General features: G+C 33.3%; 6 protein-coding genes across 8 annotated transcripts; 3 read left to right on the forward strand and 3 right to left on the reverse strand.

Moving 5' to 3' along the window:
• Positions 1 to 9,915: 9,915 nt before the first annotated feature.
• Positions 9,916 to 13,971, forward strand: LOC132605638 (protein TRM32-like). The gene is made up of 5 exons (XM_060318814.1): positions 9,916 to 10,191; positions 10,951 to 11,150; positions 11,403 to 11,491; positions 11,589 to 12,921; positions 13,244 to 13,971. The coding sequence occupies exons 2-5, from the start codon at positions 10,982 to 10,984 to the stop codon at positions 13,822 to 13,824; spliced, it is 2,172 nt and encodes a 723-aa protein (XP_060174797.1). The 5' UTR covers positions 9,916 to 10,191; positions 10,951 to 10,981; the 3' UTR covers positions 13,825 to 13,971.
• A 5,017-nt stretch (positions 13,972 to 18,988) lies between these two features.
• Positions 18,989 to 20,562, forward strand: LOC132617712 (uncharacterized). Its single transcript, XM_060332788.1, has 2 exons — positions 18,989 to 19,546; positions 19,642 to 20,562. Exons 1-2 carry the CDS (start codon positions 18,989 to 18,991, stop codon positions 20,560 to 20,562), a joined length of 1,479 nt encoding a protein of 492 aa, XP_060188771.1.
• Positions 20,563 to 31,790: 11,228 nt separating this feature from the next.
• LOC132605647 (metallothionein-like protein type 2) lies at positions 31,791 to 33,175 on the forward strand. The gene is made up of 3 exons (XM_060318818.1): positions 31,791 to 31,950; positions 32,067 to 32,138; positions 32,830 to 33,175. Exons 1-3 carry the CDS (start codon positions 31,886 to 31,888, stop codon positions 32,918 to 32,920), a joined length of 228 nt encoding a protein of 75 aa, XP_060174801.1. The 5' UTR covers positions 31,791 to 31,885; the 3' UTR covers positions 32,921 to 33,175.
• A 1,751-nt stretch (positions 33,176 to 34,926) lies between these two features.
• Positions 34,927 to 41,308, reverse strand: LOC132605654 (eukaryotic translation initiation factor 3 subunit C-like). Of its 2 annotated transcripts, none has more exons than XM_060318820.1 (4): positions 41,190 to 41,308; positions 41,008 to 41,076; positions 38,476 to 40,281; positions 34,927 to 36,071 (listed from the first exon to the last, which is right to left on the reverse strand). In XM_060318820.1, the coding sequence occupies exons 2-4, from the start codon at positions 41,029 to 41,031 to the stop codon at positions 35,139 to 35,141; spliced, it is 2,763 nt and encodes a 920-aa protein (XP_060174803.1). In that variant the 5' UTR covers positions 41,032 to 41,076; positions 41,190 to 41,308; the 3' UTR covers positions 34,927 to 35,138. The 2 variants fall into 2 exon arrangements, with proteins under 2 accessions (XP_060174803.1, XP_060174805.1); XM_060318822.1 differs by having other exon boundaries at positions 41,196 to 41,234.
• A 2,180-nt stretch (positions 41,309 to 43,488) lies between these two features.
• Positions 43,489 to 46,678, reverse strand: LOC132605661 (cytochrome P450 71A9-like). Its single transcript, XM_060318823.1, is given in 4 exon segments — positions 43,489 to 44,189; positions 44,192 to 44,216; positions 45,093 to 45,622; positions 46,212 to 46,678. Coding segments are annotated over 4 exon segments (1,506 nt in total). The 5' UTR covers positions 46,576 to 46,678; the 3' UTR covers positions 43,489 to 43,602.
• Positions 46,679 to 55,708: 9,030 nt separating this feature from the next.
• On the reverse strand, positions 55,709 to 58,137 carry LOC132605662 (glucan endo-1,3-beta-D-glucosidase-like). Of its 2 annotated transcripts, none has more exons than XM_060318825.1 (4): positions 57,702 to 58,137; positions 57,168 to 57,427; positions 56,069 to 56,339; positions 55,709 to 55,940 (listed from the first exon to the last, which is right to left on the reverse strand). In XM_060318825.1, exons 1-4 carry the CDS (start codon positions 58,063 to 58,065, stop codon positions 55,912 to 55,914), a joined length of 924 nt encoding a protein of 307 aa, XP_060174808.1. In that variant the 5' UTR covers positions 58,066 to 58,137; the 3' UTR covers positions 55,709 to 55,911. The 2 variants fall into 2 exon arrangements, with proteins under 2 accessions (XP_060174808.1, XP_060174807.1); XM_060318824.1 differs by having other exon boundaries at positions 57,168 to 57,469.
• Between the last annotated feature and the right edge of the window lie 13,952 nt (positions 58,138 to 72,089).

The following is a 72,089-nucleotide window of genomic DNA, read 5'->3' on the forward strand; positions in this document are numbered from 1 at the left end:
TTCTCAACTTAACAATTTGTCACTTTGTTCCACCTGTATGTCATATCTCATGTTCTGGACTTAAGTTGACCATGCTCCTTCTGTATATGGTTTGTGATTGTTTCTTCAGTTCTGTGATCAACTTGCAATTAATTTGTGATCTCATGCCTAGCTTACAGCTCTTTCAAACGCATTCATATATCACATTACCTTAATTTTAACCAAGTCCTTGATCTCTCTATGCACTTCTTGTTAAATCTTTACTGTTAGCCAATAATATAATTCTATCATGTGTTTTTGTTTACTTTATTCTCATGGAAGATCCTGGTTATGATTTTTTTTATTTAAGTAATGGAATCTTTGAAATACATAGCAGTTCTAAAGAGAATATTTATACTTCAAGTGGAGAAAATATTTATGCACTCTGTTAGAGGATTTGAAAAATTGTATCATGAATGCTTACAGATTTGTTGTTATATTTTTGACATCTCGCTACTATTAAGGGGTAATAGAATATCTTCTAACTCGTTATTTTCTCCTTTTTCTATCTTGCATGAATTACCGGAGCAATGAAGAGTCTCACGAAAGACTCGACGAGGCCGCTATATCGGAACACAACCACTGCATTTCCTCTCGTGTTCAAATTCATTTCTCTAATGGATCACATCTTAGATATCCAAGGCTCTTATTTTGGCCTATACAAAGGCTTTCCTGCTATTTTGTGTCGATCTCTTTTAATTGTTTTATTTGCCCTGCCTGTTATGGGGCCTTTGAGTGTGTAGTGGGTAACTTATTCACAGTCTGTTCACCTAGAATTATTGTTACGGTTAAGATATAATTCAAGAGCTTAATCAGTTAGAGGTAATAAGGAATTAATTGGTTAGTATCACCTATTCTACATGTATTCGTTTAGCTCTTTAGACAAGTTCGGAAGATTTTCTCATAGGTGATTTGAGTCGCATTTTGCATTCATAATTTAAACTAGCATGGAATTCTTTTTGTCTCAAGTTTACAGATAATCTCAATGTCGAGAAAGTGATTTTGTTTGGCCTAACTTTCAACCAATAATTTAGTTAGTCCTTTTCACATTGTTTAAAAGATCAAAATTTCAATCTTTAAAATGACATTTTTTGCTAGCTAGAATTAATTCTCGTTTAAACGCAACTTTGATTTTCAAACTTATTCATGATTGATTACTTTGGAAAGTAGTGTTTAACTATTGTCCTAATCTAACTGAAAAGGCACTATTCATTCTATATATTATAGTTTTATATACTTTATATAACTCTCATATAATTAGCCTTAATTAATTAACATAAGTCCGGTCGGTTAACCAATATTAATGGGTCTTAAAGGATGCCTAATACCTTCCCTTTAGACTAATTGAACCCTTACCTAGAATCTTAAGTTTCGTAGACCTTAAAACGGAGTTAAACTTTAGAAAATAACTTTAATTAACTTTAGATGCCCTAATTCACCATAATAATTAGGTAGCAACTCTTAACTTTAATTAACCCCGGAATTACCGGGATGTTGTAAACTATTTCGACTCTGGTTAAAATAGGGTATAACAAGAAGAAGAGGAGGAAGAGAAAGGAGAAGAAGAGGAGGAAGCAGAAAAAGAGGAAGGAGAAGACGAGGAAGGAGAAGAAGTGGATGGAGAAGAAGAAAAAGTGTTACCCAGTTTAGCTCTAGTCTTATATTTTAACGACATTAGTTTTCTTTCTTCGTAAGTCTTCTTCTATTCTTGTGCTACAGAGAAAACAACGTATTTCTTTTTCTTCCGTTCCCCCACCCCCATTCCTATCCTCACCCCCAACAACTTCAAATACAATAACAAGAGAAAATATCTCTGGTAATGCTCTATTTTATATTCTCTCCTTTCTTATTCTATCTGTTTCTCTATGTATTCCCTTCAACATCAAATCAATTTGACTGACCCATGGCAACATTATTTTGTTCACCGCTATCGGTGATTACAATGGTAAAATTCTTTTAACTGGTAGAATCTCCTCCCTATGAGCTTCAAACATTTTGCAACGAGGAAAGCTATTTTGTTGTTCCAATGGAGGGTTTTAGTGGAGTTTTAATATATTTTTTTTCATTTATAGGTTGAAGATTTTGAGAAAATGAAGTTGATTTAGTTATAAGTCCTCTCAGGAATGTATATACATTATATAAAAATGTATCAGAGGTATATATACACCTTTATACATTGTTATACAATATATATACACATTTATACACTACTAATACATTGTACAAACATATAAGGTAGCATAAATATACTATATAACAGTGTATAAGAGGTGTATATACAAATTTATAAACTATTATACATTAAGTATACGATATTTATATCTTATTCATGGACTTAGGTTTATGAGAAATTGATATTTGGTTCCTTATCTCATTTTCTTTGGATTTGAGTTTTATTTCCCCTTCTTATCTTTTTTTCTTTAGATCTGAGTTTCACTTCTCTTTCTTTTCGGATTGTTATAGATTCCTCAATGTGATTCTTGTAAGATTAGTTGAGGTGAAAGTTTGGTATTTTTTGCTGGATTTTTGGTAGACCTTTACATTTCTTTTCATTTTTGTTGCGAATTTGTGGCTATTTTCTTGATGCAGAGAGCAAGTGTGGTGGTGGGGATGAAGTTGTGGTGTTGGTGCAGTTGTGCATAAATGGGTTCATGAAGTTATGTGGAGGTGATGGTTTTATTACGTGGTGGTGGAAATGAAGATTGCTATGACGTTATAATGGTGATGGACATCTCTACTTTTCTCCCTGTATCTTTCTTCCTTAATGAAATAAAAGGCTAGTAATATTTCGAGAAGGATACAGTTATACAATCCATGGAAAAATGCTTGGGAAATGCATTGCATTAACATTATTGTGTTTTTGTGTTTATTAACAATTTATTAAAAAAATGTTGTTCAAAATGAAAAGAAAAAGATTAGGATTTGAGATAAGGCCAGAAAGGGGTGACCTGGTGGATGGAAAGAAGAAGCAATAAAGAATTAAGAAGAGGATAGACGTTTGGACATTTATGGCTAAGTGAAGTGCAAATTAAAATAAAGCTACAGGAAGTGCAAACTGTTTAGTTGGATGGTACATATTTGAAGCGGCAATTCGCAGGAATGCCCTTATTTTAGGGCGGTCTTTAATTTTTGCCCCTCAAATTTGTGGTCTTTAATTTTTTCCATTCGTCTAATACCATGAGGTTTAAGGTTCGAACCCCAGCACAGTAAAAAAAAAAAATCGCAAGACAGAGTTTTGAATGCGAAACTATACCTGCAGGTAGAGTTTTGAACTCTGCTTGCGAAACCTTGAGGTATTGGGCGAAGAGAAAAAATTAAAGACCACCAATTTGAGGGGCAAAAATTAAAGACCAGTGCTTTTGATGGGCAATCCACACACAAAAATGTACTTGAAAGTTCCCCTTTGTTTTCAGGCTCTAGAGTCCAGACGTTACGTAAGATTGTTTCAATGAAAAATGATTTAATAATACTACTTAAAATTCCATATCACAAAACATAAGGATGCTTTTTCTTATTTACAAAACATATCAATAAAATTACAAAGTATGCTAGATTTGGGCTTAATGGGATACCCACAATTTTGGTCTTATTTTTAGGAAGAGAAATTGGTTTTCAAATGGGTATACATATTGCATACAAAAATTATACATATATGTTTTCTTGTGTATGAACTTTGTACATCCCCAACCCCCCTCCCCCTCCCGAAACTTCAAGCGATCTGACATTAGAGAGTGCATCTTCATTGAGTTTTCTTGAGGGATTTTGGGAATTCACTTCACTGGTATATTCAGGTGACCGAGAAGCACTAATGGGGAGCCACCTAAAACACAAAAAAAAAAAAAAAAAAAAAAATAGGGCTGAAACACCACAACTATAACAACATCTCTGTTCTGTCCTCTTCTCACCTTTAGAACCGTCCCTAGATCCAAAACTCCATCACCACCGATCCGAAAAATTGATTTTTCTATAAGCACAGAGGCGGAGAAGCAACATCAATAGAACATACAATAGGTTTTCATAAATTGACTATGTATGAATTTTAAATGAGAGAATTACCGATTAGGATGGACTTTTTGAGCAAAAGTTGGAGAAAATTAGGGAACAATATCTCTTAATTTTAAATTGGGAGAGAAAAGTGGATGAAATAAGGGATCAAAAGTTGGAGAAAATCATGGAATAAAATCTGTTAATTTTGAATGGGGAGAAAAAAGTGGATAAAATAAGGGAACAGTGTCTTTAAGTTATTTACTTTGTTTTATTTGCTTCTTTTTAATTTACCTAATTCGTATAGATTTTGTAAGAAATCTATTGATATATTTTGTAAACTCAAAAGTATTGTCATGCTATGTAAATATATAGTTTTACTATGTACATATATATTTTTTGCTCTTGTTTCAAACTAGTGTTTTCATAGGCATTTTTGGGGCGGGGCGTACCAAAAACACTCCAGGACGTAAACGAAAGACGTATATCCATAGGGCGTACGCCCTAGAATTTGGCGCGTAAGTTCCGGGCGCAAAAGCGTTAGCCCCGAGCGTAAAGGCAACGCCCTGGCCGTTAAATTTGATTTTTATTATTTTAAAAGTATTTTTGCTATAAATTATGATTTTTATTATTGGTATAATGATATTTATACTTTATGTTATCACGTTGTACTGATTTTTCCTAAAATACATAAATAAAAAAAAGCAACTCGCATAGCAAATAAAACTGTCATAAATAGTTTTTTTTAGATGATTATGCCTGAAATTGATATGATAGATATTTCATAGCACTATGTTCGTGAAGCAACTTTATCCATTTGTTGTCATTGCTCTTACAATTATTGCCATTCTCCATCTTTGGATATATAAATAAAAGTCAGTGCAAATATTAGTTGAGGCCGGGAAGGACTAATAGATCTGGAAATTGATGATGAAGTGAATGAAGATTTCATTTTAAAGATTATCTGGGCTATTACCATTTTTTGTGTTTTTACTTTTCTCAAATCATATGTATAATAATTATTTTTAACTTATTAGTGGTTTAATTGAATTTATTTGCAGAATTTTAATGAAAACTTTACTTTTACCTATTTTTAGTAATAAAATTATAAAGTTAAAGATACATGAGACATACGCCCCGTAAATTCATGGGACTTATGTCTCGTATCTCGAGACTTACGCCTCTATGTGTAAAGCACCTTGCCTCGCCCCCCGCCAATTAAAACATTGTTTCAAACTACTGAAGCCCAACATCGCAAGCTTCTCATTCCACCCATGTCAAAAACTTTTGTCCATTTCCGTTTTTATACCTCAAGAAAGCAAAAACAAAGAGGACAAATAAAAGGTTCTTTCTCATCACATCTTACATGTCTCACTTCTTCAACTTAGTTTCTTTATATATGTTCTATTCTATTATTTTATCTATCCATCAGTGTACTTTATAACTAGTGGTAGTTGTTAATCCCTGTTTTGGTGAAACATATTTTTTAATTCGTTTTAAATGTCAATATTTGGTAGTCTTAACATCAAGTAAAATACTAAAGTTGCATGGGAAAGGTATGAAAGCTTAATAAACACTTCGAATATTATGGGTTGGTAATTAACAATAATAACCCGACGAACATTTTAAAATTCCATGAGAAAGAAATGGAGAGAAAACAACCATATGAAATGGAAATATGATAAGGTTTTGATAGAACTGGTCAACTGGAGTACTGGACAACACGAGGACCAGCACCAGTCACTTTCTATTTCATTTTCTTCCTCACGTATATAAAAATTAGATTATATTATATATTGGATGATATAAAAGAAATTTACATTATAGGCATAGTTTATTTATGGTGACAGCCTCAGGTCGCTTACCATGGGCTGCAAGCTATTGTTTTTATGGTTGCTATAAAACAATATGTGTGCGTAATTGATTTTAAGCTGAGGCAGAACTATATAGAGTCAAGGGTGTTCAATTGAACTCCGGCCGTCGAAAATTATATGGTGTAAATAGGGGAAAACAATTTTTGTAGTTATATATAAATGTTAATTTTCTTAATACAGTATAAGAGAAGATTCTAGTGTAGAAGTGTAAAGGGTTCAAAATTCTTTAGGTCATAAATTCAAATCTCCAAGTATGACATTCTTATATTTTTGAATAAATACTAGTTAAACTCTATAAAATATGTCAACGACTATTATTTTCTTTATTTTCGTATGAAGGAAGTTTGGTGGGGGGTTGTTTATGATTTTTAGAAATACCCAAAGATGGACTTCAACACGGCATCTCATAGACTAAAAAATTGGACCAGTTTTAGGTTTCATTTAGTACAAGTCAAGTGTTCATATAGTACTATTTTCCAACTCTATAGTGAGGATTTGTACACGAAAATCCAAATCATTAATTTATTCGGCAGCTTACTTTTTCTGTTGTCACCAACTAGTGGCTATTTTCATTCCAAAGCATTCCGCAATGATTCTAGATGAAAGATTTCAAAGAATAACTACTGGTCTTTAACGAACATTATGCCCAGATATATGAAGCTTTGATTTAGTCCAATGTGTAGCCCTAAGCTATAAGCTGATAATATTAGATGTCATACTCAATAAAGACGTAAAAGCAAGGGATGTTTAGCATCATGGATTATTTTAAATGCAAATTGTGATTAAAGATAATCGCACTAGTCAAAAGTCCACACCGCCCACTTTTAGGACTCGAAAGTAGGTCTCATTAGTCTAATTTGGATGCTTTTTCAACACCTTTGAAATAAGAGATTTATAATCCCTTTGTTACTATGAAATGGCGAAGCCTTGGTTTTACCAAACTTAAGTAGAAACCTAATTAATTAGAACTATGTTTCGACGGAAAATCTTTGAGTACGATATATAATAATTATCATTATGTGATCAGAAGGTAAAGAGTTCAAAACTAGTATTTGGAGCTACATGCAAGAAAGAGAATTTATATCAATGTAAATGGGGTAAAAGCATAACATTTCATATATATATATATATATATATATATATATATATATATGAAATATTTTGAATTTCTTTAATATAAGAAAATACATGTTTTTTAATTTCAGACTTCACATTTTTTTAACCTCTTCATCAAAATTCATGGCTCCCAGGTGAAAACATTCTCTTGATAAATACAAAGTAATACTGCTTGTAAAGACTCAATATGGTCCGGCACTTTCGCAGACTCGCGAAAGTTTAATGTAATGAGTTGAGCTGTTCTTTTTTAATCACAATGATAAAATAATAGTACTAGTTTTTGTTGTAGTAGGAGTATTAATTTACGCGGTCCCGTTTGTGAAAAAAGAGGAAGCAAAAACAAACAAGAAAAGAAACTCAAGGGAAGGTACAAATAGGCGTAAGAACTATTAGAATTTATAAGGGCATGTGGTCCTTGCTATATCACTATAATAAAAGAGGCTTTTAGTGGTAATATATTTTTTTTTTAGCGATAATAGTTATTGCCACAAAAATATTTATCAGCAATTGCTTAATGTCATTAAATTCAAGGTCGCTAAAGCCTTTAGCGGTATTTATTGTTAGGACTAAAGTTTGATATTGCCGGTAATAATTGATTCTAGAATATAATTAATTGTCGCTAAAAGCATATTTTGTTGTAGTAATATATCAGTCCTCTCAGAGTCTTAAAGATTCGTCTAACTGTTGATTTTTCATATATCAGATTGACTTTTGTCTTACAAATGTACAAGTAAACGACAAGCGGCCTACATGCAAAAATAATTATCTCCATCTTTTTCTTTTACCAAGAAGGTGTGTGCTAATTGCCGCGAAAAATTGCTGTGAATATGTAATACACAATATATGGTGTGACTGATAGCCTGAGCAATACGTAAAAGGTGTGTCACCTAGTGAAATTCTGCTTCAAACCAAAGATGTAATACACAATATATGGTGTGACTGAAAGCCCGAGCAATACGTAAAAGGTGTGTCACCTAGTGAAATTCTGCCTCAAACCAAAGATTGTGTCATTTTAAATGAGATTTGGTGTAAGTTGCCAATATGCTGGCTTGTTAAGCTAGCCAAATATAAAGACCTCATATAATAAGTTGATTTTAACAACTGTACTTCTCGTGATTTTGCCTTCGAACTTCTAAAAGATTAGTTTTTTTGTTTGGAATTTTTATACAGTAAAGTAATTACCCACTAAACTTGGGGCTGAATTAATTTTGGCTGAGCGGCAAAATGCGTTAAAATATCACATGTTGATTTTGTTGATGGTCACTCTGATTCAGCTTTTATTTTATGCATCAAAGACGCTAAATTAATTTTTATAATATATTCAATCGACTTTGCTCAAGTATCACAAAAAGTCACTAGACTAGGTACTTTTTATAACAAAAAAAATCATTTAAGTTTGCTTAAGAATCATAACAAGCCACAAAATAATTTTTTTGTAACTAAAAAGTCATTCAATTTTATCTAAGTATCATACAAAATGTCTATTTTGTTTTTTTATTAACGCTTAATGTGATACTTAGGCTGATTTTATGATTACAAAAAATAATTTATTTGAATTTTCTACTTAAGTAAAGTTGAGATTCTTTTCATTATAATAGCAAGTTAGTGATTTTAGTGCTATAAAATGAAAGTTAAGTGACATCACAAAGCTAGGAGGCTAATTACGATGCGGCTCTCTTGTTTAGATATCACCTAAGCACCACAACCTTACATAAAATATGTACAAACTTTTCAAATGCACGGAATAAAATGCCTTTTTTTTTTTGTTATATAATACTCTTCGAATTGCGTCCGGAAAAAATGACACTAATTCTATTTGAAAAATCAATTTGTTATAACTTTTAACTATAAAACTTATAGTTTTTGGATAATGGAGAGAGTAGTTTTTAGACAAGGAACATCCAACAACTAACCAACTAAATAATGTCCCCTTGCAATTGAGCAGCTCAGCACTAAATCAGAGCTAAGTGCACACTTGAAAAACCAACAAAACTTCTTGTTGGCCTGACCCCCATCTTCGTGACTTCTTTTTTCTGAGTTGTTATTTTAATTACGCGGTTGGTTGTCTAATTAACGACTTTCTCTTTCACTCACCCCTTTGACCTATTCTTTGGAGTCTTGGCTTCTAATTTACTGTCGCATTGTCCACACTTTGACTATTAAATATATGCAAACAATACTTAATAAATTCCTTTGTTCTGTTTCATGTGATACATTAAGTCTGTTCTGAAAAAAACATATTTATATAATTGAAGATAATTTAACTTTAAACTTATTTTTTTTTAATGACATTATTTCATAGTTGTAGAAATCTCATGGCATTATTTTTTAATGACTTTTAACTTTAAAGTTTTTTTTTTAAAAAAAACTCCGAATTCAGTCAAATATCTTCACACAAAATGAGACTATGGAATACTTATTAGTAGTAATAATGAAGATTTAACTTGTATACACTAATGTGTACGTAATTTTTATACCCTCTTGTTATAATTTAACCTGTTATAACATGTTACATGTCTTGTTTTTCAAATTACTAATTTCATACTCTTTCTATCCCTATTTATGTGGTACTTTTTGCTTTTAGAGAGTCAATTTGACTCAATTTTGAAGCAAAATCAGGACTAAATAAAATATTTTAATATGAAAATTTAAATATTTAAAAATTATAAAAAAAAAGTATTAGTACTATAAGTTACTACAATTCTTCAATCAAAGTTTATATGGTTTCAATCTTTGATAAACGAAAAGCATCATATATAAATTAAGACATAAAAAGTAGTCCATTATTATTATACTATAGTTAGCTATAGTTAATCTTTTTAGGTGAACTGCAATATAAAAATTCATACTATACGCTAATCGCTATCAGTGTACAGAAATAAAAGTTTGACGGGTAAAAAAGGCGCCTAAATTGGAGGCTACTTTGGAGTCTGCTTTCATTTGGTCCTATGTTGAAAGTGGTTGATAAAACTTAGACCTTTCCCCCTGTTCTCCTCTTGCTTTTTCCTTTTATCTCCTTTTACGTTATAGCCTAAGGCAGTTTCATAATAGTAGTGATTTCTGTTACTTACTTTTATGCCAAACACAACAAATTTCTCTTAATTTATCTCTCCTACTTAACTTTAATCCCAAAAGCCTCCAAATATCAGCAGCTTTTGGGGACTTAGCTAGCTTTCAACCACTGCTTCTCAGCTCAAAGGTGACGAAATTTCTCGCTTTCTGGTGTTTACTTCCGTTTTATGTTTTGTTGGTGGTTGTCTTTGTTAGACTTCTTTGGTAGTTCCATCAATTAATTGTCAGTTTACTTGTCTTCTTAGTTCTTCTTTTCATTCAAGATCATGGGGTTTATTTAATTTGTCAGTATGGAAATTTGGTATTATTAGTATTTACGTATATATAGAAAAGATGAAGTTTCCCTTCTGCCCTTCTATTATTAGTGACAGATTTTCAGTTTGATCTCTGTTTTTAACATTTGAATTGGTATTGGCAAACATTTGTTTCTGTACTTAATGAATATTTTATTGCAAGAAAAAACATTTTTGATTCGATGATATTTATTTCTTGATTCCTTTTTATGTTTTCATCTATCCGAGCCTTGTTTGACATCAGCAGCGGAGACATGATTTTCACCAGATGTTGCAACATCTACTGTACATATATGATTAAAAAAAATAACCTTATATATACAATTGATTCGAATGAATCCTTCAGCCCCACTAGCTCTGCCCCTGTTTGATATTGTAAAGGAAATAAGAAACTTTTACAAGAACAGAGTAGCTCCATGAATTTTATACGCAGTTCCCAGAACTTACTGTACATAGCTGCTAAATATGTTGAAATAGTTCATTGGATTTATTGAATTTCAACCTGTTAATTTTCTGAGTCCTGAGTTCAGTTATGGTATAGTCAAGAGATTTTATATGGGGTTTTTGATTATTGGATGGTCTATTCTTATCAGGCCAGAGAACGAGATTCACAAAATTTATACTATGGGAAAGATCAAGTGGAGTAGGCACGTCAATCATGAAGATGAGGATATGAATATACATCCAGGTTGTATGTGGGGGTTAGTACATGCACTTGGCTACCATAGTTGGCACTCTCGTGTAAAGAAGAAATCTCTCTCCAGTATAAGTGATGGAAGCAGACATATCAGAAGTAAGTTACCTCCGCATTTTAGTTATATACAGCGACAATATGAAGAATTTTTACGCTATCAGTGTAATTAACTTGTTATGACAGATTACCTACTTTATTTTCCGTTATTAGATCATGTATGTTATGAAAAGCTGGTATTCATGTTATTGCTGCTAACGTGACTCGAAGGTGTAAAAACACTGAACTCACTATCTGGAATATGTGGTTTTGTTTAATTCAGTGTTAACAAATTCTTGTATTCACCTTCAATAGGCAATAATACTTTCAAAGAACATTTGGTTGGACAAGATACTAGTGAACTAGAAACGCTTCTGGATGATAACGAAAGTCATGAGTTCTTGGTAAGTATTATTGATTGCTTTATCATCAATCTTTTGTAGATTTATCAATGTCCAAATGTTTCAATTTTGATGAAGACTAATGTTATCATATCAATAGGCTGACAAGGGCACCAGAAAATCAAAAGGGTCCAACAAAAGGTCTCTAAAAGCTAAAATAAAAGCTTTAATTGCTGAGGAAGTGCATAAGGAAAAGAAGAGGCCTAAGCAGAAGAAATCAGGCTCTATTAACCAACCTACAGAACACTATCTAAATGAAAAACGCAGTAACAGAAAACATCCTATTATTTTGGTTCCCGTGAATGTGGAGAATGGAGGCACTGGATCTCCAGATAAGGAACGGATGAATGCCATCAACGCATATGATACTTCCACTGATAAGAATGCTTTAAAATCTCAACTTAAAGATCATGCAGAGTTACTACTAGAAATTTTGAGGGAATCAGAAGCAGGATATCAGAATTTTTCCCGCGGTCAGCTGGCTTCAAACAAGAAAGCAAGACTAACTAAGTCAGGATCATACCCCGTGTCTCATTTGTCTCGAAGAACAAACTTCAAACCAAGTAAGCTTGAGGACAAGAAGAATGAAGTTTGGTCTTCCGCAAAAGGAGAAAGACTGGCGGGTGTTACTCGAACGAGATCTTTGTCCAATTATGCAAAGACTATCTTCACAAGTTTAGGCTTCCTGGATGATAATAAAGGAAATAATGAAGAGCTCGTCGATGCAGAAGAAGGAATTAAGCAGGACTCTACTTGTGAATTGTTTGAAAATCTGAATGGAGAATATGAAAGTAAGTCCAATGGCAATTGTGAAATTGATGGATGTGACATTAGCAAAAATACAATGATGCATAGGAGGAGTTCCTCTCTGAATGAGTCCATGGATAGATATACTAAATTATTTGAATATAGTTTTAGAAAGGAAGTGAACTTGAATCCCTCCAAGAGTTTGAAATTGACTAGCGAATACGAGGTACCACCATCGGTGACATTCAGAAAGATCCGTTCTCTATCTTACTCCGAGGCTTGTTCATTTCTACCAAACGGGGTGGCTGGTGATGCCCATTTTTCAGAATGGCTAATTAAGACCATAGAGGAGAGAAACTCACACATGAGAGCTGAAGTTGAGAGAGAAGGGAAGTCGATATGCGCCCCTAAAGAGACCGGATGCATAAATGAAAAAGTAGACAAAAGTGAGGTTGTTAAGACAGTAGAAACTGTAACAAGCTTAATACCAAAGACAGAAAAGGAAGACAACGCAGAGGTCAAAGACCATTCAGAGACCATCGACGAGGCAATAGTGTTCAAAGGAAACTCTTATGAAGAACAAGAGATAAAATGCAATGAATCAATCCCAAGTGATGTGGTTCAAAGTTCTGAAATATGCTTTGAAGAGGACATTTCCAACTGTGCAGAGTTCCAAATTTCAAAAGGTATGTTTGTTTTTCTCACTAATCCTGGCTTTACAAAAATAGCTGGTTGGATTTACTATTTACTTTTCCTAGCCAGTATAATAAGTTATACACCGATTATACACGGTTATACATATGTTATACGTGGCTTATACATATATTATACATCTATCGGCTATATTTCGTTGAAGCGCTTAGGTGGGTGGCTATTTGGGTTAATTCTTTCAATTTTTTGAATATTTCTAGTTCTTATATATACAAAGGCATTCTCTTTAATGACATCCTTAATTCATTAGGTTATTCTAGGTAAGTTGTAGTAGTTAATTTGTTTCTTTTGGCTCAGGTTTTGCTGTTAAACAGAATGTTGATGTCGCTAATCTTGCAAAACCAGATCAACATAGCAAATCTTACAGAAAGGAAAACGCGGACTTGTTTTACGTGAGGGATATTCTTAAGCATTCCGGTTTCTCAAGCAATTACTTCAAGACATCATGGTACTCACAAGCCCAAGTGTTAAACCCTTCAGTAGTTCAAGAACTTGAGTCCTTGTGGCATCCGCATCAAGAACAAGAATGTTGTCTCGAAGGCTTCGATTTCTGCTGTCATCATCAGCTACTATTTGATTTGGTCAACGAGGTATTAGTCCAAATGTATGACAGATCATTCACATACTACCCTAAGGCGTTATCCTGTTGTTGTCGCGTTCGTTCAATGCTGGAAAATCGAATGATTGAAGAGGTATCCAACAATGTTGGTACCTTGTTGAGGTTGAAACCTGAGCAAGAATCGATCGATGCCATTGTGGATCAAGATTTGAAAAGGGATGATGGTTGGATGAATCTTCAGTTAGAAAGTGAATGGTTGGCACTTGAATTAGAGGACATGATTTTTAGTGATCTTTTGGAAGAACTAAGAGGTTTTTGACTCTGCAGAGTTGCTTGATTTTGGTTTGTTCTTTCTTTGGATTAATTTATGTACATGAGTTTTGGTTTGCTCAACGTATATATTTACACACATGTTCAGTTGAGTAGTATAAAGTGTTTCACCTAATGGGTGTTGGGTTCGAAATAACGGGGCATCATGCGCTGATAATTGTAAACTTTGATCGACAATAAATTAGATACAAAAGAGACTATACTAAAATATGCATAATAATTTTAATATGGTTAGGTCAATTTGCCTGCATATGAGAAAATTATTAAAAAATATACCCCTGTACTATTAAAAAAGGGTCAGCTATACCCCTCGTTATACTTTGGGTCTAAATATACTTTTAGCACAAATATATCCCTCCACTATTAAAGTTAATTAAGGTGGATCCCAACCCCACATGACATTAATAATTTAATGAAGTAAATAACATGTGGCATGTCATCTCACTGACCAAATCCAATTTTACCCCACCTCCTCCTTCCACATCATCTTTCACCATTAGCACCTTCCCCTCCATCACTGCCACACCATTTTCACAAACTCGAAAGGGCGAAGAAATTAAAAATTTTCAAATGATTTTTCCTCTTAATGCAAATCCTTGACAAGAGACAAAGCAGCCCTTTCATTAATTCCTTATCCACCTGTGATAAACTTGAGACTATCCTTGAATTCCTCAATCCAAACTGGGAACAACATAACAATCCACCACAATATAGGCAGCACTACTCCCCATTCAATTTATCAATATCTGCATTTTATAATTAATTAAAAACAAACAGGGAAACAAACCCAGTTTCTACCATTTCAGCCACACAAAGCTAAGGCTAAGTTTGGAAATTCCTCTTACCCGTCCTATTTGGGTGTGGCTTAAACTTTTTAGAGTAAATACAAGTCAATTGTATATATACCTTGTAGATTTGAAAACCAAATATTTACAACCCCTTGTATTATAAATTTTACAGCACAAAAAAAATAATTAGGAAAAGTAAACATTTTAATTTCTTCCACCTTTGGAGTTTGTGAAAATGGTGGAATGGTGAAAGATGATTTTGGAAAGAGGGGGGTGGGGGTAAAATTGGGTTTAGTTAGTTAGGTGGCACGGCACATGATATTTACTTCATTAAATTATTAATGTCATGTGGGATTGGAATCCACCTTAGTTAACTTTAACGGCGGAGGGGTATATTTGTGCCCAAAGTATAACTGTAGGGGTATATTTGGACCCAAAGTATAACGAGGGGTATATTTAGCACTTTTCCGATTAAAAAACATAAAAACTATTGAGAGAAAATCTCTCCTTGAACAAGACTCTTTAAATGATTATATTGTGGATGTTATTGTGTTTTGTTGTATAAGAGAGATTCTTCAATTTATAAAGGTCTAAAAACATAGAAAAAGGTTATCTAAATATGGAATATTAAAAAAAATCTTTTGGGAAAAGTAAAACCAAATATGGTAAACTTTTTGTCTTTACTTCAAGAAAAGGTAAAATTCATATATGGTAAGAAAATCAGGGCAATACCCTAACAAATCTTCCTTTTTGGCCTGAATTTTCTTGACAAAACATGATCCCTCTTCGTCACATAATCTTCATCACCGTTACTTGCCATGGTTATATAAAACTATTATGGGTTAAGAATGGTTTAAAAACTATTTTGTTTTTATTTTTAAAGATGTAACAGCAGGAATGTTGAAAATATGGTTGAAACTTCGTCTCCACGTGAAGCACTTCAATTTTTTTTTAACAAAATTCTTCATTATCGCCAAATTGGTTGCTCTCGATTTGAACCTGTCTTCAACCTCGTTAAACCATTGGCTCGGATACCACTTGATGGGATCGAAATAACAGGACATCATGCGGAAGCTAATAATTGCAAACCTTGATCGATGATAAATCAGATACAAAAAAGACTATACTAAAATATGCATAATAATTTTAATATGCTTTGGTCAATTGCCCTACATATAAGAAAACTATTAAAAAACATAAAAACTATTGAGAGAAAATCTCATCTAAACAAGACTTTTTGTTGTATGAGAGAGATTCTTCAATTTATAGAGGTCAAAAATATTTTCCTCCAAAAAAGATGTTCTCTAAATATGGAATATTAAAAAATTTCTTTTGGAAAAAATAAAACCAAATATGATAAACTCTTTATACTTACTTCAAAAAAAGGTAAAATCCAAATATAATAAAATAATCCGGGCAAAACCGTAACAATGGAGACTAGCTATATAGTCTAAGCGGTCTTGGCCAATCTGTTGTTAGATTCTTCAAGTTTCATACGAGCAAAAATGGCATATCTTGATTTTTTTTGGGTACATTGGTAAAGCAAATAAGTTACTTAAAATCTTTCATAAGCTACATGGCTTGAATCCGCCAGTAGAAAAAACTTCATAATTCCTTGAATGCAGCTTCTCAAATTATCAAATCTTTTACATGTTTGTGACTCTCATTTGCCGAACAGTCAGCACAATTGTTCGCCTCCTTCCAAATATGTACAATAATAGCTTCGTTGTTTCCGGCAAATACTTTACGGGTAATGCAGTGAGAAGGATTGTGTCAAAACTAAGGTCAGTGCTCTCTCTTGAGACAGTTCCCCTCATTCTGCAAATCCCTTTTTGGCATTCATAAAGAATCATTGGGCTTTATCAAAGGCTAAACCTGTCATAGATATTCCTTCACAGCCCTGAGGCCTAATATGGATAACTCAGTGGGCAATTTGCACGATTGCCCTTCGTTGGGTGTGGTCTTTAAATTTTGGCCCTCAAATTGCTGGTCTTTAATTTTTGTCCTTTGCTTAAAATCTTCGAGGTTCTGAGTTCGAACTCGACTTAGTCATAAAAATTATAAAAAGAATTCCAAGGCAGGGCTTTGCAAAAAGTTTGCCTTATGCGGTAGGCTTTTCCTTAAGGCAAAATTAAAAGTCTACCTAAGAAGGCAAACTTTGCTTTGTATGGCAAACTTTTAGTTATGCTTAAGGCAAAATCTGCCGGAGAAGTTATCCTTGAGGTAAAGTCTCCCGTAAGCCAGACTTTTTGCAAAATCTTGTCTTGCGATTTTTTTTTTTTTTATTGAGCTGTGGTTAGAACGTCGAACCTCTGGATATTTTTGGCCATCTTTTTAAACGAAAGACAAAAATTAAAGACCACTCCAAAAGAAGGACAATCCGCGCAAAAAAATGTAACTTAGTTATAGCAATTTTCTTGAGATAGGGCTAAAATTACAGGACCTATTAGTAGAGCCCATGAAAATTATGGGCTTAGCTTACTTTCCAGTATAGTACACACATATACGGTAGACTTGGGGCAGCATTGGGTTATCTTAAAGGAATTATGGCACCAGCTAAATAAGTTGATATTAGAACTCGAATATTGTCGCGAGAGTTTGAGTGCTGAGGGAATGGTTGTCTCTTATATAATCTGGGGCAATACTAACTCTCGGAGTTATTCTTGCCAGTTAGGCTTAAGACCAATTTCTAAACATGACATAAAGATTGTTGTTCCACGTTAATTGAAAGATTGAACTAGTTCTATAACCTGTTTGGCCAAGCTTATTTTTTCCCCAAAAGCACTTATTTTTTCAATAAGTGCTTATTTGAAAAAAAGTGAGGTGTTTGGTCAAGCTTTTGGGAGAAAATAATTATTTCTGGGAAGTAGTAGAAGCAGTTTTTCAGAAGCTAAAAAAAACAGTTTTTGCCCAAAAGCACTTTTTTGAAAAGTACTTTTGAGAAAAATACAAATAGAAACACTTTTTAAAAGTTTGGTCAAACACTAATGACTGCTCAAAAGTGTTTTTTTAATTAATTGGCCAAATGCAAACTGTTTTTTGCCAAATGTGCTTTTTTGAAAAGTACTTGTTAAAATAAGCTCATTTTAGAAGCTTGGCCAAACAAGCTACTAGTCTCTACATGTAGGTTTGGGTAATTTTCACCTCGTAAGCTAGTTTTAAAACTTAATTTAGGTCCAAGGCTTGCAGTCATACTCATTGTGTTCGGCTCATGTGTTATATGTGGACACAATATCTGTGTGTCGTTTATGTTTATGTATTCGCTAAATCTAATTAAATCACTATGTACTAGAGCTAGAAAGAAGGTCTAAAAAATGAAGTTCATCAGTGCTGAACAATCATACAGGCCAAATTAAATAGAAGGAATAGTTCTTAGCGATCATGATGGTTTTTCTGTGGCATCTAGTCCTACCACTAGATTATAGCTTTAATATATAATATGTTGTATGCACTTTCTTTTCCCCTAAAAATACGTGATACCCCTTTACCAAAACAAAGCTTTACAGAAAAGATATTATCAGTTTGTATAATTTTGACTTTGGTATAAGTTGCAAAGCTTTTTGGTTAACACGTCAAGCAATTCATGAGAAAAAAAAAATGTTTGTTTCATTTTCAGTGCTCAAAAAAGATTTAATAATACCGAAAGACAGATCGATAATACGCATGAAATAAACATATTTTATTTGCAAATTATATAGTATATGCAAATTATATTATATATGTTCTGAATTGCAAGCCATTCCTCTAACTCAAAGCTAATTTCATATTCGTGGTCAACGTGTCGATAGGCTTCATTGTTGTGATTACCTATGTCAAGGAGCAAATCAGTAGGAGCAGAGTGTTGGAGAAGTTTCCACCATTTTATCCGGTCAAGAACACAAGAGAGTTTGAAATGGAAGTGTTTGATTCAAAGTTTTGGAAGTGTTGGTATTCTAGATGCTCCTATTAGCATTGGGCTAAGATAGAAGAAATGGGTTGAAAATTACATTTGGGCTTCAGCTGATTGTGTCAAATGAAAGGCCCAGAATGATAATTGGCCCATTATGATAAGTGACAAAATCAGTTGTGTATAGGCAATAATTGTAAATAAAGATAGTGACAGTTTAGCAAATAGAAAATAGCCACATGATATAGTTTGTTACATTTGATTCCATTTTGCTTGTATATAATGAGGTAGAATGTAGAGCACTATTGATCAGTTTTTACATCAATACAACAGAAATTTCCTAATTCATTTTCTATTTTGTCATGGTATCAGAGCGCTGAGGCTCATTAAGATCCTATCTTTATTTTTATTTTTTCTGCTCTATTTTCAGTTTCAAATCATCTTATTTACAATAGTCATCTTTCTTTGTTTAATTTTTCATGTCTACTACTGCTTCACAGCTCTCTGATGGAACGGCAGAAACCACGAATGTTGGTGATGCTTCTCTATCTGCTGGTGTCACTACAAGTAATGTAGTTGATGCTAGTCATCCATTCTACCTACACCCTTATGATTATCCAGGTATGAGCCTTGTCTCTACCGTGTTTGATGGAAGAGGTTATGGTGGATGGAAGCGAGAAGTGATTATTGCACTCTCGGCTAAAAATAAACTTGGGTTTACTGATGGATCTATAGCAGTACCCACCTCAGATCCAGTGTTAATGAAGGCATGGATCCTGTGCAATGACATGGTACTTTCTTGGCTGCTCAATTCTCTTTCCAAGGAGATAGCAGAGAGTGTATTGTACTCAGTCAGTGCCAAGGATTTATGGAAAGACCTGGAAGAAAGATTTGGTCAGGCAAATGGTGAAAAACTTTTTCAATTGCAAAAAGAATTAAATGCTACAACCCAAGGAAATACAAGTGTTTCTACTTATTTCACAAAAATGAAGAGTTTATGGGACGAGTTAGATGCATTGAATACCTTCTCAGCTTGTGTTTGTGGTGCCAAAGAAAAAGGGCACAAAGCACATCAAGATGAAAGGGTTTCGCAATTCCTAATGGGTTTAAATGATGTTTTTATTGGTGTAAGAAGCAACATTCTGTTAAGCTCACCTTACCATCTATTGGACAAGCTTACTCACTAGTGGTGCAGGATGAAAAGCAAAGAGAAGTACATGTTACTCCTGTTTATCCTGGTGAATCTTCATTCACAGCTACTAATCAACATAATGGTAGGAGATTTAATGACAATAGAGGACAGAAATCCACTTTTGAATCTAAAAGAAACACTCTAATTTGTGGTTATTGCAAGAAACCTGGACATAACATTGACAAATGTTACAAATTGCATGGATTTCCCTCAGATTTTAAATTTACAAAGCCTAGGAAGTTTCAGGCATCAGCTCAACCAAACAATGCATATGGAGGGATTGAGGAAGGAGGAATGAACACAACACAGTCTCTAAGTCAGGAGAATGTAACACAACTCCTGCAATTACTTCAGCAATACAAACCAGATCAGCAGTCTGAGAATATAACTGAAGCCTTTGCCAACTTGAGTTTTGCTGGTATAAAAAAAATTCTTAACACTTATGGTTGTTTTATAAATATTGACAGTTTTTCTTGGATATTATATAGTGGAGCTACGCAACACATAACCTACAACAAATCCATTTTGTCTAATCTAAAATTGCTTCCTAAACCTGTTATGGTTAAGCTGTCTAATTCTTATAGAGTCAAAGTAACTCACTCTGTAACAATTACTATTCTGCCTAAGTTGGTTCTGGATAATGTCTTATATGTCCCTTCATTCAAATTCAATCTACTATCTGTGCAAAAGTTGTGCAAACAGCTTCAGTCTTATATTCTTTTTACACCTAACTCTTGTCTTATGTTAAACGGCCCTTCTCTGAGAAACTTTGAGGAGATTGGTAGGGTGCAAGGAGGACTTTACATACTCAATTCAAGCCAGTCAAGCCACAATTTGCTAGGATCAGTCTACCAAGTCTAACATCAGCAAAGAAAGTTTCCAATTCCAGTCCTATTTTAAATTCATGTATTTCAATTCCAGTCAAGAAATCAAAAAGTAGTGCTAGTTTCAATTCCAGTCTTAGTTGTTTTGATGAAAATCTAAAAGCCCAAATATGGCATTATAGATTGCCATATGCCTTTGAGTAATATGAAGAAAGTTTCTTTTCACTCTATATCTTCTTGTGCTGTTCCTCCTATTCCTTGTGCAATTTGTCCTATGGCAAGACAATCCAAACTCCCTTTTCCCGCGAGTGAAATAACTACTAAGAAGGCCTTTGATCTAATCCACATAGACAATTAGGGTCCATACAAAACACCTACTTATGATGGTCATAGGTATTTTTTAACTATTGTGGATGATTTCACTAGAGGAACCTGAACTTTTCTTTTAAGTTGCAAGTCTAATGCATTCTCAGTCTTAAAGTCATTCTTTTCCATGGTTGAGAGAAAATTCAAAACCAAAATTAAAGTAGTAAGGTTAGACAATGCACCAGAATTAGGAAATGGAACTAGTCATTCAGAATTCTTTTCCTCACATGGAATCCTACATGAAACATCCTGTGCATATACCCCACAACAAAATAGTGTTGTGGAGAGAAGACACAAACACCTATTAGAGACTGCCAGGGATTTGTTATTTCAATCTCACTTACCTATAAAATTTTGAGGGGATTGTATCCTGACAGCAGCTTATCTTATAAACAGATTCTCATCTAGAGTAATATAGGGCATGACTCCTTTTGAGTTACTTTTTCAGAAAAAACCATCCTATACTCATCTAAAATGTTTTGGTTGTCTCTGTTTTGTTGCTACTTTTCCTACACATAGAAGCAAGTTTGATCCCAAGGCCACAACTTGTGTATTTTTAGGATATCCAAATGGGAAGAAAGGGTACAAGGTAATGAATCTTGCAGATTCAAAGAAATTTATCACTAGGAATGTTGTGTTCTATGAAGAGTATTTTCCTTTTATCCCTTTTAATCCTAATTGTCACGACCCAACCCCGTGGGCTATGACTGGTGCCCGAGCTGGACACCCGTACACACCTATTTACCAAATCGACATAGCCATATCTTAGTCATATCCAACATATAATAATTTATACAGATATTACTCTGAAGCAGTCGCATATATCATACATATCATACCGAAGCATATACCTAAGTATATATATATATATACATACAAGTCGTTGAGGCCGTCATAGCAAATAGGATCATCCAAACGCAAACCTCAGACAAAACCAAACAATAGCGACCCACGACCCACATATATGTCTACAGGCCTCTAACAAACATAACAGAATCATATGACGGGACAGGGCCCCGCCGTACCCCTGAATATACACACATATATATAACGGTAGAGTATGTACCAAAAGATGGGCTCCAGAACAAGGGAGCACTCCAAAGCAGCAGAACAGGTGACCTAAGCTGTCGGGTCTCTCACACGAACGTATGTACCTGCGGGCATGAAACGCAGCCCCCGAAGAAGAGGGGGTCAGTACGGAATATGTACTGAGTATGTAAGGCATGAAATACAACTGAAAGGATCATAATTGAAACAGAGATTACAGAAGTGAAGTATCATAATCAAGAAACCACTATACCTGTGTAGTACGGAACAGAATCAAACATTTTCATATCGCCTACCGTACCCGGCCCATCCTGGGACTCGGTGAGTGAAATCATGCGTGTGAACATCATATATCATATACATACCATACCCGGCCCATTAAGGGACTCGGTGATAGAATCATGTCATCCTACTCTCACATCATCATGCATGCACATACACATACATATACATATACCTATACATACCGTACCCGGCCCTCTAGTGAATGAAGTCATACCGTACCCGGCCCATGAAGGGACTCGGTAAATGAAATCATATCGTACCCGGCCCATTAAGGGACTCGGTAAAGAAATCATGTGCACATACACCGTACCCGGCCCATCATGGGACTCGGTGCCATAATCATATCATCGTATACATATACCATACCCGGCCCTCTAACGAGAGACTCAGTGAACAATGCAGAGAAATAAGCACGATAACATATCCTGGCCCGGGCTCAGTGAAGGACATACTCAGGCTTGCACGAATAGAGTAGTGCGAAACCATATGCACGTAAATTGAGACTCAATAGACAAATATACTTATCGACATCTGAAGGCTCAAAAATAAGTTTCGGATCAATCCGAGTTAGTACGAGAAAGTTATGATCGTTTGATGTACAGAACGTTCTACGAACATTTCAGGAGCCCTTTTTGCAAAACCAAAGCAACAATCATATCAAATACCTTACGGATATTATATGAATCAAGTCAAATCAAATATAACTTTTAGAATCATGTGTACATATCAAAGTGTATCAAAGACTTAGCAGAATATTCAAACGTGCTATCATTTGGAAATCGAGACATAAGACATATCACTTATCTTTCGAATGCCCATTTCGGAAACATATCAAACAAACTTCGGACATTATGGATACACGTCGAATCATATGAAACAGCTTATAGAAATCAAAGACATTGGCCATCCTAGTGGCTCTAAGAATTGGAATTCATTTGTAATTGCACATATACGTCATTTATTCGTTCCATCAAGATCATGCCAAAAGAAAGAAAGGTAAGTCTTACATACCTTGCCCGCTTTCTACGCTAACCCGAACTTAAGTCTTTGGCTTCGCAAAATCTACAACAATATTCATGTATGCCAATCATTAGCCATAAACACTTAGATCCAATTCTAAATCAACACTTAATCTACCGAAATTTCGGCAGCATCTCCCCTGTAAATACGACAACCCCGAGAATTCAACTCGGCCAAAAAATACAACAACAAATCCGAGAATTTAACTCGGCCAAAATATCAACAACAATACCAACAATCATCCTCACAATATCCATAATCAATTCAAAAGGCATTCTAACATTAACAACTTCCTTCTACAAACTTTAACGACTTTCCATCTTCGTTCAATTCATAATGGCTTACATATTCAAGTTCAAATCCACAACCATTCAAACAATATTCAAAATACTTCAAACAATCCGTACAATATTCAAATAATCCAACCCATATGCTATGCCATCCAAAACCTTCCAAAGGGGACAAGAACAATAACAACACATTTTCTTTCTTCAATTTCATGAACTTTACCAACAATTCATACACTAACAACATTATTTTTCATAAGTACAAGAACACTATATTCAATTCACCTTAACTTCCAAAACAATTTTTCCAACAATTACAACTTGGATTAGAATCATCAACTTTTCATTACCAACATAGAATCCTCAACAACAACAACTAAAACACTAAATAAAATAATTGAACCATTGTTCCTACACACCATATACACACACGGCCACCACACAATATATCCATATTTTCATAAATTTCACTCATTTCTACATGCTACAACATACACAACCATCTACAACATATAAAAAGAGGATTAATTCTTACCTTTTTTTTTTTCCTTAGCTTCCTTCTTTGGCTAGAGTTTACAACTTGCTAGAATGCAAATTTTTCTTGCTCCAATAATTACTTCACCTTGCTAAGGACCTTCCAATTAGTAGGAAAATAATTTTTGAACAATTTTTCCCAAGAATTTTTCCTCCATCAACCATGGCCGAATAGGCCCTTTTATTTTCTTCTTCTTTACTTTTCTGGAATCTTCTAAGGGAGATGGATATTATTATGACTAAGTAGTCATATTTAGCCTTATTTATTTTCTCCCACATGGGCCTTGGCCCATGTATCATGGCCGGCCACCTTGGCCATTTATGAAGCCCATTTTTTTTGTATCTATTCTTGTAATTTATGAAAAAAAAAATCCAAATTCCGAATTTGCCCTTAACCTTCCATCCATATTTCCATGAGTCATCTTGCGAATTTTCATTTTTACCCCTAGCCTTTCTTAATATTTCCATACCAAAATTTTTGTATGAACAACTTATGTGCCAATCAAGATCAAAAATTTAGGCTCGCTCTTATCCTCCCGCAATCATCTTAGATTATCCGAATGTACAAAAATGCGGGATATAACACTAATCCTGCTTACTTTCCCAATCCTAATACATTGAATCCTATATCTACTCTCTCTGAATTCACTATTCCATCAACTTATGAATCCAATCCTTCTGTTCCTCTAGAAAATTCTACTGTCTCACCTAGTACACCCTTTTCTACACCTGATCCTCTTTTACCACTCCCAAATTTCACAACTACACCAGAACCTTGTTCTTTACCAGTCCCAAATCCTATTCCTACATCACATCCTTCTAACTCAATTAAATCACAACATATCCTGAGTCTTACATCACCAGTACTTAACTATCCTCATGCATCTACCTCAACCAATTCTAATCCTGATACTTCTATTCCAGAAAACCCACCTGATTCTGATATTGGTTCTCTTATTCGAAGGTCCTCTAGAAATACAAAGGTAGCAGCTTACCTTGGAGTCTACCTATGTGATGCTGTCCATTTCACTGATGTTAGCAATAGTTGTTTCTTAAGCACCATTTCACCACCTTCTCTATCTAGTCATGATCTTTCCTTTTTTAACCAAAATGTGTTGAGCTTTATATCTAATATTCTGGAACCTGTTAGCTACAATCAAGCTATGTTACATAAGGGATGGAGAGAAGCTATGGACAAAAAGATACAGGCTCTAGAATTGAATAATACATAAGAGGTTGTTGAATTGTCAACTGGACAAAAGGCTCTACCCTGTAAGTGGGTATACAAAGTTAAACAACATAGTGATGGAAGTATTGAAAGACTAAAGGCACGATTAATGATTCGAGGAGATATACAAAGAGAGGGGATTGATTTCAATGAGACATTTTCACCGGTGCTGAAAATGACTACCATCAGATACCTCTTGGCTACAGCAGCTAAAAAGGGCTGGGGGATTTATCAATTGGATGTTAACAACGCATTCTTACATGGTGACCTCGATGAAGAGGTTTATATGAAGTTTCCCAGTGGTCTTACACCACCTTCTCCATTACATGTATGCAAGTTAAAGAAATCCATTTATGGTTTGCGACTGATGAGTCGTGAAATTACGCGATATTCGACGCTAATTCCTTAAGCTTTTGTGACTCCTTAAGCACTTTTGTTGTTACTTTTTGTGTTTTTATGTTGTTTTGTAGGAAAAGATGCCCGGAGAGCATAAAAGAGCAAAATGGATCAAAATGGACCAAAATGGAACAAAATAGAGCAAAACAAGCCAAGTAGCTGAAATGAGTGATCGGAAGAAACCAAGTGAAAAGAAAGTCAAAAAGAGGTCAAACTGTACATTTTTGCAAAACTGTCAAAACTGGACAGTTTTGCAAAAACGGGACAGATTTGCAAAACTGTCAAAAGTGGACAGTTTTGCAAAAACGGGCAGAATTGCAAAAACAGAAATATGGGGGCAGATTTTGACATTTTTTGGACTTGGAAAAATTGGGGGGAGCTACAAAAGAGAGGCTAGGGCAAAACATTTTCCATCTTTGGTCATTTTGCAAGTTTTGGAGGCTAGGGTTTTCACCTACACCATTGGAGGAGAAGATTGGAGCACTTTAATGAGATAATTCTTAAACCTTTCTTCAATTCCTTGTTTTGTATTGAATGTTTTAGTGTGTAGTATTTCATTTCTAGACTTGAATCTTGTTTATGAAAATATTCTTGATTAAAGTTTGGATTGAAACTCTTGTTTTGCTTATGTATTGAATGATTCTTATTGCTATTGAAGTGGGTCTTTGTTGATTTAATTAATCTCGTTCTTGAATGTTTCCAAAGGGATTAGCTAACCCTAGGACTCACCCATTTACTTAGATTGAGCTTGGAAAAGGAAATCTAGGTTGGGAAAGATTAATTAACAAGAATTTGGGTCATTAAACTCATCTAATAACTTGAGCTCGGAAGAGGATAGTTACTTGAGGTTAAATTGATTGTGCCTAATATCACACTCTAAGGCTTGGAAAAGCTTAGAGTGAAATTCATTGATTTGGTTGGAAGACTTTCAATGAGATTTTAGATATCATTATCTATTGACACAAACCCGCTCTTAGTTGTAAAATCGTAAAATACGTTGGATCGTTACTTGAGTGTAATTTCCTTTGTGTCCAAACTTGTGGCCATTGATCATTTTACTCGCTTTCTAGGTTAGTTTACATTTCCGCATTAGTTATAATTTTCTCAAACAAAATACCAAAATATCATTTATCGTTTGGCTTTAGCTTAGTTGGTGAAAGTTCCTTACTTTCTTAATCGCCTAGCATATTGTTCCCTGTGGGATCGACCCCGACTCATAGTTGGGTAAATATATTGCATACGACCGTGTACACTTTCTCTTTGAGGAGTGTATTTGGACGTTATCAGCGACAGGCTTCGAGGCAGTGGTATTCTAAGTTGACATCTGCACTCAATTTTAAGGGCTTTACTCACTCTCTTAACGATTATTCTTTGTTTATCCAAAAATCCAATTCCTCTGTTTCTATTGTTGCTGTATATGTGGATGACATTATTCTAACAGGAAATGACAATGCAGAACTTCATTCACTCAAGGAATTTTTCCATCAGGAATTTCGGATAAAGGATCTTGGGGACTTACATTTTTTTCTTGGGATGGAAGTGTTGCGAGAATCTCAAGGTCTCATCTTGTCTCAGAGGAAATTCACACTAGATCTGTTAAGTGAATTTGATGCTCTTCACTTATCTCCAGTGTCTTCTCCGCTGGATCCTTCAGTCAAATTACTCATAAACCATGGAGATCCCATTTCTAGTTCAACATTGTAACGCCATTTGTTGGGCAAGCTTAATTATCTCACGAATACACGACCAGATCTCGCCTTTACTGTGCAGCATCTAAGCCAGTTCATGCAAGATCCGCGTCTTCCTCATCTTACTGCTGCTTTGCGAGTTCTTAGGTATTTGCTCAAAGATCCAGGCTTGGGTTTGCTTTTCAATGCTTCACCTTCCTTCAAGCTTTTGGCTTTCTGCAATTCTAATTGGGGAACTTATGCAAATACACGAAAATCAGTCAGTGGGTTTTATGTTTCCCTTGGAGGGTCTCCTATTTCGTGGAAGTCCAAGAAGCATACTTCAATTTCCCTTAGCTCAGCGGAGGCTGAGTATCGTTCCATGAGGAGAGTTGTGGCGGAACTGGCATGGCTTGTGCGTTTATTCCATGATTTGTCGATTCCGATCTCTTTACCGGTGCCTCTTCACTCTGATAGCCAAGCGGCTATTCATATAGCGAAGAACTCGGTCTTCCACGAACGCACGAAGCATGTTGAAATTGACTGTCATTTTGTGCGACAGCAATTTCTTGAAGGATTGATCTCTCACTCTCTCGTTTGTTCCTTCTTCATCACAGCTCGCTGATCTCTTCACCAAATCACTCAGCGGACCTATTCATCATAATCTTTTGGGCAAGTTGGGTGTACTTTCGTCCCCTCCACCTTGAGGAGGGGTGTTGGAGAAGTTTCCACCATTTTATCCGGTCAAGAACACAAGAGAGTTTGAAATGGAAGTGTTTGACTCAAAGCTTTGGAAGTGTTGGCATTCTAGAAGCTCCTATTAGCATTGGGCTAAGATAGAAGACATGGGCTGAAAATTACATTTGGGCTTCAGCTGATTGTGTCAAATGAAAGGCCCAGAATGATAATTGGCCCATTATAATAAGTGACAAAATAAGTTGTGTATAGGCAATAATTGTAAATAGAGATAGTGATAGTTTAGCAAATAGAAAATAGCCACATGACATAGTTTGTTACATTAGATTCCATTTTGCTTGTATATAATGAGGTAGAATGTAGAGCACTATTGATCAGTTTTTACATCAATACAATAGAAATTTCCTAATTCATTTTCTATTTTGTCACAGAGCTAGAAACTAAGTTACTTACGGATTCAGCCGAACTCAATGACTATAGTCCAAACCTTATATGTGTATCAAGAAATTCACTAAATGTATAGTATAAATTAAATTCAAAATCCAGATACTAACATCTTATGTTACTATCTTAAAATTTAAACCCGCATATAGTTCAAACTTCAAATCATAACTCCACTTGTGCTAAGAGGAAATAAATTATGAAACTAAACGGAATAATCCTTGCGCTGCTGGTAGTGTTTGAAAATAGTGATATGCTTTTCTTTTTCGTAAAAGATATGTGAAGCATCTTGTTCTCTCCACCCTCGGAATTTTAAATACCCTAAAATGAATGGGGGCCGTACGTAGCCTAAAATGGAGCCTCTGCTTTATAAAGCAGAAGTAATTGATAATCCATGACTACTATATTGGACGGTTGGAAATAAAAGTAACCAAAAGGCACTTTCTATTTTTCATTATACAGAACAGTAGGAAGAGAAAACAATGTTTAACAATGATTAGGAATATACTATATCCAAACTCATAATGTAATTTCAACTGGTTGTTAACGCCTAAAATATGTATAATAAAATGACTAGTGCTTCTTTTTTGCATGTTTTTTGTGACATTTAAATTTTTAGGATCATCCAAAGTGCCAACAACCACCACTATGTTGTCCATGCAGTCAACTCCAGCACGTCAACTTAATTATCTTCATCAACCACTTAGTTGATGTTTAGTTTCTTAATTGGCAGAAGGTGCCCTTCCCCCAAATCAATGAAGAAGGGAGACTTAATAAATTGATTCTTCCGAACACCCAGAAGCAAAGCTATGTCGAGGTAGGTGGCGAAAAAAGAAACGGCTCCGAAGAAAAAATTGGGGTTCTCAATGGTGCTCCATGTTCGACGAGATGCGCCAGAGTCGAGATGATTTACTCCTATCCCCACATGATCCTGATTAGACGAAGCTTAACTTGAGTCTCGGTCAAGAACGTGCCTGGTTATTTAGTGATCAAAAGGTTGCAGTGACAACTGTGAAAACTAAGATAATATGTGTTTCTACTTAGACAAACAGGCAATACTAACTGAATTTTTCTAGTTATCTAAGTTTTAGTGACAATATTATTTTGTGCTTACATTAGAGAAATAGAATACTTAATAAATTAATAAAGATTAGCAAGATGATCCGGACATCACGTTATTAAGAAAACACCGATGGAGACAGCATATGGATATGTTCTAGTCAATGCTTTAGCAGTATCTGTTTATAAGCAAATGCAAGTTGCATCAAAAAAGAAATTCTCTTTTGACAGTATCCCAACAACATGCCTCCAGCCGGATATATCTAAAATATATAACCAATCTAAGTTAAATACGCACAATTTTAATGGAGGAAAGTCTTCGAATCTTGAGATTGACGGCGAAATCCAAAATGGAGATCAATGTACAAAGAAAAATTCAACGGATATCAATGTACAAAGAAAAATTCACCTAAATTTGTGCACTAATATAATCTCAAGGTCCCCACGTTAAAGATATTTTTTTTGTCTGATCAATTCTCATTATCCTTGGACTTTAAGAAAAGAAATTCAAATTTTCATTGCACTCAAGCAAGCTTCATGGCTTATTCTCTTTTCCAGGGGTATTCTTAAACGAAATCTAAGTTCTTTATATCTTTAATGATTACATAAATCTTTAACAAAACTATTGGACTTCTAGCAAAATATGGATCTAAAACATACTAACAGGACGAAAATTTAATCCAAAATAATTGGTATTGAATATTAAAAAAAAAAAAAATCATTGTATCATATCTTCCGTTAAATTTGCATAAATTTCAATAAACTATATAGGTCTTTTAAAACAAATTTCTATCATTCCATTTTACGTCTATATCGATCATCCTCTTTTAACTTATTTTTTAGTAAGTCACTGAATAAAAATCATCAAAAGGTGTAGTGAAATGGTAAAATTTTCTACATTCTTGATCAGGGATCTCCAATTCGAGTTAGTCCACCCCTAAAAGCACCATCGTTATTGGGCTTTCTATCGCGCGAATCCAAATTCATTAGGGGAAAATTATATATATATATATATATATATACATGTTAAGGAGAAATATTTACGAAACGTGACGACAGTTTTCCTTATTTACAAAACATAACGATATATTATGAAATATGATGGATTATATGCTTTTCGTTTTTTTTTTTCCAGAAAATATAAAAAATAATTTTTAAATTTTTTTTAATTATTATTTTTTTGCTCAAAGGCTTAAAAAATTACCTTAATTTTTTGTGTATGAAAGCTGTATGAAAAATGTATGAAATGTGTATGTATGAGCAAAATTTTTAATATAATTTTCATACACAAAATTTTGACCGAAAACTTTAAGCCTTGAATATTGTATAAGAAAGTTGTTACAATGTTGTTGTAGTTGTATTAATTTTCCAGAAACCTAATATGAATATTATATACGAAAAATGTGAATGAAATTCTAAGTCTTGAGCGAGATATACACATTTCATACCATTCTCGTGCATAAAATTTTGAGTGCAATGTTTAAGCCTTGATCGAGATATACACACTTCATACATTCTTCATACATAAAATTTGAGCGAACTTTTTAAGCCTTGAGTAAAAATATACACATTTCATACACAAAAATTGGAGCGATTATTTTAGGTCTTGAATGTTGTATCAAAGTTGTATACAATGTTGTTGTAGTTGTATTAATTTTACAGAAATCTAACATGAAATTTATATACAAAAATGTGAGCGAAATTTTAAGACTTGAGCGAGATACAAATTTCATATTATTTTCATACACACAATTTTGAGCGGATTTTTAAAGCCTTAAATGAGATATATACATTTCATACATTTTTCATACCATTTTCATACACTAAATTTTGAGCGAACTTTTTAAGCCTTGAGCGAGATATTCACATTTCATATATTAAATTTCGAGCGAAAAAAATATATTTTAAAAAATATATATATATATATATTTTAAAAAGCATGTTTTGTATAGGTTTTATAATCTTATGTTTTGTAAATATAAAAATATCATCACGTTTCGTAAATATTTCTCCTTAAAATGTATATATGCGTCGTTGTGCCTTAATATAACGAATAGGTTCTGGATACCGATTGATTAAACAAATAAAGGTTGATTGAGTAAATAATTTATAATAGATAAAATCATATAAATTCTATTCGCAAATAAAATTCAAACAGCCCCATTATTTGTCCACGTGTCAAGTATACGATCACACAATCACCAATAAGTCTCCTCCCTTGTGCTATAAAATCCCAGGCTCAGCTTCACCATTCATCACAATTCCACAACTACTCAAGAAATTTAACTTGCTTTAGTTATCACTCCATTCGTCATCTTTTTCCAAGAAAAAAAAATGTCTTGCTGTGGAGGAAGCTGTGGCTGTGGATCTGGCTGCAAGTGCGGCAGTGGCTGTGGAGGGTAAGTTCTTAATTAGTACTGTAAATATTTAGTACTAGTATCACTGATCCAGTTGAAAATTTAATTTTCCTTTCACTCCATTAAATTGTTTCTTGATTTTGATGAATTAATTGCAGATGTGGGATGTACCCCGACGTGGAGAGCACCACCACCTTTACCATCATTGAGGGAGTTGCACCAGTGAAGAAGTTAGTCTAATTTTTAAACTTAGAATTCTCTATATTTTGTTATGATGATTTAATTAACTTTTATATACTAACCATATATATAAAAAAACTTTTAGAAGTTGTTTGACTAAATTTATAAGCTGATCTAACTAGTTTATAAGTAGTTCTTAGAAAGTAATCATAAGTCAAAATCAATCAAAAGCCATAAATTGGTTCCTCCTAACTTACTTTACAACTTATAAGTTTTACTTTTGATTTGATTAAACCTTTTAACGATTTTACTTTTATATTTTTGTAATCTACAGAATACTATTCTCAAAAGATAAAAAAAATTATGATCTCTCTTCATCCTTCCTTTTTTATGTAAAAATACTTTTGAATTTATATTTTTTTTAAATAGCTTTTAAGAATATTTCTGTCATTTTAATTGAAAAAGTGTTTAATCTCTCTTTTACCAAAAACACTAATCATTTATTATCAGTTTCAACACTTCTATTCAAGCAAGTGATGGAATTGTTATTAAAACAGCTTCAGGAAGTAAAAGTGTTTTTAGCACTTGATGCTTGATGCACCTAAAATTATGTACCTTGTTAGAGTATATAATTTAAATGGTTAAATGACTTGAGGAATCTCACAATGAATTAAATTCAAAAAAGAAGAAACAATTATAGTATAGCAAGAAACTGAGTAAATATTGCTACATGAATTGCAGCTATGGAGAGGGATCTGCTGAGAAAGCAACAGAAGGAGGAAATGCCTGCAAGTGTGGAGCAAACTGCCAATGTGACCCTTGCAACTGTTGATGAACAAGACAGACCAAAATGTCTCTTGTTGTATTACTATGTGTTTTAAGAGCTTTGTGTTATTAATAAGACTACAAAAGCCATTGAACTGACCATCTGCAAATCTTTTTGACAAAGGTTTGTTTGATGTTTGTTTCATGGTTTTTCTGTTTGGGTTTCTAATCTGATTATTATGTTTGTATGAAGGAAGTTGATTTGGGCTGTAACACTAAAACTTTATCATTATGAAATACAAGCCGGCTCCTCCTTTTATTATGTGTAAAATCTATCCGTTTTTAACAATATATTCCTTAAATTTGGTTTTACTTTTATGTCACAACCAAATACACATGAGAAGAAAAATATTTGCATTGAGAGAGTAAAAGAGGTGTATACAATTAGGTCTCTATTAAAAGGTATGTAATTACAAATAATTCCATTTAATGAGAAGCGCCAAAAATTAAATGATAAGTAAAATGTTATAACAAGCTAAATAATACTGATGATATAAAAATTGCATTCATTATGTATATAACTTAAATTCATGTTTAGGAAGGAAAGTATAAGCTGCAATTACGACGGTTGGGTAAACGTCGCTATTCTATATTTATTGAAGTTGAAATATTTCATTTGCGTACAAGAAATGATCAACAGATACAAGAGGCCTTGAATTCCATATGAGTTACGCAATTATTATCACCATTATCATTAGTCAATTACTCCATCACCGTCAACATCACCACTGAAAACAACTTTGCTTTTTTGTGGTTTATTTGCACGACGTGGATAAGCTCAAATTTTCTACCAATTACTGTCGTGTGCGTCATAAAGTAGACAAGCGTGTTATGTATGACGGTAAATGTCACATTTTTTTATAGAAAATATCTTTCATTAAAGAAGATTTTTCTGAGGAATGCTTTCCAGTAAGTGGAATGTTCTTTGTAAATATATATATTAAAGATTAGTGCAGTATTAACAAATCGAAGAATGTTTTGATCAAATTTTATATATTAAAGATTAATAATGATGTGTAAATGTTAGTTGAATCAAGTAACATAAAGTTAAGATGATTAGAAGAACAAAGCATGGTTGCTTTTAATAGATGTCGAGTGCTGTTTTTCTCTATCTCCTCTGAGTGGGATGAGCTAGAATTCTTATGTCGGCTTGGTTGTTCAAAAGACTCTCTCTTTACTTGCATCTTCATCTTTTCGGAAGCCCAGGCTACTCTTCTGGATCTGCATTAGTTCTATTTCAGGTGCAAAGCCTCTTCATTAAATACCTTTTTTTTCCCTCCACCATCTCTTATTTTGTTGATAGGAAAAGAATAGGCACTATCCATTGAGTAAAAAGAGAGCGTACTACATTGCTCTCTTATTTTGTTGACAGAAAAAGAATAGGCACTATCCATTGAGTAAAGAGAGAGCGTACTACATTGCTCTCTTATTTTGTTGATAGGAAAAGAATAGGCACTATCCATTGAGTAAAAAGAGAGCGTACTACATTGCTCTCTTATTTTGTTGACAGAAAAAGAATAGGCACTATCCATTGAGTAAAGAGAGAGCGTACTACATTGCTCTCTTATTTTGTTGACAGAAAAAGAATAGGCACTATACATTGAGTAAAGAGAGAGCGTACTACTGCGATTCGGGCAGTTTGTGGCCCCTTTGAGAGCAGTCCTTTCCCCTTTGATGAATTATGTTCTCTTAAAAACATAGAAAACGAGTTCCATTCAAACCCACCCAAATTATCTTCACATTTTCAGTATACGCTCTATTTCGAAATTAGAAGAAATGGATTAAGTTGGGATTGTTTAAGATGACATGGTTTCTTTTTTCAAGCTAAGATTTATCGAATTATAATCTTTTTTCTAATACTGACAGCTAACTTAAATAAATGTTACCGCACCCTAGACTAAATCAGATCCAATTCAGGCGAACCATGGACTATGATACAAATATATCCATGTCTGAAACTACAAATGACATTAACAACTTTTGTTTAAAAATAAATAATGAATCTGAAGTCAATTGAACGAGAAAATGATAATAGCTACTTTGGAGAGGGAGTAGCATATTATAGCGTGCTCAGCCAATAAAGCAACCAAATATTGTGTCTGATAGTTTGGATACAAACTAGCAAAATTCTACACTGCTACAATAAGGATCTGAAAAATGATTATTTGGAATGTTCAAAACGCTGTGGTTCTTCTCTCGGTGCAAAAAAATTGTCCAGCACTTTCCTAAGCACGGATACCCCTGTTAAGACTCACCATGCGAGATCCGTCCATATGGCTTCCCCTAGCTGTGTTTGTCTGATATCGTGAACCTTGACCACCATGAGTTCGGGCCTGACCGATCCGGTCCCTTGATGCTTGCCCTGAGGCAAATCTACCACCGGCATTATACCCTGTTCGGCCACCACTGCTTCCTTGCCTGCCTTGTTGGAAGGAAAACTCCTGCCACTTACCAGCCCCACCAGCAGCATAATCCTGGCCGTCCCTGCGCTTTAGTGGAAGACCCTCCAATGAACCCCCACCGATCCTGGATTCCATAGCTCTTTCATTAGTTTCTGATAGAATCGAGAGCTTTTCTGTCAACTGGAATGCCAAACCCTGCAATCTTGTATGCTCAACATCATGGAAGACCACACAGCGAGTTGGTTGATCCCAGCTTGCATGAAGCTCCTCACTGAGCATCATTTTGCTCACAATGCTATGAACTTGTGAATCTGAAAGGTCAAACATCCCTGCAAGCTGATCTAAACTCAGAGAATTGTAAGAAGAAGAATACGTAAAAAGGTAGGTCCTCAATGCTTCTTCTTTGATTCTGCCTCTAAGCATCTCAAGAACACTATCTTTGTTCTTAAGAAGCCTCCACATATCAAGGGACTTGATAACATCAAAGGACTTCAGGAAATCACCCTGCCTGAGGGCTCTTGTTGCTGCCATTACGTGGTCCCTCACATTTTCAGGTGGGCCGGTGAAAGTTTGCCTCTCACTAATTTCAAGCAATCTCCGGAAATTCTTGCTTATGACCCTACGCTTTGTGTCATGACTATTGGCTGCCATGTTTGGTACCTCTAGTAGCATGGCACATATCAGATGGACAGCCTCAAGAAGCTCAAGATTTATATGCATATGATATGGCATCTGACGTCTCCGTTCCATCCTTTCCTGCCAAGGATCAGAGTGTAGATTTAATGCTAAGACAAGACAACAGTAGGAAAAATAACAAGATAAATAAGTCAGTAAAACAGATGACTATTTGGCTTATTTATACTGCAGTTAAGAGTTAGCAAGAATACAGCTTAACCCCTTGCCTATTTGCAAAGCCCTATTCGATTTGTCGTATTCCAAGCTTCACAATTCACTTTATACACAGTCGATGGAATAATTTCTTAATAATTTTATTAAAAATTAGCACAAATAGATTCCCTAATAGTGCCTAGTGGCTTATTCTCTAATGCGCCACTTGGCTTAATAATAAGCCTAACTAACCACATTTTAATATATATTAATACCTTCAAATTTTCATATAAGGAATAATATTATACGACAAAGAATATTCATATAATATTACTCCTTATATGGTAATATTTGAACTACAAACATTCTAATTTCTTAGTAACACAAAACAGTAATATGGAATTCTAATTATTAAAGAATGTCGATAAATATTTTTTCCCAAAATTAGTACAAATAGATTCCCTAGTAGTGTCAAGCGGGTTGTTGGCAACACGCCATTTGGCTTAATAATAAGCCAAACTACCCATCTTTTAACATATAGTAATATTTTAATGATAAATATTCTAATTTACTTAGAACTGCATATTACAGTTGTGATACTAAGAAATTAGAATATTTGCAGTTCAAATATTACCATACAAGGAATAATATTATATGACAAAGAATATTCATATAATTTTATTCCTTATATGAAAATTCGAATCAATTATATATTAAAATGTGGGTAGTTTGGCTGAAAGGACATGGTGCGACTGCCAGCAAAAAAGAAAAGGCCCAACTTTAAGCTGTTGACCCGAAATATACCTTAGGCCCAAATAAACTCAAGTTGTAGCCCATTTATCACAAAGAATAACGCATCAATATTCTTTGTGATAAATGGGCGACAACTTGTCTTTTTTTTTTTTTTGGGGGGGGGGGGGGGGGGGGGGGGGTGTCTAAGGTATATTTCTGGTCAATAGCTTAAAGTTGGGCCATTTCTTTTTGCTGACAGCCACACCATGTCCTTTTCCCTATCATTAAGCCAAGTGGCCCATTGAGAACAAGTCACTTGACACTATTAGGGAATCTATTTGTTGGATTCTGTGTACTAATTTTGAAAAAAATATTAATAAATTATAATTGCATATTACAGCTTTGTTTTACTAAGAAAATAGAATATTTCCAGTCCAAATATTACCATATAAGGAATAATATTATATGACAGAATATTCATATACCCTTGTATAAAAATTTGAATCTATTATAAATTAGAAGGCGGGTAGTTTGACTTATTATTAAGTCAAGTGGCGTATTGAAAACAAGCCACTTGGCATTATGAAGGAATCTATTTGTACTAATTTAGGAGCAACGCCTTCTCACAATAAGGTCCATGCTTCCTGATATCTATGCACCCTCCATCAATAACTTTGACTTCTCCCAATTTGCATTAAGCTTATTTAGTTCCACTTTTTCCCAAGCAGCCTTGCTAGTATCAACTTCATTGAATTATTATTTTATAGAGACACTATGCCAGGTTTTAACCATCCATATACTACAATGATGATAGAATATCAAATCCAACAACCTCGAAATACGAATGCAGGATTAATTTAGAGCAGTACCTTCTATCTCATTGTAAAGCAAAACAAGATCACAAATACTTCAATCCAAAGGTATTCAAATATAAGGTACAGATTTTGCAAGCTATAACACACATTATCATCTTTTTTATAATTATCACATTTGACTGCTTACAAGGTTGAATACACTCCTAGTCACTATCATCTTCACAGTGAAGGCTTAAGAATCTGTTAGAATCTCTTCCTCTGAATTCCAATTTGATATCTCAAATTCAAAGCAAATAAACATAGTCAAAATTTTAAGGGCAGCAACTTTTTTTTGTGTCTTAACATAGCATTACAGGTAGGAGTCCAAAGACAGGGATTGTGCCTTAACATAGCATTACAGGCATGGATATTCATGAAGGAAAAACAATACAACACTGGTAGGACACGCAGACAACCTCCCACATCCTCACCTAGCAAGAAAGAGCAAAAACACTTGGGCTCCTACTAGTAGTAAGACACTAAGACATAAGAAAATGCACATAAAACGCCTATTCAACCATAATACCCATGATCCCACTGTTATTATTATTTTTTCCATTATTGTACTTGACACCACATCTGTAGAACGTGACAGTAAAGAAGATAGAATTTGCAATTCTGAAGTACGATAAAGCATGAATTTCCAAGAGCAATAAAACAACATATGAGATGCAAAATAAAAGAAATTTCTCGCTTAAAGGAGCAAATACATGACATAGATACTGCCAAACAGCAAAAAGAAGTACCTGTTCCGGGGTCTTCTCATGATATCTGCTTTGGGAGACACCTTGTGCAAGTAATTCCTTCACCCTGCCAGCAGAATACAGTTCAGAAAGACAACCCTGTGCTTCTGCAACGAGTCCCACTCTGAATGCACAGAGACCAAGCTGAGCCATGACTCTGTTAAAAAGTATCTGAGTTGAAATGTCCATGTGCTGGATATTATCCTGCAAGTGACTCATTAACAACAAGTCACGGGATACTGAAAACTCATCCAAGAGAGCATGATTATATATGTCACAAAGCATTGCACGTGCCTTGGTCCGCTCATCCCCATGTTTATAAATGAGCGAAACAAGGACGTCCATCAATGACCTGCTGCTCTCTTCAAAGGCAGGTTTCCTAGGCACAAGCTCAGGAGTCGGAACAAATGCTACTGGACCTTTACTCTCCTCAACTACCTTGTTCTCTTCAGCAGTCTCTCCCTCTGTTTCTCCTTCTGCTAGTTCAGCTAACTTCCTCATAGCATCATACACCTCTTGCGGTTTATAATAAATGAACTCAACCTGTTTAAGAGCCACTTTTGCAGCAGCCCTGTAGTCTCCTACACGCACTAAATAATCTTGGACATTTTGAGCTAGAACCAAGAACAATGGCTCATCCCTCAGCCTCTCGACATATTCACGAGTGTGTGGATCAATAACCTGCAAGCTCTTAAAGAATTCAACATCTATCCTTTCAACAAAGGCTACCAAGTTCCCCCAGATCCTTATTGTCCCTTCGTAGTCTGATCCTTTCTGGGTTTCATTCTCGTCGGGCTCCACCATGTCATCAACTACAATATTAGGGTATTGGGTCAACATGTCAAGTATGTTAAGCATATTCTGCACGCACTTTTTCCATACATTTACAGGCATGTGCCCACTAAGACTTGGATTAACATCAAACTGGGCAGAGACAACACTGAAAAGAATTTCAAGTTTCTGAGCTGGGGTCTTGGCCACCTTGGTCAAGAAGGTGAGCTGCTCGACCAATTCCATTCTTCCAGTCCCCTTCCTACCCCTAGAAGCAACAATTTCCTTGAACTTCTTGTTGACTGTATCCCATGTGATCTGACTTGGGTCCTTGAACTGTTTATCCATTAGTTTGTCTTTCTTGCTCAGCATCTTCTCCCACCCAGTACCAGTTCCTGATGTCTCATCAGCATCTTCATCGCCATCCTCTTCCTCATCGGATCCAGCTGCGATCTTTGTAGGATCCTCCTCAAATTCCTCTTCATCCTCATCCTCTTCCTCTTCTGACTCTTCATCGTCCCCGCCTTCATCCTCACTTACAGGAGGATTCTCCCTATATTTGTTGATCAACTCTTCATACTGCTTATTATTTTTTTTAAGCTTTTGTTTCATTGAGTTCAAGGCTTTCGCATTGCTACTGCTCATCTTCTTCTTTGCCTCCTTATTGGCCAAAGCCTGAGTCAAGAAGTCCTCCAGCATCACTAGAGCTTTGATGTACAGATTTGGAGCTCTAGCTGACTCCGTGATGCGCATGACCTTCTCCAGCTGCTTATTGATCTTGTCAAAGCTCTCTTGCAGACTGACCCAGTCATTGATCTTCATCGCATTCTTCATCTGATCAACTGTAGCTGACAATTCATCAAAGCGCTTGTCTTTGGCTGACCGGACAACACGCTTCTGCCCGTCTGACTCATCACTGTCACTATCACCCGCTGCAAGATATCTCGATCCAGCCGCTGTTGTGGTGGTCTCAGCTGGTCCCTCATCCTCCTGCTCATAATCACTCTCCTCCTCCTCCTCAGTGTCACTGTCACCGCCCTGTTAAAGACCATGTCTAAGATAAAGACTAACATATACAAGAAAAAAACTCATGCATGTTAAGTACTCCAATTCCAAGGCTCACTAAGAAGTCCTTTCAGAAGAATGTGATTTATTTCAATCATATAAGATGGGTTGGTACAGAGGACGAATTCTACAGAAGAAGTTATCCGCAAAAAAAAAAAAAAGTTTGTCCCGTAATCATTCTCAGTTTTAAAAATAAAAGAAAATGGCATATTGCAATCGAACAAAGTGATGTTCTGTTTTAGAGAGAAGAATCATTCTCCCAATTTAGGTGAAAAGTATTTCTAACCCTTTATAATAGTTAAATATAACCAAAGAATGAGAAAATATTTTTTCATCAAATAGAATGATTTGAAACATGTTCCACATACCAAACAAACCCTATATTCCCATGATACAAGATTGCTTTTCATAATAATTTCTTTTAGAAGAAATTTAGCTAATTCAGAAGAAACATTACAACAACATACCCAGTGAAATCCCACAATGTGGGGTCTGGGAAGGGTAAAGTATACGCAGACCTTACCCCTATCTCGGAAGATAGGGAGGCTGTTTCCGGAAGACCCAATTAAGAAGAAACATTATCACTACAAAATCTACAATCTAAAAGAATGGTCAATAAACTGATAAAAACTCTTCCATTCTTAAAACAAAAAAAAGGAAACAAATAAAAATAAGAGTTTTCCAAGACAAATTAATTACCTGAGTCCAAAATCGTGAAGCCATCTTATTCACCAATAAGTTCTAACGGTAACAGAGGTGTATGAAAAACTGCATTCCACAAATCAAAATCAAAAATAAGAATAATGTATTAAATAAATCTAAAATCATTAAATATACAGATAATTGAATCATAAAGGGAACAAAGAAGAAAGAGATGGAACCTTTACAGAATGCTAGAGTGAAGTTGGATGGGATTTGAAACCCTAATTTGGAGAATCTGGAGTTTGAGTTTTGAAAAGGAGCCTTATTTTTGTTGAATTGGGCTGCAAATAAGTCGAACTGGTAGTGTAGATTATAAAGCTTGGGCCACCTAGTAATAGGCCCAAATATGTTTTGCGGAGTATTGGATTATTCCTTGGAATCTCAATCCTAAACAAGTTAGGAAACATCAATATAAACTTATAAATAATATAATTAAAGTTGGGAAAATGACCTAATAATACTACTTAAAATTTTATATTACAAAACAGAAGAATATTTTTCTTTATTTACAGAAAATACTAACAAAATTACAAAATATATCAGATTTGGGCTTAATGGAATATCCACGATTTTGGGCTTTATTTAGGAATAAAATCTGATTTTTAAATGTGAACTTAATTTTAGGATACTTACCAATCAGATTCTTCTTCTTTTCAAAACTCTCTCTCTCTCTCTCTCTCTCTCTCTACAAATGTTGATAGATTATGTATAAATTAATAATAGAAAGCTTTTGATTACTGACATGCGTATTAAATATATATAAAAGTTGGTCTATATCGTTTTGAGATATATATGATCACCGTAAATATGAAATCTGTATAAATTATATATGCTGTAATTCTTAAATGTTAAAAACTAATATAGGGATGAAATTTGTATTAATATGATATATATCATTTTTGAGATACATGTGGTCACACTGTGTATGAAATGCGAATAAATTAGATATAAATTAGTCTTAAAATGTTTATGAAATGCGTATGGAATCTGGTTTGTATCAATTACAAAATTTATTATTATTATTAGTATATATATATATATATATATTCTCCATGTTTGAAGATGGAGCAAAATTACATTAAAGTTGTATTATACTTGTATGTTGAGTTGTATGAAAATTGTATTTTAAAGTTATATATTATATAATTAGTTCTATGAAATTTGTTTTAAGATGCATATTGTTGTACATATTTGAAGAATACAATTTTAATATCATTTTTATACAAATTTTATACAACCGAGAATTACCAATTAGAATGGACTTTCTGAGCAAAAGGTGGAGAAAATTAGGGAACGAGATCTGTTAATTTGAATGGGGAGAGAAAAGTGGATAAAATAAGGAAAGATCAAGGTGGAGAGAATGGGGGAACAATATCTTTTAATTTTGAGTGGGGAGAGAAAAGTGGATAAAATAAGGAAAGATCAGTTTCCTTACGTTATTTTCATGATTGACGCCCCATTTGTTTGTTGTGTTTTATTCACTGCTTTTTAATTTACCTGATTAGTGTAGATTTTGTAAGAAAACTATTGATATATTTTGTAAACTGAAAAGTCTCAATGTTCTGTAAATATACCCTCTTACTATGTACATATACGTTTTTTTACCCATAAAAGTTTTCTAACAAATCTAAAATTTAGTTTCGACTAGTAGCTATTATGTATATGGATCTTCTTCTTTCATTATCTCTAGCTTTAGCTAAGTCTTCATTGATATAGAGCATTTATAAGTCTTTCGAGACAGCTTTCTTTCATGTGATTTTAGTTCCACCTCCTCCTTTTTCAATACATTCACTTACTGTATTTCACTCTAATGCATCTGTAGTTTGATGCAAAACATGTTTGAACTATCTCAAGCAACCTTCTCACATTTTATCCTCAATGCGTGCTATTTGCACCTTCTAGCTAATATGGTCATTCTTAATCTTATTTAGTATGGTATGACCACACATCCATCTTAACATCCGCATTTCTGTAACTCTCATCTTGTGGATAAGTTGGACTTTAGCAGCCTAACACTCATTATCGTATAACTTTGTTGGTTTTATATTTGTTCTATAAAACATACACTTTTACTTTGGTAGGCATCCTTCTATCATGTAATAATCCGGTAACACTTCTCCTTTAATTAATCCTATGAGTAACATTTCATCTATCATTTCATTCTCTCGAAATAACGAGCCTAAATATCTAAATTATTTGCATTTTAGCACCACAGTCTCGTCTGATCTCACCCCAACTTCTTAACTTAAAAATAGTACATCTATAATATAAATCTTTTTGTGCCACATTTTTAAAATATGAATTAGGTTAAGCAAATTCACCTTCTAGAGTTGATTTAGTAGTTAAAGAGTCTAGCTAATTATTGCAAAATATTTACATTATCAATATATATATAAGATATTACAATAAGACAATAAGGTCATCTAAAAAATAATTACAAGCAACTATTCAAAAAAGTAAAATTAAGAACCCGCAATAAAGCAAATAATTTTTCGCAATATATTAAATTACTCACAATAATATGAAAAAATTACATTATCAATATATAAGACAAAATTAGAAAGAGTTAGTGCTAAACATTTGCTTGCACACCTACTGCAAGTCATAATGAGAAGCTACTAAGCAAAGGGGAGTTTTCTTGTGCGTCGTAATCCCAACAGATTCTTCCATATCCAGATCCTTAGCTAGCATCCCTTCAGGAAGTGACCAATCATAGTGAAACAATAGATTAGCAATTGCCAGCTCAACAAGTGGTATTGAAAAATTAATTCCTGGACATCCTCTTCTTCCAGCCCCAAATGGTAGAAACTCAAAATTTTGGCCTTTGTAATCAATCTCCTTATTCAAGAATCTCTCTGGCAAAAATATCAATGGATTTTCCCAGTATTTTGGATCAGTCCCAATTGCTTTCCCATTGATGAGAACTCTTGTATTTGTTGGGACTTCGTATTCCATTATTTTGCAATTAGAAATTGTTATTCGAGGGACTAATAATGGGGCTGGTGGATGAAGTCTAAGAGTTTCCTTGATGACTAATTTTAAGTATTCGAGTTTGCAAAGATTACTTTCTTGGATCTTGTTTTTACCGTTGGCAACTTGTCTTACTTCATGTTGAACTCTTTTCATGACTCTTGGATTTAATATGAGTTCTGTCATCGCCCATTCTATGGTTGCTGCTATGTATCGGATCCAGCTATAAATATATCCTATCGTGCATAAATTAATGTTTGGTTCATAAAGATAAAATCTTAAGAATATTTAACATTGTCATGTCATATTTATGTATTGTTATTAGGAAACTAGAAGTCGACGGAGAATAGAATTTAGCTTGAGGTGTGTGAATGCACTATCGTATTTCGCTAAAACAATGACTAAGAATTTAGGCATCCTTCAAGATTCACAAGCTCTTTAATTTTTAGTGTAGACTGAAAGCAGAAATAACATAATTTAAATGAGAAAAAACCAACAGAAGAAATTGAAGGATTAGAAAATTTGTATTTTGTTCTTACAAAATACCACGTATATATAGCCTAATGTTCAACCGGCTAGTTCAGAAAACATTAAGTTTTGTACTGGTTAGTTTAACAAATTAATATAGTACTGATTAGTTTTGATCGAATTAATATTGTATTGGCTAGCTTGACAAAATTAATGTTCTACTGGCTAGTTTTGATCATTCAAGGTAAGGTAAAACAAAGTAAGAAACTGAATAAGCACGTGTACAAAAAAAAAAATGTGACTGATGGTCTCGTGTTTAAGGGACCATCCAACCCACTATCTCTTGTCTCAGTGTGTGTGAGGTCAATTCCTTTTCTTGCTCTTTACTAGTCAATTAGAAGGATAATTCTTTATAAAATTAAAAAATGAGCTCTTCCTAATCAATGAGTAATGCTTTCATTGAAATACTACGATACCCACTAGTTTTTTTCAACAGTTGTCAGGTATTTTATTTTATTTTTAAAATTATAAATTTCATTTTTATTGAAGGTTATCTTTAAATATTTTTTGAGTGATCTGGTAACATAAAATAAAATTCTTATTAAAGAAGCAAAAAGAAAAAGAAATAGAAAGGGCAAACTTACAGCAAGAAGGCCCTTGATGTGGTTATCGGGGAGAGGGACATCTTGGTTTGAATCCTTCTGAATTCGAAGCAACACATCAACAAGATCTTCATCATCCCTTTGTTTAATCCAACTGCTTGAATTTACATGATCTTCTATTACTTTGTCATAATACTTATCCAATTCCCTGAAATTCTTTTCCAATCTTTTATCTAGCCCATTAATTTTGTTAATCCATGCCATCTTAGGAAAATAATCAGCAACATTAAACCCACCCAACAACTCTTGTGTCTCGTAAAGAATTTCATAAAACTTTTTCTCCCCATTATCATCTCTTTCATCACTTAGTTTCCCAAAAGCCACACGACAAACAACGTTATTTGCTAAGGTTAGTGCCAACGCACTTAAGTTAACCGATGAGCTCAAAGAATTACCAACTTCTTGAACCAAATGGTTCACTTCCTCATCTCGAATTGCCTCGAAACTTTGTACTCTCTTTGCACTTAGCAACTCCAAGACTAGAGTTTTGCGAGACTCTTTCCAGTAATCACCTGTTAAATATATCATTAAGTAAATAAAAATGTGGACTCTTAACAATTTTATGTTTAATATCAGGCGGTACACAATCCAACATGATATCAGAGATCAATGATGAAGTCAGGATTTTCGCTCATCTGAACCCAATACTTTTGATGCGAAACATAAATTTATCTATAAAAATTCACTACAATAGTAGTAAATAATAGATATGAATTCATAACTTTAAAAATTCATTGATTCAATAATAAGAACCTTAAAGGTTGAACCCATCAAATTTAAATCTCAGATCTACCTCTAATTAAGGGTAGTCAAAACTTAAAAAAAGTAATCACACGAAAAATTTAAGGGGATTCAATTTATAATATATACATAAAAAAGTTACATTTAAGTAATGTAATTTTTCAGCGAAGGAATATCAATTAACATTCCTTTGGATAAGGTGGCTCCGTAATAATAATTACCCCAATTCAATGTTAATTAGTCCATATGAAAGAAAAAAATGAATAATGACCGCATGTGACTAGATATACTAAAACTAGATATATTAAAAATATATAATTAAGTAAATAAAAATATGTTTAATTCTCTCCTACAGCTTACCATAGGGTGCAAAAGACACGTCACAAAAATTATAGGTAAGTTTTCTGGCAGAATATAAGGCAGGACGGCCAGAGAAAGCAATATCGTGTGTTCTAAAGATCTCTCTAGCAGTGTCAGCCGAGGAGACAACAACAGTTGGGATAGAACCTAATTGCAAGAACATAAAATCCCCATATTTACTGGAAAGTTCTTGAAGTGAACGATGAGGTAATTTTCCAACTTGATGAAGGTTTCCTAAAATAGGCAGTTTTCTTGGACTTGGAGGGAGCTTTTTTGCTTTGTTTTTCCTCTTTGTGAAAGACATTATTAGGCACAAAAAGAGAAGGACAAAAGCTAACAACTTCAAGAACACAAGGAAACTCATTTTTCATTTGAGGTTGGCAGAGGAGAGGTATCGAACTTTTTTATTATAGATGAGAAAACAACAGCCAGTTTGAGAAAACAACAGCCAGTTTGGCAAGTATTTACTGTTGAAACTCTGAATTGGCTGGCCAAGTGGACCCACTTGCTGAGAAGATAGAATGTACCGGTGCCTCTGTTTTATTTTATATGTTTTATATTATTTGGACACAAAATATTTCTACTATATAGAAAGGCCGGTTGGCCTTACTTTATCGTTTTCCAATTTAATAATAAATTATGAGCCTCATATATTATATATTATTAAATAACATATAATATTTAAAAATAAATAATGAGCCCCATATTTCTAATATATAATAAAATTGTGGGCCTCATATATTATATATTATTAAACAACATCTAATATTAAAAAAAAATTATGGGCCTCATATTTCTAATATATACTAGATGGCCTATGACCGTGTTGCGCACGGGCCCAACACTTCGGATTATAGTGTATCTATGTATATGTAGTTGTGTTTAAATAATAATAATAGTATCTATAAATATATATATATATATATATATATATATATATATATACTATGTTCAAAATACGATTAATATAATATTTTAGTTTGTGCTCCGTATTTTAAACTTTATTTTATTCGTGTTCGCTACAAAAATTTATTAATACTTTTTAAAAGAGAAAGACTTATTTAAAAGAAAATTATTTTCCTCTTTTTGAGATAAAATAATAGCAATATTTAAGCATCAGTTGATATTTTCAATTTTAATTTGGTTAATTTAAAAGTATAAAATACTTATTATTTTTTATCAAATTTTGATTTGGATAATTCTAATTCACATTATTAAATTAATTTGACATGTTTAAAACGAAACAAAGTAGAAATTAATTTTCTGTTTAAACGAAGAAATGCAATTTTTAAATTTTTAGTAAATATTTTCGGTTTAACTCATTTTACTTGTCATGTTGTTTTTTGCATAGTTTTTTAAGAAAACGTGAATTAGAATTATAATTTGACTAATTTATCTTATTCATTATTTGATCTTCATTTGATATTAATCTCTTTTCACATTTATTAGAGTAAGAATAAAAATAAAAAAGTAATTAAATTGTATCTTATTTTTTAAAATTATATATTTTAAGTATGTTTATTTTAGAAATATAATGAATAAATGACATGGCGGAATAGCAAATACAACAATTAAATATTTTGAAGAAAATAATAATATGAGGTCCATGTTTTTTTCTGTGCAATAATTTCATTTGCTCTCACTAATGGGTTAATATGCATGTGGCAATGAATCCGCTATTATTGACTTGATGGGGATACTTTGGGAATTACATGAATATTGTTTGATTTTTTAGTATATGAGGTGCACGTTTTTTTTTTTTTTTTTATGTTGCCTTTTTTTTTTAATATGGGTGCATTATTTTTCATGAGTATTTTAAGTATGTTGCTGTACAATAATTTCATTTACTCCCACTAATGGGTTGATACGCATGTGGCAATGAGTCCATCATTATTGATCTAATTGTTTTATTTTCTAAGCATTTGTTTTTTAACATTGTTTGTTTTATTGCCATGTGCGTTTGCTACGTGAATCCCATATTAAAAAAAGTGAATCCCATATTAAAAAAATAAACAATGTAAAAAAAAAAGTGCAGACTTTATATTCATAGCAAGCACTAATATAATAAAGTTTTAGATGCAGAACATAAATTACAATGTTATATTAATCGTGTTTTGAACATAGTATATATATATATATATATATATATATATATATATATTATATGCATAAAAATAATGCAAACTAGTAATGTCCAAAAGGGTGGGCCCCATACTAAACAACATTAAGCAATATAAAAAAATAAAAAAAAATAAACTATATAAAGCATGGGTTTAGACCTATGCTTCGTCGTCCGTTGTCCCTTAAAAAAAGGGTGGGCCCCATACTAAATGGCACCGAGCAATAAAAAAAAAAAAAAAAAAAAAGTGGAACTCACCAACTCCGAACTCATGGAAAAAAAAGTGCACCCTATATTATCAAAATCAAGCAATATTAAAAAAAAAAGTGAACCCCATATTAAAAAAATATAATGTTAAAAAAAAAAAGTGCTGGCTTTGTATTCGTAGCAAACACTAATATAATAAAATTTTAGATACGGAGCACAAACTACAATGTTATATTAATCGTATTTTGAACATAATATATGTATATATATTACATGCATAAAAATAATACAAACTAATAATATCCAATAAAAAAAGGGTGCACCCCATAAAGGGTGGACTACATACTAAACAACATCAAGCAATATAATAAATAAAAAAATGGAACACACCATCTCCAATCTCACTGTAAAAAAAAAAAAAAGTAGACCCCATATTAATAAAATCAAGCAATATAAAAAAATAGTATTTCTTCGTTTAAATAGAAAATCAATTTCTATTTTGTTTCGTTTTAAACATGTAAAATTAATTTAATAATTTGAATTAGAATTATCCAAATCAAAATTTGGTAAAAAGGAAAATAGTTTTCTTTTAAACAAGTCTTCTCTTTTAAAAAATATTAATAAATTTGCCCATTTTATATTCGTAGCAAACATTAATATAATAAAATTTTAAATACGGAGCACAAACTACAATGTTATATTAATCGTATTTTGAATATAATATATATATATATATATATAAATTCAAAGATAACTACATATATATAAATGCACTATAATCCGAAGTGTTGGGCTCGTACTGCGGCCGTCTAGTATATATAGAAGAGTGGAGTAGGTGAACGATCAAGGGTGACATTGTAATTTCATAGTCAATATGAATAACATTTTAGATATTTTCCTCTAAGCTAATGTATGCTTTTCCTGAACTTGCTCAGTGCAAACTTTTGACAGCCTCTGAACCTATGCATCGACATAGCTAACCACGTGGCTTTACTAAGACAAAATTGTTTGGTAGCACACCAAAATCCATGCCAATATTGTATATTTTTATATTTGGCCAAAGTCATAGATGAACACCTGAATTTGTCTTAATTTTTCATTTAAATCCCTTAACTGAAACGTTGACCATCTGAATCTTCGAACATAAGATAAAATGTGCCATTTGAACCCCTCGTGTCAGCTGGGCACACGCGTGAACTGCACTTGTAGTGACATGGAAAAATAGACCAGTGACATGGAATATCTGACCAATAAAAATAAGCCATATCAACAAAAAAAAATTAATTTAAGATAAATTAATTTTAAAATATATTTAATTAATTTAAAAAAATCTGAAAAACCCAACCCATCCTCTTCGATAGCCCACTTCACCGCCGCCTCCGCTTCAAAATCTATTTAAATAATTAAAAAAAATGGTACCGTTTTTTATCGGAGATTTATTTAAATAGATTTTGAAGCGGCAGCGGCAGCGGTGGTGGGGCGGCAGAGGCAGTGGCGTCGGTGAAGTGGGCTATCGGAGAGGATGGGTTGAGTTTTTCATTTTTTAATTATTTAAATAGAGTTTTTGTTAAATTACTTTTTAATGGTTAAAAATTTTAAAAAAGGAAAAAATTTGGTAACTCACGCTCTGTTTTAAGCAGTGCAGTTCACGCGTGTGCCCAGTGGCACGAGGGGTTCAAATGACACAATTTATCTTATGTTCGAGGGTCCAGATGGTTAACGTTTCAGTTAAGGGGTCTGAATGAAAACTCAGGATAAGTTTAGGGGTCCATCAGTGACTTTGGCCTTTACATTTCTAACATCTAATCATTAAAACAGGTGGTTATACATTGATTTAAATTCTCTTTTGGCTAAAGTTTATTTTATTCTATTGGCTCAATAAAACCTGTTTCTAGAATATTAAATATAATTTTAGTGAAAGAAGTGCAAACACATATCATGCATTAATTAATTTTATATTAATATCCAATACAAAAAAGTCATAAATGTGTTGTAGCATGCTATAACGAACAACTGATCTCATGCAAGAATTAGAAAGACTCATTTTAGACGTCACATAAAGATATAACCGTCCCAAGTCTCTGCTCTCTATCTCTTAATTTGAATTTTCTCTATTATGCCTGACTCTTTTCTATTTTTTTAAAATCCTTTTTACGTTTTGATTTTTGAATGCTGAACAAACAAATTTTACTTTTAAAACATGCATATTTGGTAACCAAAGGAAGTCTTAAGGAGAATAGCAATTTGAATAATTATAAGATATTTAGAGAGAATTAATGTTTTTGAATACAACATCATGATTGTTAAGTTATAGTTTTATGTAATTTGATGATATCCTCTACTTATCAGATTACCCATTTGGTCTGTGCAAGTAAAAAGATTTTAATTCTTTCGCAAAAAGATAAAAGGGAAAAAATCGAAGCAAAAAAAATAAGAGGAAAATCTTATCAAACTAATCTGATATTTTGGAACGATGAATATGCCTAAACCAAAGCTTAATAATTTATCGGATGTAACAAAGACTCTGTTCGGTAACTAAGCTGGAATATGTCAAAAACATAAATTACCGGCCATCAAAATTAAGGTAAGGCAACAAATTATATTAAGAGTATAAACAAATATGTAATATTTAATTCAACTGATTGGTTCATTCTTTGTAAAGTGACTAAGCAAGCGTTACACTATTTAAAATTGATTGTTACAAAATATAAAAGTATATAATTTTTTTAAAACAGACTAATAAAATAATAATACCAAATGAATTGAACGGAAGGTGTAACAAATAGCATATTATTAATATGCAAAAAATTGTTGGGCCCGTGCTAGTGTGTGTATATATATATATTACTATTATATATAAGAGTAAATGTGGGGACTTTTGTAGTCCTCACAATAATTTTCTAATTTTTTTAAAACTTTTTAATTAATTACTTTTAGGTCTTAATCTTATTTATTTAAGTCAATTTTTTTGTTTTTTGTTTTTAAGGTCTACTTTTCAAAAGCTATCGAACCTGGAGACTTTCGTAGTCCTCACAATAATTTTAATTTTTTTTTAAAACTTTTTAATTAATTACTTTTAGGTCCTAATATTATTTATTTAAGTCATTTTTTTTGTTTTTTATTTTTAAGGTCTACTTTTGAAAAGCTATCGAACCTCCTACCTCATTTTTCATGTTCTTTGGTTTTCTGGTTGGTGCTCGATATCCGCATTTGAGCACAATTAATCCAAATAATTCGCATTGTATCGCGCCTATTCGGGGGGAGCGCTTCCTCCAAAGATTTTTTCCATATCCATGTTCGAACCCCTAATCCCTAATTAAGAGAGGAGCAGTTCCATCCGCTGCACAAGTTAAATTATGTATTTGTCTTAAAAGTTCATTAACTATGTATAGATTATTTATTTAGAACTAAATAACTTTAGAAAATTAGGATACATAAGTTATAAATGTCAAATTTTGGCTCCACATTTGATTTGAAGTAAATAATTTCATCAAAATGGAAGTTAAAATATTAAAGGAGTGAAATCAAAATTTTGCTTTCATATAACTACCCACTTGTGGGACTACAATGGGTATATGAATGTTGTTGTTGTTGTACACTTGTACTAACACAAATTATATTTCTTTAGTTAAAATATCTACTTTTATAATATCTTGAGTTTGGGCCCGAACTTAGCACGGGCCTCACATAACTAGTATATATATAAGAGAGAATAGTAAAGTTTTGTAATCCTCACATTCTCACAACTCCAATGAGGTGCTTACATGTGACTTTTTCAATTGACTTTTCCTTGTATATATTTATTTTTCATTGGTTGCTCTCCTTCAATTTTTTAATATCACTCCACATGAGTTTTTATAATTTGGTTTGTTGCACAACTTTTTTAAGAATCTTTTCTTCCTGCTTATTGAGTTATTCCTTCGGTCCATATTATGTATTTTTATATAATCAATAAGGTATTTTTTCCCCTTCAAATTTATTCTTTTCTAATTTATCCTTATTTAGATAAGTGAATTTTTGTATAACCAAGGAACCATGTTACATTGATATTCCCTCTGTCCATTTTTACTTGTCCATGTTTAAATTGACACATCCCTTAAGGAGCAACAAATAAAATGAGAATTTAACCATATTACCCCTAATTATTATAAAATATCTAAATAATTGAAATCAATCATACACACTTTGTAGTCCTCGCATCCTCACAACTCTAATAAGATGCTTACATGTGGCTTCTCCAATTGATTTTTCCTTAGCATATTTTCATTTTTCACTTTTAGCTCTCCTTCATTTTTTTTTTCTCAGCACCACTCCGCATGGATTTTATAGTGGTTCGATGAACAATTTTTTTAAGAATCTATTTTTCCACTTATTGAGATATTCCTCCGGTTCTTTTTTACGGATTTAGGTTATTTATTGAATTTCATCTAAAACTAAATCCTCACAACTGTAACAAGATGCTTACACGTGGCTTCTCCAATTGACTTTTCCTTGCATATTTTCATTTTTCATTTTTTTAATACCACTCCACATGGATTTTTATAATTGGTTTATTGCACAGTTTTTTTAAGAATCTCTTCTTTCCATTTATTGAGATATTCCTCCAGTTCTTTTTTACGAATTTAGGTTATTTATTGAATTTCATCTAAAACTAAAGTTAAAGATCACATTGGAATAGCGTTTGACACATAAAATAATGAGTGAAAAATTAATAATTATCAAAATAAATCTATTTCTATCTATAAATAAAAATCGCATGCTCACAAATTCATAAAATTTTGTAAATATTTTCTAATTTACGATCTTGTAATTATCATACTTTATCATGTTAGTTTATAGAATGCCGAATCACTTGCGTCCTTTTAGTATTTGCGAAATTTCCTACCAAACTTACTTCCACATAAATATTTTTTTTAAGAAAATATTCGATTATATGACTAATAAAATTTAATAAATATGAAAACTTTTCAAGAAGATATGGTTAACATGCAATTACACTAAATTAAATATGTAGTAATCACCAAAGGATGCGGTGCAGTGGATGGGACTGCTCCTCCCTTACTCAGAGGTTTCGAGTTCGAGCCTTGAGTATGGAAAATTTCTTAGTAGGGAGTGCTCCCCCCCCCCCCCCCCCAACGAATGGGGTTCTACGCGGCCTGAATCCGAATATAATAGGGCTCCAATATAGATACCGGACACAGGATGAAAACGTAAAAAAATTATGTAGTAGAAAAAAGTGAGACAAATTATACTTATTTGATAAAAATTATATATTTTTTTTAAATTTTGAGTTTGGGCCCGGACTTAGCATGAGTATCCCGCAATTATATATATATATATATATATATATATATATATATATATATATATATATATATATGTCCTTTAGCCGTTTTAAAGGACAAAGCTTAGATATTATTTTATATTTCAAACTGGTTGAACACCACATATACAATTAAAAATTCAAGATATGTGAATGGTGTGTTTCATGTGAACACTTGTCTTGTTACTGCTCCTATACGTACTACTGTTCCCATAACATACTTCTCCAGTTCTCTGACCCATATGCGTGTCCGTTTTATATGGAAATGATTTTTGATACGCAACTTCTTCTTTTCCCCCCATTTATTGCTCTTTATTTTGATCTCGAAATGATGATGCTACACACACAACTTCATTTTGTAATAATTTTGAATCTTTTGTGAAGGCCTCTTTATGTAATACCCAACTGAGTCTGGCATGAGCCCCCATGCAGGTTCAAGGGAAGATTTACTTGCTTTTCAAGAAAATAAAATAAAGAAAGTAAAGACAAAGATAGTGGATCACATATAGGTATGAAAGGTTAAAATTAGCCCGAAAATATGATTCTCCCGGCCTGTGCAAATTTGGACTGATTTAATGATCGTTCATTTATCAACTTAGTCCATTTTGATTTTTGACCCATCATAAGTCAGTCCAATCCGCTGATTCCACACTCTTAATCATCGGTGTCTCTGTCACCATGTTGGACAAACATAACAGCAAATTATGGTTCTCGGCAGATATGTATAGCTTGTATCTTCACTATATATGTTGAATTGTACAATTTATCCCTATGCGAACTAGGCTTTTATCAATTCCCAATATTTATAAATTTAAGAACTTGGGTTGACTTATTTTAGGTGTTTTAAGTCAAAATAGTTTTTAAGCAATTTTGTATTATTTGGATAGAACTAAAAAAATGTTTTAAGCATTTGTTTTTAAACTAAAATGACAAAAATAAGTCAAAAGTGATAAACTAGAATTTTTAACGTATAAGTCAAAAGTCATAAGCCCATCCAAACGGGCTCTGTGACTCCTAATTAATGTAATAGTGTGTTCTAAAGATTCCATATGGACTTTTGAGAGGTTGATTTTTCATATAATAATGTACCTTCTGTAGGATCATTAACTTGGGAGATGGGAAAATTACTTTGATAGATTTAATGCAGAAGCTATTGGAATGCTGAGAAATATCTCTAACACTACAATTAATTAGCTACTCCCTCCGTCCCATTTTAACTATCATTTCACGCCCGAAAATACTAAATTAAAGGGATAGTTTATTAAATTGCCCTTATTCAATAAAAGTAGATTGATTGTTTCCTTTTAAATACCATTCATTATTCTTTAATATTAAGGGTATTACATACAATATAGTTGGAAATAACAATTAATTTTAGTCTTGAATTCTTAAAGTGACAATTATTTTGGGATAATTTTATTGAGCTAAAGCGACAATTAGAATGGACCGGAGGGAGAAATTATTTAGCAGAAACAAAGATAATATATAATGACTAGTTTTGCATGAAGTTTGTTATACGTTAATGTGACAGTTTAGTTCTAGAAATGTCAAAGTATGCCAACCACCTAGAAGCAATGAGCTTGCATTTGACAACGCATAGATTTTGGTTTGTGGGAGTAGGGGAGGAGGTGTGCTTGTTTAACTTTAACGTATATGAATCAATAACTAATTTCTGATCTTATCAATTTCAAGTGGAGCTGTGGATATGGTCCCTCGTGAATAGCCAATTTGAGCACACACGTATAATATATTGTATTGCATAGACTTGATTCATGGAAAAGTATTGCACGATTATTGAAACAAGTAAAAGACGGTGGAGGCTTGATTTGCAAGTTGAGAATCACTAAGTCCAAAAAAGCTTGCATTGCATATAAAATATAGATATCATCCATATGCAAAATTAACATTGAACTCTTCAAACTTGAAAATCACAATAAGTTACAGCATCATAACCCACTGGACTCTGCCAAAATGTATACTCTATTATCTAACCACGAGATCCAATGCTCGAAAGAAAGAGACAGCGACTTACTGGGTCCTCAGTTACTCCTTTAAGCAGCATACGTACATTCTTCGTAACCTGCATTCATGTGCAAAAATTTTCACACAAGTTATACCTATTACTTCTCAATAGTTAACAGGCAATATAGATAATTCAACTGAATAGTCGTAACCATGAGGCTAACAATTTTGGCTAGACGAACTTACTAGGATCATAGTTGGTGACAACACCGGTATTAATGAAGTTACAATCAAACATTTTACGACCATTTGCTTGATAATAAGCATTCATGGCGTAAGCTGCATGAGCTCTGATAGTATTGGGTTCGTAGCAGGGGCCACCATCTTGTATAGGTTGACAATCTATTCCAGAGCTGCACACAAAGTCTATGTTCGACTGCAAAGCAGCATCACTAGCATCAGCCTTTGGCACACACCATTTCTTCCCTATTTCTGGTGCCATAGCAGGCGGAGAAGCCTGAATTCAGAATTTTAAGTCAATGAATACAAAGTAACGCAACATCCACCATACATTTAAATGCATGAAATATATATACTCCCTTTACTACAATTTGTTTGGCTTGATACAGACTACGAGAGTCAAACTAACTAATGTTTTGTATGAATTCATACATAGAATCTTCAATTTTTTTTAAAAAAAACTTACTACCTCAGTCTCATTTTAGGTGTCTTACTTTTTTTTTTGGTCTGTCCCAAAAACAGTCTTTTTCTATATTTAGTAAGTTGACAATTCAAACATCCTATATGACAAGTTTATAATCACAAGATTCAAATGATATTTTAGTTATACACATATTTAATTTAGGACTGCAAAATTCAAAAGTCTCTCTTTATTTCTTAAACTCCAAGCATAAAAAATTCTATAAGTCATACTAGTTAACAATTCAAAATATTTAGAAAGTATTTGGAAAAATTATCATCAAAGAAAACATTATTTGACTGTCCAAATATTAATTAAGACAAATAAATAGAAACAGGAGGAGCATATTTTATGATTACACTTAATGTTACTAGTATAAGGTAAAATAATGCTTAATACTTATAATTTATATGTAGCCTTTGAATAGGGATCCGCCCATGGGTAGAACACAAATCAATGCTAGTGAGTTTATGCTATTCAAGAATCGGAAAAATCAAACTACGAAAAAAAGCGTGGGAGATTTCTCGGATCAATAATCATTATTGTTAAGACAATTATACCCTTAATTAACACTAGCAACAAAAAATATATTGAGGCATATACTAATGGCATATTTTCGCCATTTCGTACAATGCAAAAAATTACCTGTGCGTTACGCAGAATGCCCACATCGTAAACGGGTGTGAAGTCGGGTCGGAACAACCCGAAGTTACGCTCCGAAGTGCCAGCCTTAAGGTCCTCATTAAACAATGAGAAAACATAAGTCTCAAAGGTCCTGTTTGGCATCAATGGAGTTCCCACCGCAGAATTCACATGCTTCACAAGATTCACATTATACGAAACAGCTTTCTCCAAACTAACACCGGGTTGATTCGGGTCACCCGAAGAAGGCCAACCCGTTTCCGCTACAACAATATCCACGTCATCATAACCCAAAAACTTCATAGCTGAATACACAGCATCAAGTTGTGCATCAAACATGTTTGTATAATTCATTCCACCAATCAAATTTGAGATAATTTAAATCCCACAGGATCATCTCATCCTATCCATTCTACCAAACAATTCCTCATTGTTAAAAAACGTTTGTGCATATAAAAGAAAAAACGAATAATGACCGCATGTGAGTCCTATTGAAGATATGTACGTAAATAAAAGTTTGTTCCTCCAACAACTTACCATAGGGTGCGAAAGACACGTTAGAAAGATTATAGGTAAGTTTTCTGGCAGAATATAAGGCAGGACGGCCAGAGAAAGCAACATCGTGTGTTCTAAAGATCTCTCTAGCAACATCAGCAGAGGAGACAACAACAGTTGGGACAGAACCTAATTGCAAGAAAATGAAATCCCCATATTCATTGGAAAGTTTTTGAAGCGAAAGATGAGGCAATTTCCCAATTTGGTGAAGGTTTCCTAATATAGGCAGTTTCCTAGGACTTGGAGGGAGGTTTTTTACTTTGTTTTTCCTCTTTGTGAAAGACAATATTAGGAACAAAAAGAAAAGGACACAAGCTAACAGCTTCAAGAATACAAGGAAACTCATTTTTGTTTGAGGTTTGTAGAGAGGTAGCGAGAGCTTTCTTATTATAGATGAGGATACATGCAACGGCCAACTGCTAGAAGCTTTGAATCGGCTGGCCAAGTGGACCAGCTTGCAGAGAAGATAAAATTGAATACTCTCTTTATTTCATTTTATATTTTAGTTTGACTTTGCCGCACTAAGTTTAAAAAGCTGACACCTATGAATTTTGTGATCTGAGAAACTGAATATGTACAAAAATATTCTTTGAATTTTATGATCTTTAACATGTGAAATATTAAAATTAAAAAGTTCTATAATATTTTTTCAAAATATATTTAAAAAATAGAAAGACCCATAAATAGAAATGTACTACTCCTAGTAAACAATTTAGCCGTATCAAAGGACAAGGAAAGCTGAAGCTGGAGATTTGTTGAAGATATTGTTTTATATTACAGACTGGTTGAATACTGCAGGTGGAATTAATATTCCAGGAAATGTGAATGGTGTTGTGGACACATGCATGTTTTGATACTTTTCCAGTTTTCCTACTTGGGTGTTCCCATAACGTGGTTCTCCAAACCATATGCATGTTCTTTTTTCTCGATCGGTATGATAATGAGTACAACAAAGTAATGATTTTTGATACGCAACTCTTTTTTCACCATTTGTGAGTGTTCTCCATTTTGACTCTGGTGACACACCAATGACTATAGCACAAAAAAAAACACAATTTAATTTGAAATCAATGAAATGGTGATAGTAATTAAGAGCTGTTAGGTTTTTGAGCATTTTAATATTGCAAATATCTTTCACATTTTGTCCAAATTCCTCACATGTTTTGTTCCTTGCCATGCAATTTTATTTTCATTTGGGTAGCCACAAAAGTTGACCATATCTTTCACATTTTTTGTAAAAAAAAATGTGAAGACCATGGTAGCCACCATATGAACATATTTGGTCTTAGTTTCACATTGTTTTGTAGTATAAAATGTGATAATGTTTTTCACATTTTTTGTTGAACATGTTTTTCACATTTTCATCCATTATAAAAGGATGAATTATGATTCACCAATATATACATTTAAGAAAAAGATAAGTTCAATCCTTAACTTGTGGGTGTAGAGAGGAAAAGTGAAAAATAAAAGAGTTTATTAGTTGAAGGAAGGTGTTCTTTTGGTGGAGCTTTGGACTCAACATCTTGTCCAGAGTTCGTTGAGTTATACGACGTGTTCGGGCTGTTGTATCCTGGAGGAGACAAGTCAGAAAGATTACTGCTGGACCGGTAAATTTGCTGCAATGGGCTTGAATCTCCTTAAAGAGAGCGAGATATCTGCGCCTCAGCCATAAAATTTTTTTATTGCTTCATTATTATTTTTCATTTGTAATTGTAATTTCACTACAAGATCACCAACCAGAGCAATGTGCTGTTTGTTCTCAAAAGTAGAGTAACACATTTTCGTTTTGGATAATGTTGAATCTATTTGTAGGAGGTCCCCCCCCCCCCCCCCCCAACAAGGACTTGTAGCTTCGCTTAAACTAGCAATAGGCCTACACTTGAGAGTATATAATTAGAGGAGTGGACAGATGTCTCATGCACTCCGTCACTTAGTAACTTGTGTTCTTTTGTTTCTAATTAGAGATGAGTCCTTGTTGGACCAAATAACAGCAAATTATGTTTCTCAGCAGTTATCTATGTATATATAAACTTCATCAGTTTACTTTAACTTGTGAAGTAATAATAAATGAAATGCATAATTTATCATAATATCTATATTAATCAGTATATAGTCCAAATGAACTTAGAAAACAATTTGGAATGAGTAGTTAATATGCTAAAGGTATAACAAGAGAAAGAAATTATATTCTCTTGATATGTTAAAGTAGACAAGTAAAAGTGATTATTGTAGTGAACAGTAGAAGGAGAGAGCTTAGAGTTTGTATCTTTCACTATACATTAAATTATACTCCCTCCGTTCACTTTTACTTGTCAATTTTTGACTTTGCACGCTCATTAAGAAATAATAAATGAAGTTTGTATTTTACTATAATACCCATATTAACTGATGTATAGTCTCACTGGACTTGGAGAATATTTTAGAAATGAGTAATTAATATTAAGTATAAAACAAGAAAAAAATTGTGTTTTTTTTTTGATATGCTAAAGTAGATAAGTAAAAGTGTAAATTTATTTTTAGTATAATGGATAAGTAAAAGTGAACGGAGGGAGTAGAGTACAAATTTATTCTTATGCGAAGTTGGCTTTGGTCAATTCCGGCCAATATAAATTTAAGAACAATGACAGTTAACTGATGTAATAGCGTGATCCAAGGATTATATTTATGGATTTTTGAAAAGTAAGTGATTTGACGAGGATAAGCTGACATTCTAGCTTTTTCATTACATGAATATATGAGACAAAATTTCTTATCATAAGAATAGTGACCTGAAAATTAGATTTTGATTGGTTTGAGGATTTCGTGAGTGACTTTTGACATAAGATTGTAACTTTTGTAGGATCATTGACTATGGGAAAATTACTTTCGTGGATTTAAAGAAGATAGCGATTGGAATGCTGAGAAATATCTCTACATCTACAATTAACAGTAACTTATATTAATATTAGCAGAAATAAAGATAATACCTAAGTATATAACCAGCTAGTTTTGCATGGAGTCTATAAAATATGAAGTTATATGTTGATGTGATAGTTTAGTTCTAGAAATGTCAAAGTTTGCCAACCACCTAGAAATAATGAGCTTGCATTTTAGACCACTTACATTTTGTTTTTTGGGGTGGGGAGGGGGGTGGGAGGTGTTGCTTAACGTATTTGAATAAGTAATTAGTTTATGAAGAAGTGTATGCCATTCAAAATCGGAAATATCAAACTATGAGAAAGGGTGGGAGATTTTTCGGATCAATAATCATTATTGCGAAGACATTATACGCTTTTGCTTAATCTTCAAGATTTAGCAGAGAGAGTAGAAAAAAAGAAGAGAAACGATTCTTCGATACAAGAGAAGAAGAGACTGGTTTTGAGAAGTATTTGACTTGAGGTGATATATAGATGCGAGCAGTGGCGAATTCAGAATTTTAAGAGAATGGGTTCACCATTAGCTATGGAGTTTTTTGAATTTTTTGCCTTTGATTCGTTGCAGCTTAGTGCCTATGGACTTGGGTAGTTAGAAATAAAGACGGAACACGTTTTTTACTTTTGGATAATTAAAATTATAGAAGAAAAAAGATTTAGAATAATACAAAAAGGATGTTAAAAAAGAAAAAGAATTTAGAATAATACAAAAAGGATGTTAAAAGGCTGCTTTAGAAAATAAAAGCACAAAACATGCAGGAGCTCGAGTTCGATCCCGAGACCTCAAGGAAACAAATACAACCATTAACCAGTGCTCCACTTGACCTAGTTTGATTATGTGCTCCTTCATTTAATATTATATATATTTTTAAAATTATACACATAATATATCGAGTTTAGTCGAGTGACCATGTGTTCATGTGACCCAAATTTTATACGTAAATTCGCCCTGGATGCGAGAGGATGGCATTGGTACCGTTACTTTTTTGCATGTGTCCACACCATCACTTAAATGACTCAATTTAGACGTATAAGTGATCGCTCACTATTTCCTTTTCTAGATTTTAAATTTTAGTCCTTTTGAAAACTTTATTTAGTTATTAAATTATTTTAAGATTAAGAAGACCAAGAAGTAACAATAAAGATAAAAGACTGTTATTACTGCTATTATTACTTGCATATTAAGAAGCATCACAATACATTGGCTTATTTAATTTTCCGACGTGCTATATTTGCAATGTTATGAAGATTGTGGAGATAAATGCATATATATTGTTAGGGTGAAGTATTGTTTTGTTATCGATTTTCATTAAACAAATTCATGCATTATTTTGTTGCAACAACAACAACAACCTAGTGAAATCTCACATCGTGGGATCTGGGGAGGGTAGAGTGTACGCAGACCTTACTTCTACCAAGGTAGGACGGTTGTTTCCGAAAGACCTTCGGCTCAAGATATCTTTTGTTGCGAAAACACATATTTTTGTCGTTTAATAAAAACTTTACTAATTGTGTCCTTTACCTGTCCTAAGTCGAATAGTTTAATTTATAAAGGTGATAATTGTAATAAACAATGGATAATATTCCTATTCTCGCATATTTTCTGACAAATTCTATAGGAAGAAGAATACTACAGAAGAATAAAGAAGAAACAAATTGTCAAAGAAGTAAGCAAAGAATTCAATAGATGCAACCACGAATTCATAAATCACAACTGTGGAGTGTAACATGTGGGAATTACATAAAGGCAATACTGGCAGAAGTTGTAAAATCCACGGGTGTGACTACCAATTTCATACTACACCCGTTAAGTGTTGGCATCAAGAAAGAAGTTGCAAAATTTACAAGTGCGACTACCGTTATCATACTCACACCCGTCAAGTCTTGCCATCAAAAAAGGAGTTATAAAGGTCACGGATGCGAGCACTTCAAGGAACGCATTCGTAGGAGGAAGACACTACATTTTCCTATAAATAATTAAAAAAAATGGTGTCGTTTTTTGTCGGAGATTTATTTAAATAGATTTTGAAACGGCAGCGGCAACGGTGGTGGGGCGGCAGAGGCAGTGGCGTCGGTGAAGTGGGCTATCGGAGAGGATGGGTTGAGTTTTTCAATTTTTTTAATTATTTAAATAGAATTTTTGTTAAATTACTTTTTAATGATTAAAAATTTTAAAAAAGGAAAAAATTTGGTAACTCACGCTCTGTTTTAAGCAGTGCAGTTCACGCGTGTGCCCAGTGGCACGAGGGGTTCAAATGGCACATTTTATCTTATGTTCGAGGGTCCAGATGGTTAACGTTTCAGTTAAGGGGTCTGAATGAAAAATCAGGATAAGTTTAGGGGTCCATCAGTGACTTTGGCCTTTACATTTCTAACATCTAATCATTAAAACAGGTGGTTATACATTGATTTAAATTCTCTTTTGGCTAAAGTTTATTTTATTGTATTGGCTCAATAAAACCTGTTTCTGGAATATTAAATATAATTTTAGTGAAAGAAGTGCAAACACATATCATGCATTAATTGATTTTATATTAATATCCAATACAAAAAAGTCATAAATGTGTTGTAGCATGCTATAACGAACAACTGATCTCATGCAAGAATTAGAAAGACTCATTTTAGACGTCACATAAAGATATAACCGTCCCAAGTCTCTGCTCTCTATCTCTTAATTTGAATTTTCTCTATTATGCCTGACTCTCTTTTATTTTTTTAAAATCCTTTTTACGTTTTGATTTTTGAATGCTGAACAAACAAATTTTACTTTTAAAACATGCATATTTGGTAACCAAAGGAAGTCTTAAGGAGAATAGCAATTTGAATAATTATAAGATATTTAGAGAGAATTGATGTTTTTTGAATACAACATCATGATTGTTAAGTTATAGTTTTATGTAATTTGATGATATCCTCTACTTATCACATTACCCATGGTCTGTGCAAGTAAAAAGATTTTAATTCTTTCGCAAAAAGATAAAAGGGAAAAAATCGAAGCAAAAAAATAAGAGGAAAATCTTATCAAACTAATCTGATATTTTGGAACGATGAATATGCCTAAACCAAAGCTTAATAATTTATCGGATGTAACAAAGACTCTGTTCGGTAACTAAGCTGGAATATGTCAAAAACATGAATTACCGGCCATCAAAATTAAGGTAAGGCAACAAATTATATTAGGAGTATAAAAATATATGTAATATTTAATTCAACTGATTGGTTCATTCTTTGTAAAGTGACTAAGCAAGCGTTACACTATTTAAAATTGATTGTTACAAAATATAAAAGTATATAATTTTTTTGAAACAGATTAATAAAATAATAATACCAAATGAATTGGACGGAAGGTGTAACAAATAGCATATTATTAATATGCAAAAAATTGTTGGGCCCGTGCTAGTGTGTATATATATATATTACTATTATATATAAGAGCAAATGTGGGGACTTTTGTAGTCCTCACGATAACTTTTCAATTTTTTAAAAACTTTTTAATTAATTACTTTTAGGTCTTAATCTTATTTATTTAAGTCAATTTTTTTGTTTTTTGTTTTTAAGGTCTACTTTTCAAAAGCTATCGAACCTGAAGACTTTTGTAATCCTCACAATAATTTTCAAATTTTTTTAAAACTTTTTAATTAATTACTTTTAGGTCCTAATCTTATTTATTTAAGTCAATTTTTTTATTTTTTTATTTTTAAGGTCTACTTTTGAAAAGCTATCGAACCTCCTACCTCATTTTTCATGTTCTTTGGTTTTCTGGTTGGTGCTCGATATCCGCATTTGAGCACAATTAATCCAAATAATTCGCATTGTATCGCTCCTATTCGGGGGGGAGCGCTTCTTGTTGACACCCAATTTTGTCCCTCCTTTATTTAATTTTACTTACTCGGGCGTCTAAATTAACTGATGAGCTAAATACTTTATTTTCACTACTATTGTTTTTCACTACTTTTATTTTCAACATTAAGAGCATTACTTTATCACAAATTTTAAATGTTCGTCATCGTTTCATTTTTTCGGTTTCGGACTTGTTAAATTAATTACAAGACAACACTTTGTCAAATCCTTTATTTTCTACATATTAATCACTAATTATCATAGTATATATATTGTACTAGTTACTAAATTAGAAGCCCAAAAAATAATCAAAGTAGAGGAGGAAAGACCAATATTTTTTCAGCCAATTAATGGCCCAAACGGACCAGCCCATTACTTATTTCCCACACGACCAGCCCACTACCATTTTAATTCCCCCGACCCATACCCGAAATTGACCCGACCGGCCCAACCCAATCCCCTTATTTCTTTTCTCCTTACCCTAATCCCTCTTCCTCTCTTTCTCTTTCAAACCAGCCGCCCACCCCACTCTCTTTCTCTTCCTTCTCTTTCTCGCTCAACTCCTCTCTCCTCACGTTCTCCCCACTCCGTTCTGCCATCTCCACCATCACTGCTCCTCACGTTCCTCTGCACCTCCACTCTCCCATGTCCCCCACGCTTCTGTCACCTTTGTTCCCCACGCCGCTCCTCTCTCATACGCTCCTCCTCATTCCCAACTCTATAAATAATGAAATTACTCAATTGAAAAGGGGGGAAGACTTTGCTATATTCAACATTCTTTCTGTATCTCTACTGCTACTCTAAATCGGAGATATGTTAAAATTCCATTCTGTTTCGAAATCATTTTCAGACGCCTGAATCCTTTCTAAAATATTCATATTTTTACTATCCCCGGAAATACACTTTGAAGGATTAAGTGGATTATTCCTTCTGTTGTTACTTTAAAATTCGAGCATAGATTCGAGATCCCGACGACCTCAGTTCACTGCGCATAAAAAAGGTGAACCTCGATACACTTATTGATTTAGTCTTTAATTTCTGCTTTAGTTAAAATCTTAGCTTATTTATGTCATTTTGTGGTAATTATGTAATTTCTTTGTTGTTCAATTATTTGTTTGATGTTTGGGAATCTGTTAGGATAGAATATTAATTGCTAAAAAATGAATTCGAACGACGTTTACTGTAGTTTAGATGTTTAGACTGAATTTCTAGGACTTGGAACCTATTCAGAGCAGAATATACATAGGATATACAGTGGTCGTCAAGGTAAGAGGAAGATATACATTCGATATACATCTGATATACACACCACCGTGTGTATATCTTAGGTATATTACGTATATGATTAGAACAGGCTAGCATTGTCTCTCTTTTACTCTATGTTATTCAAATAATATACCCAGTCATGAATGTAATCCGCTTAGATTTAAATACGACAAAATGATTATACAACATGTTGGTATTGGTTGTTGAATTCTGTTTGGTTCCAAATCCGAATTCTGTGTTTAGTTTCCTTAACAAGTTGTGTATTAAACCTTGTTCCCTTTCCAGTTGGTTAGGTTCAGTTCAGTACCTTAGTAGTATTATGCATGCTACTGTTTTCTTCTAGTTAATTTAATCTTGATTGGGCAGTTAATGATATCTATCTGTTCCTATCTTAGTTTGGTTTAGTTTTCAGCTTGACGCATGATAGTATCTCTGTGTTTAAGTTTCAGTTTGGTCTATCTGAAGCTATGATTGTATAAAGTTTAGACCTCTGAGTTGAGAATGATGGTTGATCCAGACTGTTTGCATGTTCTTTAAGAGTGTTGTTTAAACTATGTAGCTGATGTTGTTAATTAGATGCTGGTTTTAATGTCTAAACATCTCAGAATATGTTCCTTTAAATGGGTAAAAGTATTCAAAGTTAATTCTGCCCCTTTTAAATTTATTCTGCACTTTGTCGAGGTTAATTAGTGAACACTTGAAATTCTGCTATGTAATTGGAATATGAACATTCCCCTGTTAGTGTGTGAATTTTGTCTCCTTCCTAAGCAAATATGGCTAAAGCATTTTCATATCTTCCCTCTTTCCTTTAGGATTAAACTCAAAAGTTAAGAACTGGTTCTATACATAGCTACTTGCTTCATGTCAATCACATTCGAAGTTTGCTGATTCTGTTTTCTCCACTTGTGTCACTCCGCGACCCCTCTCTTTTTCTCAGTATATCCTACAGTTTCTAGCTATCTAGCGTATGCCAAGTCGAATGTGAATTTAGTATGCATATCGGGTGGATATTTGCTAAATGTTGAGTCCCCCCCTCTTTGAAACGCAACCGCAGTCCTGGCATGCTTAAATAGGTTCAGAATCTAATATGAGTAAAATGTTCATAACCTTGATGTACTTTCGAATAAATTAATCGGCTATAATTCACCAGGTTAGTTAAATGTCTGCATATTCACCTGTCTGGTTTAGACAGTGTCTAATCCACGCACATTCATGCATATGATATGTATAATTGAGTCTAAGTGTCTACATGTTATTCACATTAGTCTTTGTTTGGGTATTCTACATTTATCCCACAATGCCTCATTCTTTTCATTTACCATTACTTGACTAACGTGCTTCCATTATGGCTTTCCCTCTATGTGGCGTGGTGAATATTTGAGTTGCATTTAATCTGTCCCTTGTGCTGATAAGCAATCCATATCCTCGTTTCCTTCTTCACTTGCAGCCACTGCTATGCAGATGTCGTTAGCCTTAATATCTTATGTAATTTCTTCTTGCAATGTGCACTGTCGCTACTGAGCAGATTGTGTACCTTAAATGTTATAAATGCTCTAATGCTGTTAAGGCACTGAGGTTGTATACCTATGTATACATAAGGAATACTTCAAATATACCGAAAGATACACAGTAATATACAATCGGTTGATTAGTTTGAGTTTATACCTTGCATGTTTAATGTTATCCATTGATCGTATACTAATCCTTTGCTTTCGTTTTTATGCATGACGATCGCATATGAGTCCCTCGGACTCGTCATCTCCCGCACCAGGTTTTGGGCTAAAAGCCCAACGTAATTTCTCTATCGAGTCAGCTCCTACAATAGCGGACAACAGCAATACATAAAATTTGGGCCAAAGCCCACTAGCAAAATGGACTGTAGCAGCAGTCCATGCAAAAAATGGATTAAACCCATTTAATTTAATTTTGTGCCTTAGCTTTATATTATGCCTAACTTGTATTATTTGACTAACCCGTTACTGTATTTGTTTCTTAACTTAGATGAAATCTAGTAAAATTAATGGGTTAGTTTTTAGCCTAATGGGTAGTCAATCGCACAAATTACATTCTCTTCTGTTTACGTTCTAAACTATTTACAGCGTCTATAATACTTATTGGGATAATTGATTTTAAAAATGGCATGACTACATACTTTGAGAATTAAGATTCATTCTTACTATCTTAGAAATTTAAAGCATTACAAATTTTACACTGAAGTTAACTTATTTTTGAGAAATAAAGAAAACTAACTATTTTCATGGATAATTGTTCTAATTTAGTTACTTTCCCAACACTGGAAATACATATTTGTTAAATAATCTTTTCACAGCTTGTATTGAATTATTAAGTCTTCCTATAAAATCTTTAAAGTATTATTACTATTAATCTTACAATAACTCTTTTTGATTTGTTAGTCGACATAACTTGTTTTCTCCCCTATTTACAAAATGCTACACAATCCTGCACTTTCTCAGTTTATCCACAACTAAATCCCTTTTTATGCAAATCATTATTTTCTACCAGTCTTATTTTAAATAGTGTTCTATACATCTATCCATAGCTTTAACAATCCTTATAAAGATGTTTCCTTAAATATGATAAAATACTTCATCTACATTTTTATCCTAATTAATTAAGTCCGGTCGGTTAACCATTGTTAATGGGTCTTAAAGGGTGCCTAATACCTTCCCTTTAGACTAATTGAACCCTTACCTAGAATCTTTTAGTTTCGTAGACTTTAAAATCAACTTAGGATAATCACTTTAATTAACCTTTAGGTGTCCTAATTCACCATAAATAATTAGGTGACGACTCCTTAACAACAAACAAAACAGGAATCTCCAATATGTCGTACTCTACTTTAACCCGGTTAAAATGGGGTATGACACTTCCTCCAAAGATTTTTCCATATCCATGTTCGAACCCCTAATCCCTAATTAAGAGAGGAGCAGTTCCATCCGCTGCACAAGTTAAATTATGTATTTGTCTTAAAAGTTCATTAACTATGTATAGATTATTTATTTAGAACTAAATAACTTTAGAAAATTAGGATACATAAGTTATAAATGTCAAATTCTGACTCCACATTTGATTTGAAGTAAATAATTTCATTAAAATGGAAGTTAAAATATTAAAGGAGTGGAATCAAAATTTTGCTTTCATATAACTACCCACTTGTGGGACTACAATGGGTATATGATTGTTGTTGTTGTTGTACACTTGTACTAACACAAATTATATTTCTTTAGTTAAAATATCTACTTTTATAATATCTTGAGTTTGGGCCCGGACTTAGCACGGGCCTCACATAACTAGTATATATATATAAGAGAGAATAGTGAAGTTTTGTAATCCTCACATCCTCACAACTCCAATGAGGTGCTTACATGTGACTTTTTCAATTGACTTTTCCTTGTATATATTTATTTTTCATTGGTTGCTCTCTTTCAATTTTTTAATATCACTCCACATGAATTTTTATAATTTGGTTTGTTGCACAACTTTTTTAAGAATCTCTTCTTGCTGCTTATTGAGTTATTCCTCCGGTCCATATTATGTATTTTTATATAATCAATAAGGTATTTTTTTCCCTTCAAATTTATCCTTTTCTAATTTATCCTTATTTAGATAAGTGAATTTTTGTATAACCAATGAACCATGTTACATTGATATTCCCTCTGTCCATTTTTACTTGTTCATGTTTGAATTGACACATCCCTTAAGGAGCAACAAATAAAATGAGAATTTAACCATATTACCCCTAATTATTATAAAATATCTAAATAATTGAAATCAATCATACACACTTTGTAGTCCTCGCATCCTCACAACTCTAATAAGATGCTTACATGTGGCTTCTCCAATTGATTTTTCCTTAGCATATTTTCATTTTTCACTTTTAGCTCTCCTTCATTTTTTTTTCTCAGCACCACTCCACATGGATTTTATAGTGGTTCGATGAACAATTTTTTTAAGAATCTATTTTTCCACTTATTGAGATATTCCTCCGGTTTTTTTTTACGGATTTAGGTTATTTATTGAATTTCATCTAAAACTAAATCTTCACAACTGTAATAAGATGCTTACACGTGGCTTCTGTTGACACCTAATTTTGGCTCGACGTGCTTAAAATTAACGTTTTGGGGGGCCATGATTCGTTAAAGAGCACGAAATACATTTTTTTTTACACATTTTTACATTTTTTTCAACTATTTATTGATGATTATCCTTATTTTAGGAATTTTCTCAATTTATTGTCATTTTTTCAAGAATCATTATTTAGCACATGTACAGCGTAATACTACCATTTGTTGTGCAATTAATAATTGTTTCTCAATTTTATAGCAATACATTTTCATATCATAGACATTAATGTTTATATTTTATACTTGCGTTATTATTTATACAGGTATTAATTAACTATATTTTAGTACAGTCTAACAGTGCAGAGAAAATCAGAGTAATTAATTTTTTAACGCAGAGTAAAATCGGATCAAGTCAAGATTTCATCATTTTTTTAAAAAAGGGATTAAGGTAAGCATTGAGGAGACAAAAGGGTGCAATCTTCTATTCTTTGGACAAAACAGGGGCCATTTTGCATTATAAGAAAATGGAGGGGGTATTCATCTTCTACATATATTTACACAAACACACACTTACAGAGGAGATATTTTTTCAGATTTTTCCCATCCTCTCTCTCTTCTAAGAAACCCTAAACATTTTTTTCCCTCTCTTCTACTTCACAAACAGCAGCCGCCGCCGCCAGCCCTCCACGCTGGAGCTCCGAGCTCCGGCGAACACGAACCAACGACTGCTCCATCTCCGCAGATCCACGAACAACCAATCCACACCCTTCGTCCCTTTCGCTGCTCCGGCGAGGAGCATATAACTCCGGTGAACCGGAGCAGCCAACAACCAAACACCACCACCAACGACGCGCTGCCTCTGCTCCTTCCTTTCCTCCTCTCTACATTCTTCTCGTCTTCTCCTTCACCGCAATCACGTCGTTGCGTCGCCGCACACCACGTTGCTGCTATCTTCCTCTCCCCTCTAACGATTTTTTTTTGTGTGTGTATTGTTTTGCTTTTGTCTTTTTTTTTTTTTTTTCTCTTTTCCCGATCTGGACGGAGTTTGTTATGCTCCGGTGACTAGTTGTTTTCGACGGCCATGGCTGCCCCGTTTTTTACTACATTTTCCATCACTGCTGTTGTTACATTAAATCACTGCTAGATTTATTATTGCCTTTAAGAAACTGAAATGTCTGCTTCAAGTAATTAATTAAAAGGTACTACTACTACAATAGGGTAATAGGGGCCACGTTTTTCCATAAAAGTACAAATGAAAAGGAAGACACGTTGGTGGGGTATTTTATTGGGGCTTGAAATGCTGAAAAATAGCAGGAAAAACTCATGGGCTATGAGGCTTTTTTATAGTAGGGGTCTACTTCTTTGTTTATAGTTCATTTTTTATTGCTGTTGTTGTAATATAGCTATGGCTAATTTGCTATTGGTTTTGTACTACATTCATCCCCGTTATGTTGCATTCGAACTGATTTTACATTTCTTTTACTAAATAAATGTTGGCTTTGTGCACAAAAAAAAATACTTTTGGCGGTCAATGGTACTGTTAACTTTTTATCGCATTCAGTTAAACTCATTTGGGCGAATACTAAACCCAAATGGCCGATGAAGAAATTTCCGTCGATTTCCAAGGCCTTCCATGTACAAAGACGGATTTTTATTTTAAGTTTATTCATTATTTTTAATTCATCCGATAATTATTTATTTTCTTACTAACATCTTTTATTAAGTCTCATGCAGGTATTTGAAGTTATTTTTTGAAAGATGGCACTCAAAAGAAGTTCAAATAGCTTCTTAAATTTTTTGTTTATATATTTTTTTTTACGTTCTTAAATTACGCAAGCATAAAATATAGTGAAACTTTACTTTTTTAGGGTGTAGGCTAGTGGTATTTATTTATGATCTACTTAGGTGATTTAAATTTTATGTGTTTTAGACAAATTAATATTAGACAGTTATTATTTTTGTAGTTAATATTCTTATAGTTATCATGTTTCGCTAGAGTTTTAATTCAACATCTTAGCATACTTAAGTGAATAAATAGAGTGATTAGGCGTACATATTTAGTTAGTTAAATTAGTTAACTCACCTTGAGTGCAAAATAATTTCATGTCCATTCCTTATACCCTTTTCACATACCCAAGCTTCTAAGTTGCACACAACTTTTTTTTAAAATAATTATTATATCACATATGTATAAAATACGTATTGCATGATTATTTATGTGAATAGTCATATTAGTTATTCTTTAGTCTAAATTCTATTAATTTTTG

The sequence above is a fragment of the Lycium barbarum genome, chromosome 1, assembly GCF_019175385.1.
Source record: "Lycium barbarum isolate Lr01 chromosome 1, ASM1917538v2, whole genome shotgun sequence".
Lineage (NCBI taxonomy): Eukaryota > Viridiplantae > Streptophyta > Magnoliopsida > Solanales > Solanaceae > Lycium > Lycium barbarum.

What these genes read in the sequence shown, in the direction of transcription:
- LOC132605654 (XM_060318820.1), bottom strand. Translation starts at nt 41,031, where the DNA reads ATGGCTTCACGATTTTGGACTCAG. An exon ending in CTTCACGATTTTGGACTCAG is followed by an intron (nt 40,282 to 41,007) that starts GTAATTAATTTG and finishes GGTCTTTAACAG; the next exon opens with GGCGGTGACAGTGACACTGA. An exon ending in ATGAGAAGACCCCGGAACAG is followed by an intron (nt 36,072 to 38,475) that starts GTACTTCTTTTT and finishes GATCCTTGGCAG; the next exon opens with GAAAGGATGGAACGGAGACG.
- LOC132605647 (XM_060318818.1), top strand. Translation starts at nt 31,886, where the DNA reads ATGTCTTGCTGTGGAGGAAGCTGTGGCTGTGGATCTGGCTGCAAGTGC. An exon ending in TGCGGCAGTGGCTGTGGAGG is followed by an intron (nt 31,951 to 32,066) that starts GTAAGTTCTTAA and finishes AATTAATTGCAG; the next exon opens with ATGTGGGATGTACCCCGACG. An exon ending in GGAGTTGCACCAGTGAAGAA is followed by an intron (nt 32,139 to 32,829) that starts GTTAGTCTAATT and finishes CATGAATTGCAG; the next exon opens with CTATGGAGAGGGATCTGCTG.
- LOC132605638 (XM_060318814.1), top strand. Translation starts at nt 10,982, where the DNA reads ATGGGAAAGATCAAGTGGAGTAGGCACGTCAATCATGAAGATGAGGAT. An exon ending in TGGAAGCAGACATATCAGAA is followed by an intron (nt 11,151 to 11,402) that starts GTAAGTTACCTC and finishes CACCTTCAATAG; the next exon opens with GCAATAATACTTTCAAAGAA. An exon ending in AGAGTTCCAAATTTCAAAAG is followed by an intron (nt 12,922 to 13,243) that starts GTATGTTTGTTT and finishes CTTTTGGCTCAG; the next exon opens with GTTTTGCTGTTAAACAGAAT.
- LOC132617712 (XM_060332788.1), top strand. Translation starts at nt 18,989, where the DNA reads ATGTCTACTACTGCTTCACAGCTCTCTGATGGAACGGCAGAAACCACG. An exon ending in TGAATACCTTCTCAGCTTGT is followed by an intron (nt 19,547 to 19,641) that starts GTTTGTGGTGCC and finishes TATTGGTGTAAG; the next exon opens with AAGCAACATTCTGTTAAGCT.
- LOC132605662 (XM_060318824.1), bottom strand. Translation starts at nt 58,065, where the DNA reads ATGAGTTTCCTTGTATTCTTGAAGCTGTTAGCTTGTGTCCTTTTCTTT. An exon ending in GCATTCTGCGTAACGCACAG is followed by an intron (nt 56,340 to 57,167) that starts GTAATTTTTTGC and finishes TTCTGAATTCAG; the next exon opens with GCTTCTCCGCCTGCTATGGC. An exon ending in TGTCACCAACTATGATCCTA is followed by an intron (nt 55,941 to 56,068) that starts GTAAGTTCGTCT and finishes ACATGAATGCAG; the next exon opens with GTTACGAAGAATGTACGTAT.